General features: G+C 41.4%; 2 protein-coding genes across 3 annotated transcripts; one reads left to right on the top strand and one right to left on the bottom strand.

Moving 5' to 3' along the window:
* The first annotated feature begins 17655 nt into the window (after positions 1-17655).
* On the top strand, positions 17656-18104 carry LOC101139924 (small ribosomal subunit protein eS17-like). Its single transcript, XM_055390806.2, has one exon. It carries the CDS (start codon positions 17656-17658, stop codon positions 18061-18063), a length of 408 nt encoding a protein of 135 aa, XP_055246781.1. The 3' UTR covers positions 18064-18104.
* A 13445-nt stretch (positions 18105-31549) lies between these two features.
* TFAP2B (transcription factor AP-2 beta) lies at positions 31550-56544 on the bottom strand. 2 transcript variants are annotated; one of them, XM_063707656.1, is made up of 8 exons: positions 56252-56544; positions 53093-53119; positions 51366-51824; positions 46592-46652; positions 39000-39219; positions 37189-37307; positions 34988-35129; positions 31550-32196 (listed from the first exon to the last, which is right to left on the bottom strand). In XM_063707656.1, exons 1-8 carry the CDS (start codon positions 56330-56332, stop codon positions 31896-31898), a joined length of 1410 nt encoding a protein of 469 aa, XP_063563726.1. In that variant the 5' UTR covers positions 56333-56544; the 3' UTR covers positions 31550-31895. The 2 variants fall into 2 exon arrangements, with proteins under 2 accessions (XP_063563726.1, XP_004044228.1); XM_004044180.5 differs by lacking the exon at positions 53093-53119.
* Between the last annotated feature and the right edge of the window lie 11789 nt (positions 56545-68333).

Here is a 68333-nt window from a genome sequence, read left to right as displayed (position 1 = left end):
GGGCACCTAGGCTAAGAAAATGTTAGCAGGTTACAGAGTATAACAAACATACCCTGGGAGCATGTTGTGGCCTCAGGCTGTTGCAGAGAGCTGGCCCTCTAGTCAACTGGATAAAGCCCTAACTCTCACCACAAGTGGCCAGGCCTTCCAGGCCTGAGATGTCCAGGGTCACAAGTTGTCGCTACCCCTTTAAAATACATAGCAAAAAGTCATCATACTTATATTTCCAACACAGCATTGGTGCTATAGTCAAACTGCTGCATTATCATATTATAATACAGTTACATCAGTCAAATTTACATCAAAGGCCCCCAGTCTTCAGCTATTTTAGGTTGTTGACCAAAGTTTTTTTTAAAAAAAAGTTTCATCATGAGTGACATTAGTTTGGAAGACCCCTAATCTCAGTGACATAGTATATCTCCTACCTATTACTAAATCAAATCCCTACCCAGGAGCCATGTTTAAATGGAGGAAACAGGATGCATAACTATGAAAAACATTGGTATTAATGTAATTCCATAGAAATTAAAGTTTATATATAGTCTCATATTTTATAATTATTAATATCAAAAGTATATAAAAAGCTAATAAAATATTTAAGTAAGTGATCTAGACAATAGAGAATATGACAGTAAAATTAAAGTTTAAGGGCAAAAAAAGTAGAAAAAGAGATAGAGAAAGGGTATAGTCTAAGGGTTCTAAGTTACCCTTCTGAAGCTCTAATTGAAGGCCATCTGGAAAGAATGGTTCATGGTTCTTCATTCCACAACAAATGGAGTGGAAGTAGTTTACAACTTCTCGGGATAGAGATCCATTGTCTTGAGGAAAGAGAAATGGAAGAAGCAGGTGGTGAAAAAAAAAAAAAAAAAAAAAAGATTGGAGATGTTAGGAGCCCTGCCCATCAAGATGGGAGCACAACAGTTCAGTGCCCAATACAGCTGCATTGCCAATACACTGTCTAAGTCAAGGATAGCTGAGGAAAATAACTCCCAGAATTGGAGCAGGCGGGATTTGCTAAAGTAATATTGATTTGAATTATGTAATTTGCCAGGCTTTATGCTAAGTGATTTACACTCCCTACTCACTTTAACATTTGGAACATTTCTATAAAGCAAATATTATAACTGCACTTTTTAGATGAGAAAACTGAAGCTTAGATTTTAAGCAACTTTCCCAAGACCAAACAAACTAGTAAGTGGTAGAGATAGACAGACCTTCCTGACTCCAAAGCTGCTGTTCTTTTTACAACACTAGGCTGCTCATCATCCTTTTTGTATGAGTCAAGACAACTAATTACCAAGCTATTAATTTACATCACAGCTTTCATTCATGGAAAAGTAATGTGCTTTCCCTACAAGGATGCCAGAATTGACGGAAGCATCTCACTAGCTTAATAACAAGAAGAGCAATTTTTTTGTTCCAATATTGATGCTTGCATTTAGAAATGTAGACCTTGTTTTGGAATGGAATTGATTACATAGAAATTGACTGAAATAGGTTTGACTTAAGAACCGTGGAATACAAATAATTTGTTGGGCATTATATACTAAAACAACTCTGACAAGGAATGAATAGCCAGGACTGATATTTTTCTTTTAAAAGAGAAAAAGCAAACACAGAAAAAAAGAAGCAGTATTTCCACAAAGACATTCAGCAGAAAGGAAATTTAAGCTCCAGGTCTTCAATGACTCCTTCTAACTCTAAGACCATTCTCCAGAGAATGATCTGGAGGGCTCTCTGCTCTGAGCAAGTCTCTTTGGGGACGGCTCTGTATCTTCCTTCCTGCTCAAACTCTTCCCTTTCTAAAAATGTTTCAGGCTTGTCTTTGAACTATTTGTGACATTAAAATGCAATTCCGTCTTTCTCTTGCCTTTTCTGTGAACAGTAATCCATAATTACTCTCTCTACCACCACTGATAAACCCTTAGAATGTCTGCATGTATAATATATCATGCATGTGCTCAACAGAATATGTTTTTTTTTCTACTTAGAGAAAGCCTTGGACATCTGACAAAGTGTTCAAGTTTCTATAGCTGAATTTTAAGCACAGTATCTTCTTTTCTGCATTTAATATTGACCTCAGGCCTCTGCTGTGGCTTTAAAGTCTACAAAATTATTATTCAATTTACATTCTTAGGGTTATATGAATGCCAGTTCCTTAGAGGCACTGTGGTTTGCTTGTCTTGGGATACTTGAGTTGCCTTATCCCCATTTCTTTGCAAACTTAGTCAAGACTTAAAATTCATGATTTTTATTAGCCTTTGGATGTCGTGTTTCATGGAATGCCTCATCCATGGTCTGGAGTTCTAAAGAACTCCACAGCCACCTGCATTGTTGACAGAAGCAGCTTTGCTTAGGGTGTTACACCACTTGGGAAAGTTCCAGATAGAGGAGAGTTTATTACAATAATAATATAGTATGAAGTTATTTGCAATAAAATATATTAATACCCAGATAAATACCCATCATGGATATCAGGGAGGATTATCCCTGAATGCCATTTGGAGAAAGAAAAGTACTTTGTAATAGGAAAATTATTTTTATATCTCTGATCTCACCTGTTGCATTTCCCTCCCATTCTGCTGATAATTTCATACACTTTTATGAAGAGCAATTCCAGACTCCATTACTGTTCCAAGCTCTGACATTCTCATAGAAAATGAAAAACTGCCATAACCTTCCCTCCTGGTCATAAAGTCCTAGAAGAGGTGGATCAGACCAGAGAATTTTCTGACTTAGGGTAAATTTTTTATTCTTTTACATAAATCCCCCAGGCAGAAATAAGGAAAAAGTATTTCAAATCCAATTCCAAATATTTCACTTGGAATTGCTCCCTGAGAAGAATGGAGCAGCTGCCAATTAGCATATCTGTAGATCTTCTGAGCAAACTCAGGAATATTTTCACTAATAAGTTGACTAAATAGAGCCCCCAGCTGTCACCTGGGTACATACTCCAACAGGAGATTTTTGTAAAAAATATAGAAGACTAATTGATTATTATTTCTCAAAATGCCTTCAAAAGGCATAGAGTTAAAGAGCTGACAGAGTCTATAAAGTTCAACTGTCTACAAAAGCCCCCTCATTTTATAGGCAAAGAAACCAAGTCCCAAGGAGGCTAAGAGAATTAACTAATTTCAAGGTCATGTGGCTACTTAGTGGTAGAGCCAGCACTGGAACCCAAGTATCATGAACACAGATCTGGAGTCCTTCTCACATTGATAAAAATAATCTATAATATGCTATTCCATTGTTTTCATAGCTTAGAAATTTAATATAGTGCTTTATTTTTCTCAAGAGCTTAATTATACCTACTAATCACATATCATTATTCTTTCAGATATGTACTGAAACAACTGTAATGTCATCAAAATATATGTGTTGTGGCCCGTAATCCCAGCACTTCAGGAGGCCAGGGCTGGAGGATTGCTTGAGGCCAGGAGTTTGAGATGAGCCTAGGCAACATAACAAGACCCCTTCTCTACAAAATAAATAAAAATAAAATAAAATGTTGTGATCCCATTTTCCTGAGGAGGAAAAGTTGATATGATAATCATAAGGCTTAGTGTATACTCTCTCAAAAATTCTCACAATAAGGAAATGGAACTACTTATCAGACCATAACGGTATCTAGTTTTCATTGTTTTCTATTTTTCTCTGATTTTCTCATCAGTTACAGCATGCCCCTCTTGCTTTTATCAGATCCTCACTTTCATGCATAGCCCTTGACCTGTAACAGGCATTCTTTTTCTGTTGGAATAAATTGAATTCTTATACAAGACTTACCTAGATGGCAAAAAAACAAAGCCTTATATTCAAGAACATTTGAGTATTCTTGAGTGTTTAAATATCAGGATAGACAGGAAGGGGCAAACAAGAGAGCCATAAAAGTCTTTGGAGTACCCATGAGTTCAGCAGCCCCTACATCAAGTTTCAGAGCAGCCCAATTTGGGGGGTCTATTTCAGGCAAACCAGAAGCAAAACCAAAATGAAGATGGTTGAATGAAAGAAAAACTATGAGTTAACACAATCTATACTGCTTTGCACTACCATCGAAATTCTTTGCAAAACAATACTAATAATAATAGTAAAAGAGCTGAAAGTCAAATCAATGTTGGATATACCCAAACTTAAGTAAAAATTAGCTTTTTACTCTAGAGAGTCATAAAATGGTTCTCTATCCAGAGTTGTCCTGGGCACATTGAGCGTCCATTGCCCCCCACCTCCAGAATACCTGTAACAAGAGGGGAAAGCCAGCTCACTATAGTATCAAACTGACTCTCCAGGTACCCTCAATATAGTTCCAGGTCTAAACTCCAGTATTCTTAGGGCATCTGAATCTTCAACTGAAACCAAAATATGTCAATAGCACAGATGGTCTTTTTGAGTCCCTTAAAGGAACAGGGAGTTAGGTACAAGGCACATAGGATACCATGTCCTAATACATATTTGTACATACGAGAAAGAAACGTATATTTGGATTCTGGGTTTAAAAGGAAACGGGGTTACCTTAGGGAGTTTTCACTCAATGATGCCTATATAATATGAAGTGTACAAATGCTTCAAATGAACTTAACATTACTAGTTCCTTGAATTCTTTGGGGAAAAGGGAAAATCTTAGGAATTAAATTATTACTCTTCTGGAAGAGAATGTACTATTTATTATCTCTTTGGATTTTATTAAATTTCTGTTTGTGTACCATACTTCAATTTAGAGCAGACAGATACACTCTGGCCAATGTCTGGACACTTCAATCTTCTAATACTTCAGACATTGCTCATCAGCTGCACCAATTTGAAATGCTCTTATTTGTACATATTAGTGTAGACAGAACTCTTTACTGGAAGAAGTTTTGTCTCTTTCCTAAATTCCTTATACCTCTAGGATGGGAAGTCTAAAGTACTCTATGAATACCATTGAAAAATAATGAAATCAAAATACAATATGGCAAATACCCTATTACCAAAATCTACAGAACGGAAATTAGTTGTACAAAACTCCAACGATTTGACCCTGATATATATTTTTAGATTAAAAAATTACATCTGCAAATTCTAATAGTTTCTGAATTAACCTTTGATGACAGACTTCAGAGACTGAATCAATTGCATTTTAGTAGCAGTAGGTACTGAGATGCTGTGTTAAAAGGAACAGTAAAGTGGTCCCTTCTTTTAACAACATCCTCTCCTTTTAACTTAGTGCCAAATAAACACAACTCCTGGAATGAAGATTTAATAGGAAAGAAAAAGGAAAATTTCCCAACAAATAATAGCAGCAGCATGTAAAACCCATCAGGAATTAAGATACATCTCTGCCACCAGATTAATAATGAATAAATAGGGCCCACTAATTTTTACTGTGCTTGCAGTAAAACAGACCACACAGGCCTTCTCCTCTGGAATCTGTAAGCAGTGCTTTAAAATCTGTACACGGCTTTGGCACCTGTAATGACTTAGGATGTTCAGGGATGTCTAGAGGAAAAGGTACTCAGCATTTTCTTACACAGACAGTTAAAAATAATTTCCTCACTGTTACCTACTATGACCCAGAGGACAGTTGCACGCCCAAACATCAGGGGTACTATTCTCTACTCATCTATTATCTACATTAGTTTTTTTTTTTTAATGTGGCTCATCAATTAACCCTATATAAATTCATCCTCTAGCCCTAATGATTGATATAAATGTTCCCCATCTGTGATAACATAATTTACAGTACTAACATCCTTTCATCTACAATTCTGCATAGCTTTTGACTTGTACTAAGATCTTACATCACTTTAATTTTTCATATTGAATTCATTTCATGAGCTGCACCCCAGGATCCCCCTCACATGACATTTCACTTTCAGGACAATCTGTAAACACTATGGCAATCTGTAAGCCAACCTGATAGGAGGCTATGTTTATGGAGACCCCAAGCAACTACTGCTGCTGAAGGGAGACTCTCTCTTACCATGTTGCTGCCCCCATATTTGTGACAGTTCCTGCTAATGGCTATGTTCTGACTGATGCTGCTACAGCACTGACTCAAATACGGCAGAAATCACTCTTTGGTGGAGGCTTGGACAATTGGACAATCCTTAGTTGTCAGAGAATAAGACAGGGATCAGAACGTTTATATAGAGGCAGAAAAAACCCCATGTTCTCCCTTCTCAATCCTAAATTTCCTAGTCCCACTGTACTACCCAGCTGCGTCCTACGTTATGATGAAATCTTGACAGTAAAGAATTCAAGAGAGCCCCATGGGTTCTGTGCATTTTCACATTTTTTCCTCTAGCTAAATTCTAAACCTGCTACTTTTTAAAACAGGTGTGTTTTTGAAGATTTTAGTTTAGATCTAGGACCTTTTTCATGGGAAAACCCAATGAAATCACTGGGAGGCATGTGCATATGACGTATTTAAGTGAGCCTGAAACAATTAAACAGCAAAAGCCTGTCAAGGAATCCGTGAACAGCTTTTAACCAAGAGCTGCTGATGTCATGGGGGGTTGTTGATAGCAAAACACAGGAAGTAACAATAAAGTAAATTACTTCTGAGTAGTAGGGGGGGACACTTTTTTAAATAGTGCTCAGCCTGAAATTTGTTTTGTTTCCCACCCCCGAAATCCAGGAATATCTTCAAAGTCTTTCCATAGCTACAGCAAAAAAAAAAAAAAAAAAAAAAAAAAAAAGAGAGAGAGAGAAAGAAAAAGAAAGTGTTTCTAGGCAGCTATAGAATAACCAAACAAGTACCAAATGGGAGGCTAATCACATTTCCAGTATTAACATGAATCCATGTAGTAGGAGATAAGAAGCAAATAGCTAAAGCCAGCAGATAAGGCTTTATTTACCAGTAAACAGATACCAGTAGATAAGGATTTTGCACTGCAAATGCTAAACTCTGTTGTCGCAGGCAGAGAGACAAAGAATTCTACGTAATTCATATATAAGTATGACAGAAGTGTGACAAGGCCTCTATGGACCACTGTAAGATGCAACACATCAACATGGGCACATGGGTATGGACTGATGTGGACTCCAGCGGTAATAGAAAGCTTGAGTGTCTGGACCTGAACCACAGCAGAGATGTTTTTCTAGGCACATCTGCTGCTGGCTTTGGTGGGAAGAAATTAAGAAATAACACAGAACTATAATATCACTGTTCCCAAATATTACTTAAAGTTCATTTTGTCTACAGCTGTGTGTAATTTCATGATTTAGTAAGTACATCTATTTCATTCTATTATGAGCACTTAATTGTTCTTAATATTTTTTGTATCTTTATAAAGTGTCTTTATATATATTTCAAATAATTCCATTTGATCATTCTTAAAGAGAGAAAATTCTACCAAAAGGTCACAAATTAGGTTTTCAATCAAGATTTTTGTGTTTGTTTGCATGTTAAACAAAATGATACCTGACCTAGGCCTAGCCCATTGTAGAGTATCTTGCATTATATGTTTATGCTGAGAACACGATGTTACATATTACAAATGTGTGAGCTATGTTGTTTGACCAATCTGAACCTTCAACACTGCTAGTTTTTTGTATTTAATATAAATAAATATGACAGCATCTAAGCCTGTTACTCATTCACTAGTGAGGATGAAAAGTTATTAGTTGTAGAAACACAGTCCAAATGCACAATTCAATTTTCCTCTCTTTAGCAGCAGGAAATTCTCTCCGAAAAAACAATGCTTTTTCCACTTTTTACAACATTTTAATGTAGAAACATTATCAAACTTACACAAGTGATTTCGGAAGAAATCATTCCCATATTCACACAGATTCACCATTTTACCTCATTTTGTTACCTTCCTTCCTTTCTTTCTCCTTCTCTCATGTTCTCCTAAAACATTTAAAAATAAGCTCTACCCTGTGTGTGTGTGTATATATATACATATATATGCATTACATTTTACCCTATAAATACATATGATTATGATTTGTCAATCAAAAGTAATATTAATTTTGCCAGGTGCAGTGGCTCACACCTGTAACCCCAACAATTTGAAAAGCCAAGGCAGGATAATTGCTTGAGCTCAGGAGTTCAAGACCAACCTGGGCAACATAGCGAGACGTCATCTCTACTAAAAATTTGAAAAATTAGCCAGGCGTGGTAGTACAGGTCTGTAGTCCCAGCTACTTGGCAGGCTAAGGTGGGAGGATGGTTGAGCCCTGGAGATCGAGACTGCAGTGAGCTATGATCATACCACTGTACTCCAGCCTGGGCAACAGAATGAGATCCAGTCTCAAAAATAATAATAATTTTAAAAAAGATTAAGTTGCACATATCATGTCACTTTATCAAGGTACAATTATCAAAACTAGAAAACACTTGTGCAACATTATTTTCTAATATATTGATTATATTTAAATTTCATCAATTTCTCCAATAAATCCTTACAGCAATTTTTTCTTGGATCCAGCTTCTATTCTGGGATTATAAATTGCATTTAGTTTCAAGTCTTTTAAAATCTGAAAGAAAGAGTTCCTTGGCCAGTCTCTATCATGGCATTGATATTTTTGAAGAGTGAAAGCCACTTGTTTTTTACACTGTCCCTTAATTTAGGTTTACCTGATGTTTCTTTGTGATAAAATTCAAGTTATGCATTTTTTTTCCAAGTTACAAACAGCAGAGTGTCAAAGTATGTGGCTTCTTCTCCGGGTATCACATGAGGAGGCACATGGTACTTGTTGAAACAATGGTAGCCAATGTTTTCTACTGATAAGATTTTTTCTCTTACAATTAATAAGTAATCAGTTGGGGACATGCCTTGAAATTATATAAATAACTTGACATCCATCAAATTGTACTTATTAGTTTTAGGATCTATTGATGACTCTTGTCCAAATCAATTTTTACAATGATGGTTGCAAAATGATGATTTTTAAAAATTCTTATCATTCCCTCTACATTTATTACTTGGCACCCTACAACCAGGAAGAGCTTTCTTCTCTTTTCCTTCTGCTTAATTATCAATTAATTGATTGTTAGTATGGAATTATCAATTTTTGTATTTTCCATGGGTTATAACCCATTACTATCCTTACTCATTTTGATGGCAAATTGTCCCAGATTTGTCCAATGTGAACCCCTCAAGCTGTCTTCTTTAACAGTCTCTTTTAACCAGACAAAATTCTAATAATATATATTTTTAAAAAACAGTTTTCTGGAGATCACTTATTTTGTGTATTATCCATTGATATAATATGAGAGAAGGAAAACAGCCTTCTGTTTTCAAAGAAATTTCAGTAATTCTTAAACAGGGATAAATAGTTTTCTTATTGCAAGATTTGTCAGAGCATTTACTGTGCTAACGTGCATCTTAAAGTTGTAAAAGATGAATATCCTGATAATGGTTTCAAGTCATAGGAAACTTTTTCTAATGTAGCATTTGGCAGGACCATATACTTAAGAACACAGCTTATTAATGATAAATTAGTTAAATCTGAAAAGAATATTCTTACTTCCAACAAGTTATGGTTTAGAGAGTAAATGAAAAGTAACACATTTTGGTCTAAATCTAATATATTTTGTTAGATGGACATGCTCAAATTAAACCAGAAACTGCCCATAGTATGTATTCATTACCCTATCAATAAAATTATGTGATTCCTAGAGCTAATTTCCTTGAAAGGACATTGAAATGAAAGTTTTCTTAGCATTATCTGAAGCTAAGTTGGTATCAATCATGCCTACAGGTAAGGTGAGAGTTTCCTATAAAACAACCTGCCAGACATTAAGTAGAAATAATGAGCTCTAGTTTGGTAAATTTGTTTCCCTCGATGCTCAAGTAGTAGGTCTGAAACTTAGTTTGCATTAGAATCTTTTGGGTGGCTTAAAACAACAGAAATTTAGTCTCTCCCCATTCTGAAATCCAGAAGTCTGAAAATAAGATGTTGGTAGGGTGATTCCTTTTGGAGGTTCTGGGAGAGAACCTATTCTATGGCTCTCTCCTAGCTTCTGGTGACTCTCCTCAATTTCTGTCATTCCTTGGCTTGAAGACACAGCAGTTTAATTTCCGCCTCTGTCTTCTCATGGCTTCTCTTTTTGGGTCTCTTTGTATCTTCTTTTCCGTCTCTTTTAAGGATACCCACCATTGAGTTTAGGGCCCACCCTAATCCCAGATGATCTCATCTCAAGATCCTTACTTTAATTATATCTGCAAGACTCTTAAAAAAAAAAAAAATCAGGTCACCTTCACAGGTGCCAAGGGTTAGGACTTAAACATATATTTTGAAGGACAAAATTCAACCCACTCCAGCTAATACAATAAAATACGTAAAGGTGATTTGCTTTCCTGTCGTTGGTTTTATGTGCAACCTTACAAAGCAATTTATGTCCCTCTTCTTTCACATACAAAATACAGAATAGGGTTCCTTTTTATTTTTCATTTCACGTGAGGTGCTATGTTAGTTAATGAAAAAATCCAGCCTTCTAGTAAACTAACATTTGTAGCACTGAAACGGAACACTTTTTCATATATTAATTATATTAACCATCATAGCAACTCTAGGAGGCAAGTATAAAATGATATTTCCATTTTATAAATGAATAAACTAAGATACAGTCCCTTAAAGCCACAAGTAGCTAGTAATTGAATTTATAGTAAAGTCACCTATCTCTAATTACCTAGTACTTCTTACATGAAGATTCATGCCTTTCCCCTCTTTTACTTGGATACATTGGCATGTATAAACCTGGAATGCTAGGCCTTTGTTTTCATGATTTCACAACAACAACAACAACAAAATCAGCCTTTCTGGAACTAAGGATTATCCCTGCTAAACTGATGAATGCCAGACTTGCTAACTTGCTTTGAGCAAAAACAAAGCTGGCACTCAAGGAAACAAACATGTAAGAGGAAATAAAAAAAAAAGGATGGATGAAAGGATAGAAGGTAAAGAGAAAAGAAGGAAACAGAAGGGAAGGGAAAGTCAACTCAGCTTTAAATTATACATTTTTTCAATTTCTCTTCAACTTATCCAACTTAAGAAATAGCATTGCCTCCTTAGCTCAACTTTATGTTCTTTTGGATCTAGAAAGCTGTGTCTCTTCACCTTATCCTCTACAGAAGCTAGTGCATTGCACTCTATAAAGTAGAGTTTACTACGTTGAAATTAATTGAATCATTTGCTCAGGCTTATAAAAATATTTAACAGCAAGACAAAGTTTTCTGAATCTTTCTCTAGGGTTTAGAATTTCTCTTTTGTTTAGAAAAACCATTGCTCTCTAAATCCATCATCTGACTATATATCTGAGATGTATATCTTTGAGAGAAGGTCAGAAAGGCTACTTCAAAGTAAACTGTCTTATTATACACATCACATTTACTAAGACATCTCTACAAATAACCTGTTTGTCCATATGCAATTGCATGGATATAACCAGGTGTAAATTGTAAAATATCTCTTTAGAGTCTCCAGTAACTCCATTCATTTTTTGTGTAGTGGTAACTCCATCTCATTACTGAAAACACAAAGAATATTTTATTGTGAATACATCCCATTTATCTGAACAAAAAATAGGCTGAAATTAATCTTTATATTTTGACAGAAAATCATTCATACTAATGTACTGTTTTACCTGTAGATTTGTGCTTTAAAAATCTTTAATTTGTAATAGAGAACTGAAAAACTTTGCCTCATGTTAAGAGAATTTCTGGCATTCAAGAATCGGGTAGAAGAAATATTTAGAGTGAAGGAAGCCTTTTCTTGTCTCAAACTCATGTTAAATATGTGGCTGAGTCAATTTTAACATAATCTTTGAGGGTCTCAAAATTAGCCTTGAGTCAGAAAGAACAGCGGTATTACCAGCTATTTCACTTACTTTCTCACTTGTTAATCTATTCTTTCCTTTATTTCTCCATTCTGTCCTATCTTGCTTTCTTTTCCATCGTTATATTCCCTTCCTCATTCCCCCTTTGGACAATCATTTAATATATTCTTTGTCTTTTTATGCTCTTAAATCCTGATGATTAAATGCCAGAAAGCAGAGATCTTTCTAAAACTCAGTGCCCTCTCTTTCTGCACTACCACTCCTGACTTGTATATATACACCCCACCCCCAGAAACTAGAGGGTTGGAAACACACTTAACATTCATCAGAAGATACTGGGTCATCAGGAACACTGTAGAAGTAGCATTAGAATTGGGTCCCTTATACACATCCCTTTAAAAATATGCTAATTCAGATATACACAACCCTTCAAAATATGCTAATTCATTCTTTCATGATCCACCTAAATTATTGTAGTTAAATTGATAAGTCAAATTGATTTTCTATTACGATTTGGAGGACTCTGGTGTGGCAGGATGTCCAATGGCAACTAGAAAATTTCCAGAAGGTCACGTTAAATCTCTTTAGTTGCTTAGTGCTGAACAAGCCTATTAACTTTCCTCAACAGCCCTCTGTTTAACTAATTCTAAGTAGTTCATAATATATTAGATAAATTGTTGTGGGGAATTAGATAAAATATATGAAGGCATGCTATAAACTGTACAAAAGCTAAACAAATATTAATTATTGTTTTAATTATACTTTTCAACAAAATCTTTTCCTTCAAGTTCATTCAAGGCCCCAGTCAAATTCTGAAAATATTAATTAGAAGAAAATACACAGTCTCAAATGGAATGATAAAATGTCAAGATACTGAAGGTTCACTGGATATCCTCTATGTATATCCCGGGAGTCCTCATCTGAAAATGAAGATCTGGTTGACTCAGTGATCTATTTAAAGGAGAGGGAGAGGAAGAAGGAAATGGAGATCTACCTATATATTCAGAGACACACACACGGAGAGAGAGAGAGAGAGTGTGTGTGTGTGTGCATCTTGGCTCCACTTACTAAATCTCTATCGAAAAGAAGAAGAGGCGGGGGAGAAGGAAGAGGAGAAAGACTATAAAACACAATATTCCTGCATCTGGTAATATTGACTAAACACTCTGAGGATTTCTTGTAAAAGGGACCCAATTCTAATAATACTTCTACAGTGTTCCTGATGACCCAGTGTCTTCTGATGAATGTTAAGTGTTAAGTTGCTTAGTTTTTTTCTCCTAAACAAAGAGGCCAAATGCATTGCCAGTGCTTTGCTTTCTTTAATGCCACTATTGTGCAGGGATTCACTCAGCAAGCTAGAGGAATAACACGTGGGTGTTGAATACAAAGAGGCAGCGGGTTCCAAATGCAGCCTCCAAAAGACAAGGCTGTCTCCACACTCTGTATGGCATGGAATAAAACTGTGTTTTGTCCAAAATTTAAAAGCCTGACCTGCGGGTCCTTAGAGGAGAAAAAGACTTCCTGCAAAGGTGACATCTGGATTCTCTCCTTGCTTCTGCTGTTACTGCTGTTTTTACCACCATTTTCTATATTCCCATTTCTTTGCTGCAACTGTCAAATTTTAAGTTTGAAGATATTTTATTCTGCCCTCTTGCATGAAATAGTTGGAGGAGGGAAAAGCTTATGATTTCTCAAACAGATATAGTCATTTTATTGTAAAAGGGTTTAAAGGCCCCACCATTTCTTCCAGAAATTTTAATAAGCATATAGGAATAGCCAGCTGGCTAATCCTAGGAATATCCCTCCTCCCTGATCATTTTATAGAAAGATCCTGTGGTCAGGAAATATAAAGCTTTCAACACATTGACCACAGCTAGGATTATAGCCTCATATGGTAGAGATTTTTCCCACTGTCTTTTTCTGGGTCTTGTCAATATCCAGCCGTCCTCTCAGGGGTGTTGAAGTCACCTTCACCCTTCTCACCGGGGAGAACTTCAAGATTGACTGCACTAATGAGGGAGTCTGGAATTGAGACATTACATGTAAATCCATCACTGTGATTAAACTTAGCACGCACACTGTGTGTGCTTGGTAGTTTGAAAGAGCCTGGCTATTAAATGGCTTCATATTTTTATACCTTTTGGCACCCTCATAAAAGGACTTAAGGAAACAGAATTTTTCCTCCACAGCTACAGATGGACTAAGGCAAATCTATGCTAAGAAGCTATAAAATAATTTGAAATGTCTTAGGTTCATTGATACATCAAGTCAGTAGCTCTGCAGAGTACTGTTAAAATGTATAAAAACATATATATTAATAAAGTTATACATGTACGTAAAGATAGTTATATGGGGTAACACCTATTAAATTGCAAATAAAGTAAAACCTCATTAATTCAGACTCACTTAAATTGGAATTTCTGATCTACTGAAAGTCTGGCTAAGCAGAAGTTTTCCTTTACCATATCAATGGACAAAAGACTTGCTGAACAAATCTGTAGTGTAAATAAAGTTTATAGGGAGCATATGTAGACTGTTTAAGAGAATACACTGTTGTTACCATCCTCAAGTACTTCAGGAACACCCATTTACACACAGATAATTGAGAGTATAATTGCAAAGCATTCTCAAGTATTAACCAAAGTAGGCACTCTAAGGACCTCTAAAAGGAATCTTTAGTTATTGCAGGTCCACTTCTTTTATATACTTGAAAGAGATAAATCTTCATCCTTTTAAAAATATTCCATAGTTCAAATTTCCCACAAATGTGAGAAGCACACCTTTCTCTAGCTAATGCAAATTAATAAGCTGCTAAAACATATATTATGCTATAATACATTAATATACTAGATTTTTTGTTTTTGCGTTTCAAGTATTTTAGCAAAATTTGGTATTTGCATATTTATGTGATGCCTATGGATGCATACTTATATTTATAGCAGTATGGGATGACAGAAAGAGCACTGACCTTATCAGCTCTGCCACTATCTTGCAAGGTGAGCTTGAGTGTCAACTTGAGCCTAGGTTTCCTCACCTGTAAAATCAAGAGAAGTGCTATGGTAACCACCCTACATCTCAGACTTGGTGCAAGGATCAGATGATGTTATTTAAAGTAATGAAAGTACTTCATAAAGTGAAAGACAAATATGTTCTCATTATTTTCTCTGCAATGGATACTTATCTTTGATTTAGAAGGAAATGAAGATGACACATATCATATTGAAATAACCAGATATATATTTTATGTTCATTATTACCAAAAAGTGTACTGTGTCCCACTTGGGGTAAAATTGAAATTGAAGCAATCTACAAACATCTATTCATTCTATTTACCATTTAGAGTGCAGGGGCAGGCATTGAAACCATAAGATTTTTTTTTAGCAATTTGTAGGAATATTTTAGATTTTAAAAATCTTTGCGATTTAATGTGTCAAGTAAGTGGAGTTTAAATGAAAATCTCACAAACACACAAGTTTTAGAAAACACAGAATGGGTCAGTCCTAAGGGCTGATAAAACAGTATGTCCAAATCAAGACCTCTGTAGCTTGGTTCATCTGCCCTCTTGTAGCCAACACCTAGCACAGTGGCTAGCACACACTTAACAATTATTTGTTCTACTGTGATGCCTCTTGGTGAGCTATTAGCAAACCCTAGATAGATTTGCAAATGCAAGGACAATATACGTGCCCTCAAGGACAAAATAACTGTAAATTTCATAAGGTAAAGGACTAGGTCTGTCTTATTTTCTGATGTAGCCCCAGATTGTAGAACTTGGTGATTGTTCAGTAGAATGTGTTGGGGATTTTTAAAAAGAAGAACTTATTTAGGCCGGGCGCAGTGACTGATGCCCGTAATCTCAGCACTTTGGGAGGCCGAGGCAGGTGGATCACCTGAGGTCAGGCGTTCAAGACCAGCCTGGCCAACATGGCGAAACCCCGTGTCCACTAAAAATACAAAAATTAGCTGGGAATGGTGGCATGTGCCTGTAATCCCAGATACAAGGGGAGCTGAGGCAGGAGGATTGCTTGAACCTGGGAGGTGGAGGTTGCAGTGAGCCAAGATCATGCCACTGCACTCCAGCCTGGACGACAGAGTGAGACTCCATCACAATAAGAAGGAGAAGGAGAAGGAGAGGAGGAGGATGAGGTGGGGGGGAGGAGGAGGAGGTTGGGAGGGAGGAGGAGGAAGAGGAGGAGGAGAACTCACTTAATGAGCAAGCAACTCCTAGAGGTTATGTCTTATGTAAGTTGACTAAGATGTGGTCTTTATACTCAGTTTATCATATGAAGTGACCAGGGAGACAGAATTTTATAGAACTATGGGACAAAAAAGTAAGTGTCAAGTTATGAAATAAAGTGCTCTGGGAACATACAGCACTGTTTTGCTATGCCGGTTACACATTAAAATCATCTAGGGATTTTTTGAAGCACTATCAGTGTTCCAGATCAATTAAAACAAAGGATGGGGCTTGGGCACTAGGATCCTAGTATTTTTTTTTTTTTTTTTTTTTTTGGAGATGAAGTCTCGCTCTGTCACCCAGGCTGGAGTGCAGTGGCGTGATTTCAGCTCACTGCAAACTCCACCTCCTGGGTTCACGCCATTCTCCTGCCTGAGCCTCCCAAGTAGCTGGGTCTACAGGCGCCTGCCACTACACCTAGCTAATTTTTTGTATTTTTAGTAGAGACGGGGTTTCACCATGTGAGCCAGGATGTTCTTGATCTTCTGACCTCGTGATCTGCCTGCCTCGGCTTCCCAAAGTGTTGGGATTACAGGTGTGAGCCACCGCACCCAGCCAGGCACTAGTATTTTTTTTAAAAAATTAGGTGATTCTAATGTGCAGCCAGCAATAGAATAGTTGACAGATAAGTTAAAAAGGAGTAATTATAACAGGTAGAGGAGTTAGGAAAGGACATTTTCTCAGGTGAAGTAATATTTATACTAAGTCTGTTTGTCTTTATGATTCATGAAGTCCAGAAAAAATGCCAAATTTTTCTGCTTCCAAATTTTCAACAGATCTTCTCCTAGAAGAGAAACAGGTTATGAAGACGAGTTCCTCCCATGCACTGCTCTTCCCAACTCTTTGAAGTTCTAAATCCCAAAGACTTAAAGTGGTACCCAAGAATCTTAAAAGTCCTAGACCACATCTCACTTTGGAAAAAGATTCAATATCTGGATCAATTCAAGACACTGAATTGATAAAGATTCAATTCAACCTAGAGCAAGGTTAGGAAAACAAAAGGAGAACAAGGACCTTGTGATTCTCAAGTGGATGAATGTTTGATATTTATCTAATTTTCTTCACTTCAAGAGTTCTTCACATGTGGACAAAGCCAAGGATGTGGATTTAATCAGGGCTAGTATGACTTGAGAAGACAAAGCATTATCTTTATCTGTCATAAGTTTCAATCATGTTCATACTTAGTTATAATAATTTACAGTCACTTTTATTTATAATAATAGGCGAATGACTTGGACCCCATATTGAGAAGGGAAACAACAGAGTTCTTTATCTTATTACTCGGACTTTCCAATACCAACCAAGTTGGAGGAAAAATTTTTCCCTCTTCTTGCAAGTAATGCCATTAAAAAGTGAGCAAAGGACATGAACAGACACTTCTCAAAGAAGACATACAAGCAGTCAATGAACATATGAAAAAAATGCTCGAAAGCACTAATCATCAGGGACATGCAAATCAAAACCAAGATGAGATATCATCTCATACCAGTCAGAATGGCTGTTATGAAAAAGTCAAACAATAACAGATGTTGGTGAGGCCATGGAGAAAAGGAAACACTTATACACTGTTGGTGAGAATTTAAATTAGTTCAGCCTCTGTGGAAAGCAGTTTGGAGATTTCTCAAAGAACTACCTCTTTTACCAAGGACTCACCAACATGGGCCACGTTTACACCAAAACCATGAAGAAGGCTGCCTGGGTCATCATAGAAAAGTACTACATGCACCTGGGCAATGACTTCCACATGAACAAGCACATGTGCAAGGAGATTGCCATTATCCCCAGCAAGAAGCTCCACAACAAGACAGCAGGTTATGTCACCCATCTGATGAAGCAGATTCAGAGAGGCCCAGTAAGAGGTATCTCCATCAAGCTGCAGGAGAAGGTGAGAGAAAGGAGAGACAATTATGTTCCTGAGATCTCAGCCCTGGATCAGGAGATCATTGAAGTAGATCCTGACACTAAAGAAATGCTGAGGCTTTTGGACTTTGGCGGTCTGTCTAACCTGCAGGTCACTCAGCCTACAGTTGGGATGAATTTCAAAATGCCTCGGGGACCTGTTTGAATCTTTTCTGCAATGCTGTATTATTTTCAATAAATCTGGGACAACAACAAAAAAGAACTAAAAACAGAACTACCATTTGACCAAGCAATCTCATTACTGGATATATGTACCCAAAAGAAAAATAAATCATTCTATGAAAAATACACATGCCCCTGTATGTTCACTGAAGCATTAGTCACAATAGCAAAGACATGGAATCAACCTACATGCCCATCAACAGTGAATTGAACAAAGAAAATGTGGTACATATACACTGTGGAATACTATGCCGCCATAAAAAGGAACAAAATCATGTCCTTTGCATCAACATGGATGCACCTGGAGGCCATTATTCAATTGAATTAATACAGAAACAGAAAACCAAATATACTTCATATTCTCACAAGTGAGAGCTAAACATTGGGTGTACATTTACATAAACATGAGAACAATAAACACTAAGGACAAGAAGACGGGGGAGGCAGGGAAGGCCGGACACAGTGGCTCCCGGCTATATGTTACTTTTGATGAGTATAAGGTGGATCACTTGAGGTCAGGAGTTTGAGACCAGCCTAGCCAACATGTGGAAGCCTGACTCTACTAAAAATACAAAAATCAGCCAAGCATGGAGGAGGGCGCCTATAATCTCCACTACTCGGGAGGCTCAAGCAGTGGAATTGCTTGAACCAAGGAGACAGAGGTTGCTGTGAGCTGAGATCACATCACTGCACTCTAGCCTGGGTGAGAGAGTGACACTGCAAATCAAATAAATAAATAAATAAATAAAATGGAGTGGGGAGGTAAAGGTTGAAAAACTACCTACTGGGAACTATGCTTACGACCTGGATGATGGGTTCAGTCATACCCCAAACCTCAGCATCTTGCAATATACCCATGTAAAAAACCTGTGCATGTAACTCATAATCTAAAATAAAAGTTGAAATTTTAAAAATAAAAAATAAAAGTAAAAAGTTATAAGTTTAAAAATATTGTACTCCAGTCCAATTGGATCAGAATTTTTTTAAGCTCTCTTCCTTCAAAACCATAGAAAGATATGTAGAAAAAAATTGACACTAATATCTAAAATAGAAACCTAAGCTCTAACATCTATTGTAGAGGAAAGAGCACTTTGAAACCAAAGTTGTATTTGCAGTTCTGTTGAGAGTTACATGCTTGAGGTTGGACAAGCCATTCTTTAACATCTTATGATGTTAAAAGAACTCTTTCCAAGCTAATGTTGCATCCTATTTTAAATTCAACTTATTAACAACAGTTTCCAAATGCATCCAAGGCAAGTGTATTAGTCTGTTCTCAAACTGCTAATAAAGACATACCCAAGACTGGGTAATTTATAAAGGAAAGAGGTATAACGGATTCAGTTCAGCATGGCTGGGGAGACCTCACAATCATGGCAGAAGGCAAAGGAGAAGCAAAGGCATGTCTTACATGACACAGGCAAGAGAGCTCGTGCAGGGGGATTCCCATTTATAAGATCATCAGATCTTGTGAGACTTATTCACTACCACCAGAACCAGAACAGTATGGGGAAAACTGCCCCCATGATTCAATTTTCTCTAGCTGGCCCTGCCCTTGACATATGTGGATTGTTATAATTCAAGGTGAGATTTGGGTGGGGACACAGCCAAACCATATTAGCAAGCAAGTGAATGTCCTGAGGTAAAAAAGTTAACATCCCTCTAGTTTCGGCATTGGTTTACAGATGCCAATATTAAAAATCACTTGAAATTTGGTTTCACCATTACCACCTTTGAACAGGAGTTTTACATCTCATTCTAAGTATGTAGCACCCTGGCCATTCTACCTGGCCGAGTTATGAAGATTATATATATTATCTTTTTTTTTTTTTTTGAGACAGGGGTATTACTACATTGCCCAGGCTGGTCCTGCACTCTTGGGCTCAAGCATTCCTCCTGCCTCAGCCTCCAGAATCCAGAGTAGCTAGGATTACAAGTGTGTGTCACCATGCCCAGCTATATATTACTTTTGATGGGTATAGGTAGCCCACGTGGACTTTGTTGGTAGTCAGAAACTTTTTCCTACACAGCTATTGCTTATCTAAATAAAAGAGCCATAGCTCCTGCACTCTATTTTTTCTGCCTAAGTAAGGCTGTGTGTGGATAAAATGTTACTAGGCAGTAGAAGGAAACATTAAAAGGGTACTGTTATCATTACAGTTTTAAGTTCCATCTTACTTATTCAAGGACTACAAAGCAATGGATTAAAAAGATGCATGACTAGAATAAATGACAGAACAGATCAGTCCTAGAGACACCATACTTTCAGGCCTGCCACTAATAGATCCAACAAGTGTATTCAATTCAACTGTACACTTACAGATCTAACCAGAGCCTGAGAACTCATGGCCACTGTTGCCTGTGTAGATTCAGAAAAGGTGCTTCTACTCCCTCCATCCATATATATTTCATAAGCCCTTCTTTCGTATTAATGAGACCTTAAATATTACCTATAGGGCCCCATAAACCCCTTGCTATATGCCCTGTGTGGCCAGGTGCTTACCGACCCAAAGACTTGTCGAGGAATCAGCTGGATAGAAAAGGAATATAACATGTGTTTGATTGGCATGATGAATTATATTATTAAAACAACCCAGGGTATGGATGATGGCAAGTCCAAAGGAGAATCAAAATCATCCAAATCTTCCCTATAGCTGAGAAGGGCCACAAAGGACCTAACTGATTATAAGGTTAGAAATTACATTTTCAAGTTCCCATCTGGAGGCATGTTTGTTTCTTGCTGTGTAAGTTTGCTCCTGAGTTCTTCAATGGCCTGTTTTGAAAGGGTGCAACTGAAACAAATGTCTCTGTCTTAAAGACTTGAAAAAAAAATCATTGAAAACAATGTAGGGATATAAATGTCTGCGCCCACAGCCAAGATAAAAAATGCAAAGTCTGGGCCACCTTGCCTTTAATTTTCTAACTGCTGTTTTGTAAGGCTGTGTCATGCTTCTCAGTTCAAACACGCTTTGGCTCTTTATTATTCATGGACCTTTTTCTCAGTCAGTGGTGTTGAATAATAAAACAGCCCAGGATCAAATGGGCCAATTCTCCACGCCTGACACCAACTGCTACTGTTCGCTGGGCTCTGCCAAGCGTTGCCTCTGATAATGAGTGGGATTTGGTTAAACAGTAAATTAATGAATAATGAAATATCCAGGTTGATCAGTTAGAGAGCACGCTTGCTTTGCCCTGGGCTAAATGCTTGGGGCAGAAATTACTCTCAAACGGCACTTGCCTGGCTGCTGGTCTGGATAACTATTTTACAGCCTATTGCTTGACAGAATGCTGGGGAGGGGGAAGTCAGTGAGGGAGAGGAAAGGAAGGACAGAGTTATTAACAGCAAAAAAAAAAAAAACAAACAAACAAAAAAACAAACAAAAAAAAAAACGGGACAGAGGAAGAATAACCTAGTTACCACCTTGTAGGTTTCTAAACTGCATGTGTAAGAACAAAGTCACAAATATGACCTGGAGAAGTCAGAGTTCCAAAGTTCCCAACACATGTTTAACATCAAGGAGAAATGATGAGTGATAACAGTCTTCTATGTGTGCACATATGTGATTAAATGTAGAATGATTCAACTGCAAACTCATGTTTCTGTGTCCATGTTAGAGTGATGACATGCAGGGAAGCTATCCAGTATGCAGTTGACAGGAAAACTCTACCCTCATTTTAAGGTTTCAGACTCTGGTTACTAGACATATCCCCTTCTACAAATTTTAGAACATTAAAAATAGGATGGCTTTTCCAAATGACATCCATTAGGAAAAAAGTTTCACTGCAGTTGTGATTCCAGGAGATACATACAGAGAGATAGAGATATAGAGAGATATTTTGTCACTTTTCAACCTTAACTTCAAAAGTTTTAAGTTGTTATGGAGTTTTCTGCATGCATATGTAATAGGTTTGCTCATTCAAGATCGCAGGTATATCCTTTCCAAGAGACAAGCTTTGGATCATCAAAACCCCACAACAGAGTGCCATAAGGACAACATGTACCGAGAAAATGTGTTATTTCACTGTTTTGGAGATACATTTCTCTAGTTAGTTATCTCTGGAATATCTTATTCTTTCAGATGTTTGACCCTTTCAAATGGGCTTGAGATTAGTAGACTTTGCAGTTTTACACACTAAAGGTTGAAGCACTTTTCAAAAAATTGACAAACATGTAGTGAGTATTAGTGTTTTGTCAAGGTTGGGGTTTGGTTTGACTTAATTTGTTTTTAGGTGGATGAAAGAGGGAAGTGCCTTCACAAAACTGACGAGAGAGTGAAAACGTATTCCGGAACCTAATTTAATAGTCCTCACATCTGAAAGTAAACCCCAAACAAGGTTGAAGAGAGGCAGACTGTCTTCTGCTCCTGTGTATAGGTGACATATGATAGGATCGTTTTTCAAATGCCCACAGACTAATAAAGATGGGGAAGAAACACATGAATTACCTATAGCTTCAGAGTACATAATTAGTACACTCCATTCCTCAGGGCCTGAGAAGCAGCAAGGCTTAGTTGATGTTATTCCATTAGTTTCATCCTGAAAAGCAGTGTCATAGACAAAGATTTAACCTCTGCACACTGGCACCCAACTCCCCCTCCCAAGAAAAAATAAAATGCTCTAATTGTCTTTATTACTTTCAGACATTGGCTCCAAACACAGATGTTCACTCCTGAGAATTAAAGGAAGGGTAAAAGGTCACAGGGACCAAGATCAGCTTGATCCTTCTTTAGATTATTTGGCCCCATTGTCTTGAATGGTCTTCAACTTTGAAGAAGAAAAGAATATTTAGATTGAACATAAAAGTGAACGCATCATTCAGGGGTCTCATTTCACTGGGAGGGCTCATGCCTGTGGCCGCGTCTCCTGCCACCCTAAACATAGCAAAAGGAAAAGCATGTGAAACAACCTATTTTTAAAAAGCCTTGCTTTTGCCTCAATCTTGATAGTTCCCCATCTTTAGGAATCCCTGGCCAAAAGAATTCTATATTGAAAGCAAGAGAAGCAAGAGCCTTAAAACCTAAGCAATGAGAAAAACAACAACAACAACAAAAATTCCTTCTGCTTAACATATGCGTCTCTCATAAAATTCACATTGGCAAACACTACTTTGTTGTGGTTGAGTTTTATTTAGTCCTGATATTGGGGAGTTCCCATATTGTGATATGGTGTGTATGAGAGTGAGTAAGTAGCCCTAACTACAGTCCCCCAAAAGGGCCTTTCACCTAGTCACTTGGCAAACCATGTATCAGAGAGGATAACATTTACCCAAAAGTCTTCCCAAGATTGATGCTTTAATCTCAAAAGTTAGTACTGGCATTTTTTGTATGTTTTTTATTTGTTTGGCGAGGACTAGCTAATGGAGCACTGAGGTTTGATTTGGTTTTATACTTGTTTTCGTTGCGTTGCCTAGTACTTTCTCAGCCATTCTGTACAAAACCTACCTGACCCTTTTCTAACTTAGAACAAGCAGCTGACCGTTTAGAAGTAAAATCCAACGCTGTGTAGAAACTGTCTAAAGATCGGATTTCCTAAATCCGAGAAACTCGAGTTTCGAGTCGCACTCTCTTTGCCCAAGTAACCACCACCAGCCTTCCGCGCAATCAGGTGCTTCTGAGCTCTAGGGCATCTGATTGAGAGTCCGGACGCTGAATTTCCAGTGGTCAGGGCCTTATGGTTCACATGGCAAGTGCTAGGGCTCAGTGACTGGACTCGATCCTCCACCCTATTCTGCGCAGTAGACCTGTCTGGTTTGGGGAGTTTCCACACTAGAGAAGACTTGAATGACTTGCATGTTCAGTCTCAGTCTCAGAGAAGCTCCCCTTTCCACGTCTCTGTACCCCAGCATTCATGTGCCAGCTTTTCTTTAGTCATTTGATAAATGTCTGCACTGTGACACCCCTCCCTCCCCCCAAATTCTACGCCTATACGCCGTGGCCATGCCCTCCTCCCAGTTAGGCAAATGGTTGGGTGAGCAAGCGTTGGCTAATGACATCTGACAGCCACATCCTTGAAACGTTTGCTAATATCTCCGCGAACAGGCACGTTCGGGACGTTAACTGGTCGAGTTACAGATGACTGCCAGAGTTGCCCTCCGTGCAGCCTGGGCAAGTCACGCTTTGTTAAGTCCATTGGCCATTATGCTGATTTTAAAAATTTTAAAGAGCATTTTTATGCAGAGGACTCTCTCGATAGCAGGTGTGACCCCTGTTTGGGCTCTGGACGCCTCTCGCCTGAGTCAGCTCCAGAAGGCTGCAGCCCTTAGGAGAGAGGAGGAAAAGCGAAGAGCAGGGTGGGCAGGAACTAACAGGTTTTCGAACAAGTGGGCGAAAAACTACCTGACCTTGCTAGCTTGTGACCAGCGTGGAACGTGTTGAACATGTGTGACAAAACTGCTTCCTCAATCTGAGCACACGCAGCTTACAAAAAAAAAAAAAAAAAAATTAAAGGCTTCCCACGCTGCAGCCCCTTCGAACCCCAGTGCCCTGATCCCGAGGGCGCGCCACAGACTCTAGCAGGCGAGCTGCGAGCCCTGGCCAGTCACAGCAGCTGGGGTTACGCCCGGGGGCGCCACGGCGCGTGCGCCTGCGTGGGCGTCCGCGCGTGCGCGCTTGTTGACACCCTGCTTGGCAACCTGGAGAGCGTGCCTAGACGCGGGTTCCAGGCGCCGTGTGCGTCAACTCGACGCAGGCTGGCGCGGCGCACGCGCGGTTCGTTGGCCCGCGGTCCCTGTGCCCGGAGCGTGTGTTATTACCCAGTCTCCCAACTGGTGTCGGTGATTGAGCTCTGGAAACCTGAAGGAAAGACAGTGGGAGTGCGCCGGCATGTGACCCAGGGGAGGGGCATGGCGGGACCCAAGCCGGGAAAGTAGACCCGGGGAGATGTTTGACTGACCTCATCATGAGTAAGCCCATGGGGTTATTTATGAGGCCTGATTTAAAGTAGTGGCTGCCAGGAAAGTGAAAAAGGAGCTCACCTCAAGCTATGAGAGGAGCTACAGTCGCAAGAATGCTGTTTATGACTATATAAATCACCGTGGAGCGTGTGATGGGAAATATGGAGACTGCGAGTTTAGGATAGAAACAAGGAAACAAAGTCAAGAAGGAAAAATGAGTTTTCGCCCTGTCTTTTTTATCCACTCCCTCCGACCGCGCGCAGTTCCTCCCTCCCCTAGGAGACCGCGATCCCGGCGAGGAGGAACGGGAGGAGAGCGCGCCCCCCCGCCCCCCCCCCCCGTCGTGGGTCGGGTCTGCCCGAGTCTTCCCCAAGTTTACACCAGGATCGTTAGAGAGCCAGGGAATACATGTAAATAAACAACTTGGAAGATTTATGGGAAGGAGTTCAATTTTATAGGACTGTATTTATAGAGCAAGCGTTGGCTCACTTATAAATAGATTAATGGGAAGCTAAAATTAATGGACTTGTGAGCTGCAAGTTTAATTTCTGAGGCTTCAACATGACAGACAACCGCCCTCAAACTCCAAGCGTGGAAGGCAGCTTGCCCCGAGAAGCCGTGAGCGCCCTCAGGAAGGGACACTTCCCACCGGGCCAACAACTCTCAGGTGGCCCCTAACTCCGGCGCCCAGGGTCCCTGGGAAGGGACCCTAAGGAACTGTTATTTGCAAATGAAGAAAAGGAATGTGGCTTCATAAAAAAATAATCGGGTCTTCCTTCCAGCACTATTTTTAATCAAGCCCTTAACCCGCTAACACGAGCCGGCGGGTGCGTTCTGGGGCACTGTAAGCCGCCCACCGGATCTGGCGGTCTCAGGGTCCCCGCGCTGGGCCGGTCAACGACCTAGAGGTTCTAGCTACTGTTCTTTCCTTACTCCCTCTACAGCCTCCTAACACTGTAATAAAGGGGCCGGGGAGCTGTGACACGCAGCCCAGGGCTGTCTTAGTCAAGGCTGTCTCCAGCTTCCAACCCCTTTTCTTTCCCTTTTTGGTTCTTCTTGCCAGGTCTTTCCTTCAGTTATTTTCAGGCTCCTCAAAATCTTGGGTTTTACTTACTAAAGGTGATTGTTTCAGACCCTCTCTTTGCCAAGTGGCGGTGGTGGGTAGGAGTAGCCTGCAGCTTACCTGTGGGATAATAGATTGCAGGTCGGTTTATCAAGGGCTCGTGCTAACCTTGAGCAGGAAAAATTGCCATAGGATATGGAAATTACCCACCACCTGCTTTGTATAATCCCAGTGGTAACCAACTCCCATCCTCTGTAAAGCAAATGAAAGGAACACTCAGTGTAACAATTGAACCAGAGAATAAGACATATCTATTTTTTTCTAGATAAATGTATGTCCTCATAAGCACACATCCCTTGGTTTTCTCTACTTCCTTGTTTCCTTTTATTCCCCCCCCCATTTTTTTTTTTTTTTTTGCTTTTCTTTGATTCCACTATTCATAGTTCTAGTCATGATCTCCCCGCTTTTAATTAATAGGACAGGAAGGGGGAAATCTCACATAAAGCAGATTCCATTGTTCCTTCTGCCTTTCCCTATAAGGAAGTCCAATTTAAAAAGATTCACGTTTAAAAACAGAAAATTGGTATGGGAGGCATATTATTAACTGAAAACAAACTATATGGTAAGCACTCTTATATATAAATCTGGGATCATCATGATTTAAAATTTCCAATTCTCCTTAAACTCATATACAGGTTGCTGTTTCTGCTTTTTATAATTAAACTATAGGCAATATTGATGAAGTAAAGGACCTTAGGAGGTCCATATTTATTTTTACAGATAAAGACCTTGAGGCGCAAAAAGGAACAGTGACTCATCCAAACTGTCTAACATCGTGGGTGATTTTGCTTTCCTGGCCTCAAGGAAGACACCTAAGCCTTGGAATAAAATACAGGTTGAGACGATGTTTGATCACTGCAGCCCATTAGGGCCCGGCTGAAGCCTATTAACCCAGGTGTGAAAAGCTCTGGCTTCTCTAGGCAGCCTCTGAGCCTAGGGTAGGAGCCCCCCAACTTCCTAAGACATGTACACTTTTTTCCTCTTCTCAGTTGAGGGAGCTTTTTCCTCCATTGTTTATGGAGGGCCTTGCACTGCTAATGAGGTCAGGGTCGGGTTCAATTCTGAAATGGGGGTTAACTCCTTCATATCCCAAGTTGAGGGGTGCAGGAGCCCACACCCAGCCCTGAAGACTTCTCCTGCACCGTGCACCATCTCCTTCTTAGAACACCATGCCAGAATGCCAACCCACGAGCAGTGGGAAGGGAGCATCATCTCTGACAGCGACCCAGAGTCCTCTAGTTACCTGGGAAGTAAATTTGACTCCTCGATTTGTAAAGGGCAGAAGAAACCAAAAGATTCAGTTAACATTAGCTTTTATTGCAAATCTGGTTAGAAATAGGAGAGAAGAATGTAAATTTGGAATTTAAAAAAATCAAAAACACTTTCTAGTGAAAAAAAGTGTTCATTTTTCTGAGAAGCAAAATTTATTATATTTCTGTTGTAATGAAAACGCTGTGGGTGCTTCGATGGGGGAGGACAAAAAGTAAAAAGCTTCTTATACTTTTCCTCTGTCGGTAGAATTAAAAACATTGTCCACATTTAAGAAACTGAAGATGAAAACACAACAAAAACACAACAATCTTTTTATTTATGTAAATCAGATTAACACTGGACAATAAACCAATTTCTACCCATTACCATAACAGCTTGTTTATAAAGAACAGAAAAATTCAGATAGGATTCTATCTAGGGTCAAGAGGTTTTTTAACCACCCATTCACAGAGGTATAGATTCACAGATAAATAATCCCAAACTACTTGCTCGCCATATTTACACATTCCCATTAAATTAAGCATAAATAAATATATACAAACTTAACAGGAATACCCTCCAGAGCTCTTCTTGTGAAGAGTCAATAGATTGATATTTCTTGATTGTGTGGCAAAAACAATGTTAGAGAATTAGAGACCGACTCAAAGGTGGAGTCGATTTTGGCATTTAAAGAAGGATAGTGTTCATTCCGTTAAAAAAAAAAATGATACTTTTTTTTTTTTAAGCCAGTAATTTCACATACATCGTCAAAGGTGGGGAAACGCCGTTTGGGCTCTTGAGGCAACATCAGACGGTTTAAGGTTATTTCCTTTCCACATAATGTATTACAAGTACAGGATATCAGATGTGATGACAAATTCTCTATAAACACTCTTAACTAGGAAAGCATTGTAACAGAGGAACAGTGTGTAGATAAGTTCGAGGTTTCGAGTTTTCCATTCGACCAAAGTTTTCGTAGGATATGAAATAATTGCTTGAGAGAAAGTGGCTTCCTTGGCCAAGGAAAACAAAGCAGCCAGGTCTTTGAAAGCCTCTTCGGTTCTTTAAGTGGGGATGGAGAAAGCTATGGGTGTGGAGGCCAGAAAGAAGGAAAGAAAATGCAAGGTAATTGGGGGTGTAGGAGTGAAGGTGGTGGGGAAAAGGGGGAGAAAGTTACCTTCCCACTTTGGGGGAGAAGTTAAAGATCTTTTTAGGTGATGGAATCCTCACCCAAACAGGACATTTCTTGCTCCCCAGAGACCTACAATACGTGCAGGAGGCGGCAGGGTTTGGCAGAGAATGGTCTGGAGATCTTTGGAACCTTTAAAAGAACTTGCGAAGTGGAAAGTGTGAAGGCAGCACTGCCACATCCTGACTCCTCCTGTCTTTCGCTATTTTGTTTTGGGACTGAGCGTTTAGGAGTGGGCAGGGACCAAATGTCTGAAGAGTGCAGGGGCCGTGGGGAGAGCTGCAACTCACCTGTTTGGTTTGAAAACAAAGCTCAAAGGGGCTTGCCTTAAACGTCTCCCTTGACTTAAAAGGCAAACTATTGCGTTAATCCTACTGTTTATTGATTTATAGGCCCAAGGAAACCAAATCTTTTAATAACTCAATTATCAGATAAATGTAGCGGACCTGGCTAAGGAAAGCAAGGGGGCGGGGGTCCTACATGAAAGGAGAAGTGAGGGAGGGAGAAGGGGTAGTGGGCTCACTCCACGAAACGGGGTTGGGGGCGCAAAAGTTCTATGTCGCTGGAGCAAGGAGGAACACACAAATGAGGGCGTCTGGCAATGAAGGTACCCTGCCTTGCCAAGTAAGACAATTCCCATCCCATCTCCCGGCTTTAGGATTGTGACGGTGGGGTGTTTCCGTACTGGCAGAGGTGGAGGAGGGGAAGCTTCAGATTCCTTGGATATTTCTAGGCCACTCTCCCTCCAGGAGCCGGCGCCCCGGGTGGCCGCTGGCGGCGCTGGGAGCCCTCCCCACCTGCAGCCCACCGGGCGCCGCCCCATTACCTACTGGAGAATGGGGCTTTCTCAGTCGCCTTAGCCCTTAGGGTGAGACCGAGAGCGGGAAGGGCCCGCGCAGTCGGCAGCCCCTCCAGCGGCTGATTCTATGTCCTCAACACGACTGGGCGCCTGTGGCCCACACGCTCTCAGGACCTGCACAGTAAGAGCAAGGCGCGTCCATCGCGTCTCTCGCACGTCACACGCGTGGGGCGCGTTGCCCTGCAAGGAAAGGAGACGATCGTTTTCAGTGTGGTCTCTCCTGGCCTTGTGCAATCAGAACACATCTAATGCGATCGGCCAGGCTCTCGGACGAAGGCGCAGGCCTCTGAGCTGGGAAAAGAGAGTGACTACACTCTCCGTAACGTCTAGCTCTTGGCCATTGCATTCCTCTCAACAGTTCTAGGGCTGGGCCCTGAAGATCAGAAGTGCTAAACGAAGCTAGGGGTTGGAGATGGGCTGCGGTGTGGCCCTAACAGTTGCTTGGGCCCTTTTGGTGACCTGAGACGAGCTTCCTAACTTCCCCTTCCTCTTTTAATAAAAATGGGCAAAGCTCTCAGCAGGTTCCTAAAACCCCAACCCAATCCCCACTCCCCCAATCCCCACCCCCACCAAGGCAAAGCGGGAGGGGCGCAAAACCAGGAGTCCTGCAGAATTGAGTGGGTCCTAACTATAAATCCTGCACAACAACATCTATATCGTTATCTTTAAGGGGTATTGCGAAGATCTTGTCTACTTTGTTAAATAGGTGAGTGTATCTACACTATATTTAGAGACCTCTCTCATTCACCCCTATCCCGGGATAATTTCTCACTGCTTTTGCGGAGGTGCAGACAATGGATTCCAGATCTTATTTCATGATAATGCTAAGATGGAGCCCAAGAAAGGAGCTGGGCTGCCAGAAGTGAGAAATATTAAATGCATGAAACTTTATCCACTGGGAATAGTCCCAATGTATCCAGACGGTAAAAATCAAAGCTGAAATACATCTCCCCTCGCTTTGCATTATTTTGCCATTATATGCCAAAACAAGTGCACGTCTGGGAGGGAAAAATGCCTCATTCATAAAGCATCTTGTAAGAAAGCAATTGTTACAGAAATGTGGGTGCTTGTGCCGCCCTCCTCCCCACGTCCACTCGTAAAGCTGCTTCTTTCCTCGCTTAAACAGCAATCACCAAAGAACCCAGGGAAATCAAACCAATTTTAAATGCAGGGCAATACTATTAGAATATAGGGCTCTAAGAATCCTTACTCTTTTCCCTTAAAATTCATTTTACAGACCCCCTCCCCTGCCACCTCCACCGGAATTGGAGTGTTGAGGAATGTTAGCATGTAGATTCAAAGCTGCTTCCATCATATTGGCCACTTTCTAAATTATTCCCTTTGAGCTTCTTTAAAGAAGTGCACCTGCAGAATTCTGACACACAGGCTTTGATTAAAAAGGGATCTGATTTTTTTTTTCTCTGTACCTTATAGATTGTGTAGGAAGCCCAAGTCCTCTTTGAAGAAGCTCATAAACCATGCGGGCAAAGCTTTGGAAAACAGAAGAGAATGAAATGGTACATACCCCTTCGAAGGAATTACATACTAATCAACGTATTCATATTGTGTGTGTGTGTGTGGTTTTTTTTTTTTTTTACTATAGTTCATAAAATTAGTAGATGACACAAATATAATAAATGTGAGATTCTCTCTATGCAGATGCTGGCAAGGCTGGGAGCTAGTAACATTTCTGAAAGGAACTGATGATGTCTGAATCAACTTATTGGTCCGGATTTTCCTCAGCCGCCAGAACCTGCTCTGCCGGCCGGCACCAAAAACTGCAGCCTCCGCCTGGTCTCCACAGGCCTCCCGCCCCGCCCTCGCCCTCCCTAATTATGCAAGCGGCCGGGGAGCCGGGCCCGGTGAGTTAAGATCGCAGGGCTGGGCGGGGGGCGGGGGGGGTACCGAGAGGACTGAAACAACGCAAAAGGGCCAACCACACTCATTTTCATCCCAGAAGATTCCCGTAACAATGTGAGGAAGGGAGGGTAACATGGAAAAGGGTGGTTGGGAGACGGGTGAGGTGAGATGGAGGGCGGGGACTGCGAGAGGGTTTCCTAAAAATATATTTAAAATTAAAAAGTTCGTGCGTCTCAGTCAACCAGCTCTCAAAGCATTGACACCAACGTTTCTCCGATTTTCTTCCAATAAGTTAGCGTTTTTCTCATGTTTAGTCTTATGTTTATTTTCCAAAGGGAAGGGGAAATCATGGTTTTCTTTTATTATCAGTATTACTAAACTCGAAAGAACCGAAGTGGAAAATCCGGACGGTTGTCTCCAAGTGTATCTTGAAATAGACACTGAGAACCGATATTGTTGCTCCGTTGTACGCCTCAGTTTTTTTTTTTAAGTTATTTAGCTTTTTTTAAAATTTTGATTGTATGTGTATTCTACCTAATATAATTCTTCCAAAGCCAATCCAATATTTTAAAGCTAAAATTAAATTTTTGTCTGTTTTTCCTTTTGTATTTAAAACATTTTTCCTTCTTTTTTTAAAAATTTTTTCATTTCCTGTGTTTCTCCTCCTTGTCGCCAGTTTTACTACCTGGGCCTTCCCCAGACGTGTGCCTGTTAGTGGTGGTGTTGTTCAAGAACATCTTGTCCATGCCTTTGAGCGCCTCGGTGAGATAGTTCTGCAGGGCCGTGAGCGCGGCGCAAATGGCCGGGGCGCCGAAGCCGTGCGTGATGAGGCTGAAGTGCGTGAGGCAGCTCTGGATCCCCGGCTCCAGGATGGGGCTGGGTCGGCTGTTCCCTATCGGTGTCCGGTCCTGCGCCAGTAGATCCGTAAATTCTTTACAAAGTTGCCTGCAAAGGGGTGGGCGAGGCACAGAAAATCACCCTCAGTGTCGTTGTCATTGGCATTAGAAAGGAGACGCTCACACAAGCCCAGAGGCGCCGGGTCACCGAAGAGCGAGGCTAATGTGGGCGATTCCGCTCTGTTTCCTTTCCCAGCGCCCTCCCTTCTCGAGCAGCTGGGACTGAAAGGAAAGCGGGGGTGGGGAGGTAATGCACCCCTTCCACCCCAAAGCCTTGCCTTCCCCCGCCTTCAGCCTTTCTCCCCTCCATTCCAGGACCGCGTGGACTCGCTTTGGGACATTCGCTAGGCTTTAGCGGTTGATTTTGAATACTTCATAATATTGAGCTCTTACCTGGCATTTCTTTTGAGCTATTTCCCCCGCGCCCCTCCCACCTCTCCAACCTCTTGGTGATCAGGCGCAAAAAGCCCTGAAAGATTTAGGCCCCTCGGCCACAAGCCTGTCCCTGGCACTGAAGCAGATTGCTGGAGCCTTCCATGGCCCAGGGCAAGAAACTGTTTATTCTAGAGAATGCTGATTCCATTCAAAGCAAAAACCTGTTTACCTGCAGTATTGGGGGAGGGAGCTAGTTTCTGCCTTTCCCTCCTTTCTTTCTTCCAAGTGTAGGGCACTGAAAATCTTTGTATAACCAGACTGTTGTCAATATAAAAGGATTCCCATATAGTTTAAATAAAACCTAAAGGTAGGCTGTTAAGACACTAGGGAGGATAGATTTTTATTTGTTGAAGGTTTTTATTTCCTCAAGCCACCTACAATTTAGAGGAATCTCCCAGCCTTAGAAATCCTGCGTGCCTACCTATGGATTGAGCTTATTTGAGAAATTTTAATATAGGAGCTGGATGGGATGGTTCTAGCCCTGAAGGTCAAATGGCTGGCAGGCAGACACACAGCATCCCAAAGGCCACAGCTTTTCACAGATGGGCAGATTTCTCATGTCCACCTGCCTGTACCCAGCCTATGGGTCTGTGGGGTTTAGGAAAAAAACAAACCTACAGCACTCCAGTCCTAGACCCACAATGGGTTGGCCCGACTCACAGATACCTGGCCACACCTGGCCTAGCCAACAGGTAAACAGGGCAGGTGATTGGACTCAAAGAATCCTGGGGCATCCTTTCCTAGGGTGCTGCCACTTTGGGATAGTGGCTAAATCTGATGAGGAATACCACCCAGTCACAGAAGCTAAACAGTTGCTGGTTTTAAGGTGGGTGGATAGAGAACACTAACAGGCACCCTCGATTCTCCCTTTGAAGTACACACATACATCCTCACAACCAGGAAGAAATAGATAAGGGTTCTGACCAAAGTGGGGCAGTTTTTAAGCTCTTAAGAGGTACACCTTAGAAACACCTGTGGGGTTCAGACACACACTCCCAGGCCCCCACCTCCAGTAATTCCAATTTAGAAGATTTGAGGATAGCCCCATACAGAAATAGCTTGAAAAAGCTCACCAGCTGATTCTGATACCCTAGGTTCAGAAGTGCTGGCCTAAGAGAAGCCACAGTGCTTGGACAGGGGGTAGTTAGATGCAGACCTTAGAGAAATGAGAGTCATTTGTGGGTCCTATCTGATTTATACAGTTTGGTTTTATTTTTTTCCCTAAAGTACCCTTCCTCTTTTATAAAGCACAACTGATCCCCCCCCCCACACCCCGCACCTCACCAAACACCAGCGCAAGGGGTAGGAGGGCAATCTACTGACAAATATCTATTGTACTGCTGGTTGATACAGCAGATGAAAACCTTCAAGAAAGAGGGTGGATGCCAGGTTTTGATCATTGGGAGAGATGGGTAAAGTCTTTCCTTAAGTTTGTACTCATTACCAAAGTGCCAAAAAAGACATTCTGAACTGGGGAGAACAAATGCTTAGAGTCAAACATTTTAAATCTTCAAAGCCCAAACCAGGGTCTGTAAGCAATTAAAGTTCTGGGACATTAATATTTTTTGACCCTGCGGAAAGGGGCAATCAAATTCCAATCACGTCTCAAAAACATCTGGACAAATTTGAGCAAATGATTTTTCAGCCTTCCATATATTTCTTTAAATTACGCTGTCAACGGGACAAACCGCGTCCTCCAGCACTAAATAAATGAGCGCCGCTGTTTGGGCCGCTCCTGCAAGAGAAACGTGCGGGCGCACGCAGCGCCGCCCACTGCAGGCCTGAGCCGGCCATAAAACACCAACAATATGACACCGAAGCCAAAGACAGGAGTAAATCAAATAAATAGAAAACCCACTGTAAAAGTTCAAATGAGCTCTAGACCTAAATTTAGCCAGAGATTTACTATTTTCCCCTCTGGAGTTGTAGTAAATTTTACAAGTCTGTGAAAGATGACAAACAGCAACGTTGGAAACGGAGTAATTAGAGCTGTGGGTAGAGATGGGTACACGTGGGTTTTATAGACACCCTGAGCGAGCACACATGGCTATGTGGCTACGACAGAGAGATAGATGTGAAACCCAGGCAGAAATAAGCACCTTTGGATCCCGGGAAGAGCCGGAACAAGAACTCACTCAGAAAAGATCTGCCTGACATCCCCAGAGTGATAGAAGAGAATTGTAAGAAGCCTGGATTCGGATTAACAAAGCCATTTTCCCCAGAGAGGACACCTGAGACAAACCTGTAGCCCATCAACTCTGCCCACCTTGCCTGCCAGAGGCTGCAAATGCAACTTCTAGACAACCCTCTGGCTTCTTTCTCTGCCCCTCCCCACCACCTACTCCAAAGTCGGGTGGCCTAGCCAGCTGGGAGTGAGATGAGGGCCCAGAGTCTAATAAACTCACTTGGTGGCCAACAGCATATTCTTTCGGGAGTGCAGGTCACTCGGGTCTGTGTGCTGCCGGTTCAAATACTCAGAGACGGCTTTGGCGGGAAACTCCGTTTCGCAAATGTACCCAAAATCCCTAGCTAAGTGAACAGCTTCTCCTGAAAAAGACAGCAGTAAAGGTAATAATCAGCACCCAGGCCCTAAATATCCCAGGGCGGAGACATTCCCTTGTCAGCTTTGTTAGTATTTCCAGAGAAGGCCAGCTGTTGGAGCCAAAAGCAAAGGTTAGAGACGCCTAAAGGAAAAATGATTCTCAAGCTATAATTAAAATTGGTGGGACCAACTTTGCCCCTGTCTCTTTTTCCTGCCTCTCCCTGAGCCAACTCCTAGCTAGACATCCCCTGAATAGCTACGGGGTCTCCTACACCCTAATCTTTTTGTCAAGAGCCACCTTATAATTGAATTTGGACATTTGGCTGGACATTTAAGCCAGACTCCTCTTTCTTTTTAAAGCATCTGTCACACTTGCTTTAAATAAAATTTAAAAGTCACCATCATCTTGCTACAACTCTATTCCAACAAATATATAAAAACAAGCCCATGTGTATATATGTCCACATATATTAAAAACTATATGTAAAATGTATATGGAAAGAATATTTCTATCTGCAATGAAATAATTCTCCTTGTCACTTTTCCTGCTAGTCAAGTTTCAAGTTTCTCCCCTTCAGAGGTTCCTGTCATCATCCTCCTACTTCAGGACTTTTCACTGCACAAAGATGACACAGCAGCTACAGAAAACTGGGGTATCTAAGGTATTACTCAGCTTATGTGAAAGCCCCTTTCAAGTAAAGCATTATTACCCTTTAAACACAGCCTTTTGGGGTTCAAGGAAAGATCCCATACATGAAAAACAGATATGTTGAAATACCCCATAGCTACATTATTTTTAAGGAGGATGACTTACTTTTAATCATTATTATCATAACAACAAAAGACTTCAGGCATGGTGCTTACAAGGAGTCACAAAACCAAAAACTGCCAAACAAATATTGGAATTTTAGTGGGGTTTCCAGTTTCCTCCCTTCTCCCCTAAAATCCCTGTCTTGAGCTAAGGTTACATTGATTGCTTTCCAAAATGAGGACTGTGATATTAGCAATTCCCTGAAGGGTAAAATGTGAAACTTCCAGGCTAAGAGTCAACCACTAGTAAGTGTGGTCTGGAAATTTCAGTGATTCCTGCCTCTGGAGGGTGTTCGGGCCAAGCAACTTCGCCTTAAAAATGGCCAAGTATAAGGCCTGTAACTGTGATGATTAATGGTTGCTGCCTAAATATTTTAATATTGCATCTTCTAAAACCAACTCTCTACAGGAGCATCATAATATTACACCCATACAAATGGAATTAAAACACAAGACCTACAAGCTAGATGCTAGAGAAAATTCTGCATCTTCCTCCATTAGGACCATCTGACTGTATTTCATATTATTTCCCACAAATTCAACTGCAGATCCTCTTGTTCTAGACTGCGTAGATGATTTTGTTTATTACATACCATAAATATCATCCCCAAACCCAAACTGATGAGCAAATTATAAGGTGCTTATTGCAATTATCACCCTATAATTCACAATTGATGAATCTACATTGAAGATAATACCGGACTCCCCTACATATTTCTTCACCCCTCCTCCCCAATCTTCCCCTAGCTATCATTGGCCTTACTAAGCTATCAATATTTCAATAACAACATGTCCCAGGTAATCTGCAGATTTGGCCCTAGGAGTGACAAAAGTTTTAAAATAACCATTAGGGGTCATGAATGCAATGTGTTTTCTACTACTGACAATTCAAATCTGGCAAAGTGAAGGGGTATAGAATGAATTATTGCTTAAAGAGTTACTCTTGCAAGAGTTCATATAGAGGATGTCCTGCACGTGACAGCAAGAGTGACCCCTGCTTTGTCTTGGAGGCTGGACCTGAGCACTTTTCAGAGCACAGGAACTCTCAAATACTTCCCTTGCCCTGTCTACAACTGCTGGCTTCCTCTAAGTAAAAGGACCTTTGAACCTCTCTCAAGCAGCCGCTTGACATCCAGCTCATAAGAGCACAACAATCACAACGATTTCCAGTTAATCATGAAATGTGTAAAATGTCAGCCTCCAGCCGACAGTTAAGCTCAGCCACTTCGTGAAATGGCCACACGTCTTGCTTACCTTCCACCAGGGAGGTGAGTAACGTGACATTTGCTGCTTTGCGCCTGCCCGCGGGTAAATTCAAACCGATTTTTTCTAGCCTTTCTCGCAAAGATCTCCCCCCATTTTTCGATTTGGCTCTGAAATTGCAAGAATTAACATTCTGATTAACCTTAGAGTGTTCCTGAAACAAAGTTTAGACTTAGCAATCTAAAGCCCAGTGGAGCTTGAAGAGGTTTTAACTTGAGGTTAGCACATTTTTCCCCCTTCCTTTTGGTTATTTGCTGATAGTTTGCTGAGGTTTGCTTAATTTCTGCAATACAGAGAATTTTTTTAACTGAGTGTTCTTTTTTTATCTTGTGAGAAAAGAAAAAAAAAGGATACCAGATGGGAATAATTAGGTGTAGGTTATGGGTCTAGAGAAGGTAGAAGCTGCACACGCACGTGCATGTTCCTTCCTTGTCATGGAGTTAGTGAGGTGAGCAGAAACTGGGCAAGCACAACCTTGCTGAAAAGAGGATAAGAGCCAGGTGGCTTAGAGAGGAGAGCGCACTTGCTGCAACAGGTGGGCTTTGTGAGGAAGGGGTCAAGAGTTGCTGTATATGGTGTTATGTTAAAAGGAGAGGGCAGACTGAAATCGAAATGGTGATGATCATAATAACAGTAAAACTAGCACTTTTGGAAGTGTAGTTATGTGATAAGCACTTTATATTAATTATTTTACTTCATCTCTGCAAATTTATATATACAGGCTTAATGTTCAGGGGGTGATTGAAAACTTCCACACTCTGAGGCTCAAAGCACTCACTTGAAAACTGAATCAAAGGAGGGCAGAGCAAGAGGATTCAAAATGAGAAAGTTCCTGGGTCACACCCTTAATTTCTCCCAAGATTCTCCTTGTATGTGCTAAAGTATGGACAAAAGTACAAGTAAAAATCCTCAGTTACTGTAATCTCTTTTGCTGTACTATTCATACAGTCACTTTTAGGAAAGAAAAGGACTGTCACCCCCAGAACGGGTTATCTTGGAAAGTTTTGTCTCAGACAAAGTCACTTTCATATCAGGGACACTGCCAAAGCGTTCAGGCATTGGCAGGGACTTCAAGGGAGGCATTACATCTTAAGATAAAATCCACATTCTCTCACATTTCCACGAGGAGGAGTCAGTCTCTGGGCTGTGGAATACTGTGAAGCACCTGAATGGCTCCCAGGAATACCTATAAATACTTCTAAAGTGGTATTATTGCTATTATTGGTGGTGGTGTTATTGAAAGAGGGATGTCACAAATTTAGAAAAAGAGTTTATCAAACTGGGTTACAGTGCATCAGCAGGTTGAAAGACCAATTTCACTGGGTGCCAACTGCATTTAAAACATGCAATAAAAGAGAAAGAGTACACTGAAGGTATGAAGAGAGTTGCTTCATGAAACTTATGGGGTTTTCGGGGGGGGGGGGCGGGGGGCTGTTAGTTCCGCGTTGTACTCAGGCTGGAGAATGCCCCCTGAGATGTCCTAGGGGTGACAGGAAGAGAGGCGCCAGGCGTAGCGCCAGGAAAGTGAAAGGCTCCCAGGGCGGCAAAATCTGCGGTAGGACTTGCGCGGCGCGGGCAGGCCTGGATGCAAGGACACTAGAGTTTGTGGGCGAGCACGTGGCGGCCGCGGATCCTCCCAAGCGCTGCGCGAAAGCAATGCTCCGGCCACCCGGTTGCTAGGCAACTGCGTCAGACTGCAGATTGGGTTTTGCTGGAACCTTCTCCTCACTGTCCAATAAATAAAAACTGGTGGGTTTTTGTTTGTTTTTTGTTTTTGTTTTTGTTTTTCGTGGTGTGGTTACCTTCTGAGGACTCCGCCGAGGAGAGATGCATTGAGGCATTCAGGGGGCGACAGCCGTCTCTGAACTTCTCCCACAGTTACTTTGTACTTCGAAGTTGAACTGAGCAGAGACAAACGGCCTGGGACGGAGCAAAACACCTCGCCGGTGTTGACAGACATGCCTCCCAGGAAGCCGTCTTTATTCATCATTAGAGAAGTCACCGATTTGGGAGGAACTGGAACTAGAAAGAGAGAAAAAATTGCCATAAAGGTGACCAAGTTTCGATCCTGGTGACCGGCTGATAGAATGTATCTCTGTGTGAGGCCACAGGACAGACACCAAGTGGAAAGCTGAGGGAGGAAGTGTTTATTCCAGTGGGGCTGCAGTGCATTCAGAGAGCTGTAAACAAACAGATGGCAAAGCCATACCTCCTCTGGAAACTTACTTCGTGTGTAGACATATGAGTGTCATTTGCTACAGTCCTGCTCACTACCCAAATCAAGAAATCAAACAACCCAGAGTTTGGACTGTGCTGGGAACCAGGCAAATCCTATTCCATCGTGTGCTAACTCTGTGACCTTAGACACCTGACTGACTCTGTCTGAACCTCCTCAGTTTCCTTATCTGTCTCCTGAGGATAATAATGCCTATCTCATTTGGTGCTGAAGCCTGACGGTGATTATCACCATGCAGTGATATAAAATGGTAATTCCAATGGAAACCCCTTCCTCCTTTCCTATTGGACCCAGATCTATGGTCATCACTAGAAAGGATAATGAGGGTGGACCCCATCAGATACTATGCCCAAGAACAGACAAATAATACCATTGAGCTGGGGAGCTGGGCCCAAAACAGCTGCTCATGTCTTTAAAGTGGGCCCCATTCTTCCCTACATAATAACAACAGATTCATTTAGAAAGGAACCCAAATGCTCATCTTCAGTGAAAGCAATTCTGCAGTGACATGAATTTTGTTTACAAATTAAAGCACCGGCTAGTGATTGTTTGGAACAGTTATGATTTACAACAGGTGCCCTGATCAATCAACCAATCACTCTAATTCATATGAGCGGCGGTCTTGCCTTGCCCCAGTTGTTTCTTTTCGGCAAGTAATTGATAACAAACCGCACTCAAGGTATGTTTTATGCAAACGTTAATAAGAGTTGACAGCTGGTTGCCACTGCTACCCTGGTGCATTCAGCCTCTCCAGCCTGTATTTCTGCTTAATTGTGTTTCAGTGTCATCTGCATGTCAGAAAGAGGCTAGGCTCAGTGGAACCAGAAGGCTGGGAATGAGGAACAGTCAATCTCCCAGTTCCCTGGCAGTATTGTCCCTTGGACTTCACTGCTTAAGCCCATTTTCTTTATGTAGGTTTTACAGGCCCCTAAACAGGTGACTATACCTCCTGACTTTCCCTGTAACTTTGCTTCTTCCACTGGGATATGAGGCCTCCAAATCTTCATGGTATTTGTCGATCACCAGTCCAAAAAATCTATGGAAACATGCATCTGGTGTGAAAAAAGAGGTTTCCAACCCTACCATTTGATAAAATCTATCTCACTTTGTAATTGTGTGGGGGAAAGATATGCTGTTTCTGTCATCTGGAGCCTAGAACCCTATATATCAAACAAGATGCATAACATCCCTTCTATGGAACAGACTAACCAATACTGTGTATTTCTCTAACAGTTTATTCTCTCTACCACAGATTCCAGTATACAAACCTCCATAGTTGTTTAGAGACTCCTAAAAGCCAGGTTGCTCCCAAATCTTTTATTTACTGTGAATTTCATTAGATCCTTTACAAACACCTTGTGGAAAAGAGCTTTATTACAAGAGTGGATGAGGAGACTAAAACATTCCCTTCTGCTACTACCCAGTAGGCATTTTAGGATCTATGGATCTGTCCACAGAGCCCAAGACCTTGTCCCAGATGGATGAATGATGTTGGCAACAGAGTAAATATTCTGTACTGTCATGGGGCGGGGACAGGGGATATAGAGAGGTGTTCCTTCTTTTTGATTTCCCTCATTTTCTCATCAGTGAATCTGCTTCCCATTTAAGAATGAATCAATGAAAAGTTGAAGTGTGAATGTTAATCAGATTTGAGTGAGATGTGAAGTTAAAGTCACTTAATAGACAGGTGATTGGTGGGGGCATCTATTTCAATCTATCTTACTCTTCACAACAGTGCTGATTACCACAACTCAGACTCATAGTGAAGGCATTATAAACAAATAATTGACAATCATGGGAGTTGGCATTATGAAAACTTGGAAAAACTTATTTTCCAAAATATAGATGGCCCTTTGTAATTTTAACATGATATGAATTATAGAAATAAATTAGATAAAAATCTCACCTCTATACTCAGCAACATATTTATCTCTAAATACTATTTAGAATTTTTTTTAAATAACAACCAGCTCCACTAAGCTGAAAGTACTAAATTCACTTCCTGCTTCCCACAGTGGATAACCAAATACCCACTGAGTATTGGAATCTTACCTGCTTCTCCCTGTCCCAGAAGCTAAACCTCTGGAAAAGCCGGGCCTTTAAAGAAATGTTATAAACCACCCTGTAATTTCACTATTGTTAATTGCCTGATTCACCCAACAAGAGCTATTGCCTTTGGGGAATGTATATTGCTCCCTGCCATGGGTTGAGTACCTTTCTGCATATACATTATCATCTGCATACCCCCAATCCCCTCAGCTTCTGTCAGTACACTGCCCTCTCTGGGAAGGTTTTTGTTTTTGTTTTTGTTTTTTCCCCTTCCAGTAAAAGCAAGGACAATGTCAGATGTGCTTTGGACTATATTTCCATTTTCTAATTTAAGTATCACAATTGTGTTCCCAGCCTCCTATCCTCATGTTCTAAACCTCTCTCCTTAGTATTGGTCCCCTAGACCAGATCTGACACATTTCTTGCCCCAACTTTCCTTTAGGTCCATAACTCCATCATAATCTACTTTCCCTTCCACTTTCACACCTGCTTAGCTCACCTGATTAACCCCATATTTTACTTTCTTTGTCTTTTCCCTTCTGCTTTCTTCCAGTTTATCAATAAACCCAGAGCTCAACAGGGCCTGGTTGATTTGTTAGTAATTATGAGCACACTGTTCCTGCTCATGGAACCCAGAGATGACTGAGATAGGTTTAAAGCGACAGCAGGAAATAGTAAGGAAATGGGGCATGGCAAAACTCAGCATGAAGCTTTCAGTTCTTTACATGTTTACAATTTTCTGTGCATACATTAAAAGTGTTTTTTTCCTCTTCAGTTCCCAGTTGGGTGTCAAGGCCAAGTTCTGGATGTAACACCCACAAAACTCATTCCCCTCCCTTTTTTGCTGCATTATGCTGGGGAGAAGTAAAAAAAAAGGCTAAAGACAGATCAATATTTCATTAACATGGCTGGAGTTTTATTTAAAAGAGAGGAAAGAAAAATGATTAGAGAAAATATTATTCATTAGTTGACTATAGAAGAGCTAAAGTGTTAATAGGCTAGTTTTTAATCTCTACTCTTTAAACTTAAGTGTGAAATTATAGTTTTGAGAACTTTGTATTTGATTCGATCTGCTGGTGAGGAGAAGGGAAGAAATGAACCTATCTTATAGATTCATGGGGTAAGTCCCTTCGAAAGGCACTCTTGACCTAAAGATGTAAATGACATTGGGAAACAACCAGGAGGCTTAGCATTGACTCAAAGTGGCCCCTAAAAGTTAGCACTCTTTTTCTCACCAGCAAAGCACCCTTTCCTCAGATCTAAACACTTCCTCATGTACCTGAGTGTAAAATTTTATTCCACAACTATAGTGCATGTATAAGTGTGGGGACTGAAATTGTGGGAAAAAAATAAATAATTTTCACAAATTAAGCAGGGATATTAAAAAACTCATACATCCGGTATTGGCATCTTATAGGGACAGAGTCTAGAAGGCTAAAAGGCTGGAAACTGAGTTGAGTCTCATCATTTACATGGTGTATAGGACCTTGAGAAAGTCATTTATTGTCTGTCTCAGTTTCAGCACTTGAACTGTTGAAGAAGAATGTCTAACCTGCCTGACTTTGAAAGAGTGGCTGCAGTGTTTCTCAGGGTCTCTAGTTGATAAATAGCTATTGGGATCCAAGTCCAACCTGGAAATGGGAACTTCTTCTTTTTGAGAGGAAACTCATACCGTTCAGAGACTCTGACAGACTCTCAGAGCATTTTACCTTCTAGGTCAGAAGAATCCCAACAGAATCAATTGTAATAGAAATTTGGCAATTTCTTTATTTCCCATGAAAGAAAATCCACACCAATCAAAGTGTTTATGTGGGGAAGGGGCCAGAACTAACGGGAAAGAAAGTGGGAGAGAATGGAGGTTGAACTGAAACTAACCAAACAGGATATCCCTAAGACCAATGAAAATGCCCCACAGTCACAACATTTGAACCTTGGATTCCAGCCACGCTAGCCTTTCCAAGAAATCCCAGAATATTTTCTGCTGTCTAAGGTGTTAAACAGATTGCATATTGGCCTCTTATTGCACCAGAAACTTTTTCTTAAAGTTTAGGTGAGCCTTTTTTTTGAGTTAAGCAACATGATGGTGGCAGTGATCATTTTTATTAGCTGGGTACACCCTCTTCCTCCCCCCAGATTTCTAATCTTAATGGAACTGAGAGTTAAGAATGATTTTTTAATGTCTCGTTGGATTTTTAGACTGTTAATGTACCGAATCCTTCTCATTATTACTTTATTGATTGCTCATTGACCAGCCCCCTTCAAATCGTATTAACCACCCTCTGCCGGTTTAGATTAGGAGAGTTTAAAAAGCACCTTTCATTACTCCCCCCGCCCACTCCCGCCATGGAGTTGAGACTAGGCAGCTTAATGGGAGCTCTAATGGGGCAGCTAAGAGGAGAGGGGCCACGGTCCCTGCCGATTGCATTAATAGCTCAAAGGGGGCCAATACAGAAAATTAGCCGTAAACGAGCTCTGGAGATCTTCAAATGAAAGAGCCATTTATCACGCTGGCTACCTTCACTCCACTCGTTTGCTCTCTCTACTGGGAACAACTCATTTCCTCTTAACTAAATTACTTCAGAAATGTCAGCTAAGCCCAGATAGCAAACATAACAAGAGAGGGAGCCCATAATCTATGGGGTGACATAAACACAGGTGAAAAATTAGATTGGTTAAATTTTAGAAGGGGCCTTACCATAACTGGAGAAAGAGACATAGAGATAGAGACATGCATCATTTATGCCTAAGTCTTCTAGCTTCATAAACACAGACTCAGAGACCCCCAAACCTAGACCACTTGCCAATATGTTACTAATGAGGTAGAATTTTTTTTTATCTGCCTAAAAGCCCATTAGAAAATATATTAAGAAACTAAGCCTTCTTCCAGGTGTTGAAATTTAGAATATTTAGTTCACAAGACTTTCCCACCTCTTTTACAAAATTCATCTCTTGGAAACATCTCTCATAATTGGGGAGATGGTGAGCAAAGAGACTAGGGTGCAGGGGAAGGGGCTAATGAACCCACCACAACTTTAAGTGGCTTATACTGAGTTAGAAAAGTAAATCAACCTCGTATTCTTATTTTGCCTATGGCTCTCTAAAGAAAAAAGACATAGGATCTTTTCTTCATGTAATAAAGCAAATATGTCAAATATTAAATAATGCAATTGAACTACAATTTCATCATATTCATACCACACCCCCTGAATCAATTAAAGTAACTGGGATGCTACTTAAATATTTTAAGCTGCACATTTTTAAAAAAGCTGTACATTTGGGGGGACATAAAATGTACTCTTCTGTTTCCAAAAACAGAAACATCAACTTTAGTCATTATTCTCCTTTTCTTATTCCTGGAGACAACCTTGCACATAAATATTCACATTTCACTGACAAACATATACAAGCTCTGAAATCAAAGCATCCCACATCTAAGAAAATCTTCAGCTCTGTTTTGCTAGGCAAGCTAAGTTACAAATATTTTTATTGGACTGGCTATTAATAACATTTCTGATTGGTCATCTGTTGGGCATGTTCCCCTGCCAGCCCAAATGATGTTGCTAGGATACAGAACCCTGAGCTAAGTGGTTCTAGCTTTCCATGAAAAGGGAGGAGGAACTAAAACAAACTGAAAAAAGCCAATGGAGAAGCTCCTCCCCGACCCCACCCTAATCAACCAGCAATTAACCAAAAGAGGAGACCCAAGAGAAAACAGGAAAAGTGAGCTGTCAGTCAGCACAGTTGCAAATTTAAGCACCGAGCCTGGGTATCCTAGCAAACCCAAAAGCTGGCATTAAAAGCCAAAACAATATTATTTGAAGATGAGAGAGAGAGAGAGATGTTTGAAGCAACCACTAAAATAAATAGTTATGCCCCAAACCTTACTATACTTTAGGATATTCATTCCAAGGCCGAATGGCATCATTGCAAGTACAGCTTCCCCCACCCACCTTTCAAAGCTACTCTTCCTGCCTTTGTAAAAGAAGACAATTTAGAATACCTCACCCTGTTTGGAATCCTTATTCCACAACCCTCCTGCTATCCCATTTGAGTCTGGATGAATTACTTCCCAAAGCATTTTTTCTTTTAATTGTTTTTGTTGAATGTCAAGTGGCTCAAGTGAATCATAAATGATTGAAAGCTGAGGATTGTTGACACTAAATATAGAGACAGAATTTCTTCAACATCCATAAGAAAGGGTTACAGTATTAAAATTGTATCTTCAAATGCCAGTTCCTGTGATAATTAAAGATTGCACTGTTTACACATTTAAACTCCTAAATTTGTGGCATTTGAGTGACATTCAGGCCTTTCAGCAGCTACACTAATCGCCAGGCATTCTCTCAGTGACTGTCAGAGAAAAGCAGAAAAAATTAAGCAGCTGCAATACGCCCAAAATGAGTTATTGTAATTACATTTAATTAGTTTAATTAGTTAATTATTTTGCTTACAGCTGTACAAGAGACTGCAAACATTTGTTAATATCACATGCCCTTTAACAGTATGGGGGTGATTCCACAGTCACACTAAATCATGAATGCATATGTAGGAAGATTTAGAAATGTGCATAGGCTGTCTCAGCTTCTCAGGATGCGCATATTTAGCAACAAATTTGGCACAATGAAAAAATAAACAAATAAAAACAACTCATAAAACATAGAGAACTGGGAACAAAATTATCACCAAAAAAATCAAATACAAAACGAAGAAAGAGCTGTCTCAATAACATAGGCTTTAACTCAGCAAACTCCAGTTATCATTGAAATAATTGTAGCACCTTCTTGAAACCAGTGCTTACCAGCCAATTCCACACATGATGGTAGCTCAATTATTTAAGATGTATCAAGAATGGCTACCAAATATGCCACGAGAAAAATTGCAACAGTCTGTCTCACTCATCTGAATCTGTGTCTGAGGTTTTCATTCTCCCTTGCCCAACTTCCATCTTCCCAACATGCCCTTTCCCCTAATCTGACAGCCATTGTCCTATGATTGTGAACAAACATTTATGTCTTGTCAAATAATGAATTCCCCCAAAGTGAAAATTCATCATAAAGACGTTAATGCATGAGAAAACTTTGCTTACTTTTTGGGGGGAATTATCCATACCTTTTTTAATGACAGACTGGTCCAATAGATTCATGCCGCTGTTATTGGCATCTTCAACTGACTGTGAATATAAAAACATCACTATTCAAATTGACAGGATATTAAAGAATTGCACACATAAATCATGTTATTCCAAACTGGAGCTTCTGTTATTTCCATTTGTATTAATTCACAAAGGGCTGTTTTATTATTATTATTACCTCCAAATAGACATAGAAATGAAATTTACTCAAATTATAAATTTTTCCAATGGAAGAAGTGGAGAAAGAAAACTTTGAGAGACATCTGGGATGCAACATTGGTTTAGTTATTATATAAAACATAGATATTAGACAGATAAACCTTTATATTATTTGCTCTTATGAATCGTAAAAATTTGGCAACAGCTGACAGATTTTCACCAATATTAGTAAGAGCAATTTGTGTTTTCCATTCTATCCCAGTGCATCTTAACCCCAGAGCCATTTTACAAATACATAATAGTTTACATTATGGGATTTTAATTAAAGTCTGAGCAATTTGGAATGGAATGCAAACAGCAACACATAGGAACATGTTTGCAAGCCTCTAGGACTGCACACCCATTACAGCCCATACACGTTCCTGTAAACTATGAGCTTCTTGCTGCACAATGACAGTCTCTTGGAGGAACCTTCACAATTTACCCTTCCTCCCAGTCCTGCTGATGCTGCTTCCCACCAAGGAGCACACCTGTTAGGAAGGCAGTAACTACAGACAAGCAGACACACACAAAGGTCTAGATCCTCCCAGTCAGCACCTAGGTAATCGCAAGGAATGTTCATCTTCTGTGCCACAGTTTCATTCCAGAGAAGGAAAGTTTCAACTCTGAGCACTGGTAGCACTTCTGAGAGGAAATAGCTGTTGGAGCAAGTTTCTTACTGTCAGAATACACATGAACAGTTCTGGCTGTGCATCCCAGGGCGTCCAAAAGCAGTAGATTCCCTTTCTCTCCCCACCAAGAAAATAAATGCTAGGTCTTTCTAAAATCTACAACTACTTTCCTGACCCTTCAAAACCTAAGTTGGGACCAAATTGTTACCCACTTTATAGAGAAGTAAAAAGCAAAGGGCTTGAGAGTGAGGAGCTGTTTTCACAGCACTCACACCAACTCATGCTGCATCCTCACAGTGTGAGTTCATCACAAGGAAGAGACTGTCTACCCCAAACAAGCAAAACTTTAGAAATGAGATGATCTAATCGTACAGGGGGCATGTTAATTTGTTTCTTTTCATTTTTAATAGTCACTCTTTTGTTCTCATAAAAGTGAGCAAAATTGTTATTCTCCATAGGAATTGTTATCCTTGCTGCAACATGCCATGCACATCTTAGGAAATAGTAAAAAGGTGTTTTAAAAGTATTTCATGTAACTTGTTCATAACTCCTCAGGGGACCCTGCCACACACAAACACACACGATTCACACCTTTCTATGATCATGTGTATACAGTGACAATGTGTCCAGGCAGGACAGAAATATTCTCCTGTGCCTTGGGCAGCCAGACCCTGACTTACACTGGCCTGGACCCGGGAGCCCTCACACCTTACCCTCACTCTTGTACGTACATATGTATAAACGCCTCATCAGCGACATGGGGTAGTTGTGGTAGTTAATGAGAAGGCTCTTGTCTGATTTTCTATCTAATTACGGCCGCCTGCTGGGTTTTTGTACAGGATATTCACGCAGCATGCTGGCGCTTAATCGTCACAGGGAGGATCGTAAAGATTTAATTAGGACTGCATGCGGAAGCGCAGAAAAACAACTCAGACTCGTAATTACTAGACTTCTTTAGTTAAAAGTGATACCAGGGGTTGCTTTAAGACACTCGGGTGTGTTTGAGTGTGTATGTGTTTGGGGGGAGTTGGCTTAACATCCTTATATGTTTATATTCATGGGTGGTAGAGGTGATGGGAGGTAAGAGAGCAAAGGTGGGAAGAAGAAAAGAGGTGTACATGACAACTAAACAAATCCCAAACTAGGTGTCCTTTCACTCCCTCTGTCTCTCTCTCTGTAGGTGTTTTCCTGAGTTTTTAACACTTGTAGCCCCCTCCCCAACTAGACACACACACACATACGCGCGCGCTCATGCACAATGGGTGAAATGTAGCATACCCAGAACACAAACAGCGATTTGCTGGTTTAATAGCCCCTGTGAGTAAATTGAAATAGAAATTGACAGGGTTTTATAGTTTCATTTAAAAAAAATATTAGAAGCATTTGGTTAATTAGCTCTCCTCTTTCTCTTCTCTCATGGTGGGGGCTGTGGCCCTGAGTGTGGTGCATCTGGGTCACACAACAAAACCCTCGACCCATAGGCAGGGCAGCACCCTCAGGGTCTGCCAGCTCCCTGGCTCAGGGGGATCTGGAACACACACGAGGTCCTTGAGATCGGAACAAGTGACTTTAAGGTCCAGGCCTAGGCACTCTCTGGTCCTTTTAAAGACTGGACCAGTGCAGGCCACCCATTCGATAGCTGTAGGGAGAGCGTTGAAATCCCAACCTGCTTGTGTAACTTTAGCCCCCGCACCCCAGCTCCCTAACTCGGAAGTGGATCCTTCTGTGTTGAGCAGATGATTGGAAGCCTTCGGATTCGGATTCGAGGCTGTGGTCCTGGAAACATAACCTCTGGTCTTTGTCACCTGCTCTGCATCAGTCAACTTCACCCTGGCCTCAGGAGGTCTGTCATCACCGCGGAGGCAGAGACCGTCCCTGTCTTTGCTGTTTCCCTCTAGGGACAGGAGCAGGGTGTGTCCTTTGCACTATAGGGGTCGTCCCAAGAAGGTCCCGCGGGCCTCCCGGCAGGTGACGAAATGAGATAAAGCGGGGAGGAACAGGGTGGGGGTCGGGTGAGTGGAGAGCCTGCAAGTGGCTCCGGTGTGCTGCCTGCTGCTTTTCTTCTTTCAGCTCTCTACCTCTGTGGTCTGTATTCCCGACAACGACAACTTGGCCCCGAGGTGCTCCGTTCACACAAACACTAAATCCTTTCCGACGCTTTGACAAGACTATTCTCCCAAATGTGCACTGATCTGGCCCTGTTTTTCTCTCAGACTTTGCACTTCACCAAACACACAAAAAAACTCTCTCAATTATTTCTTTAAAAACATTTAACTAAAGAAATCTGCTCCTTCTTTTGGGGGAAAAATTTCTGAGTTCCTTCGCTAGAGTCACTTGGCCTGTAGGGTGGTGGTGACAGGGCCGGCATTAGCATCACCAACAGTAATGGTGATGAGTTGATCCACTTTCATTATCCAGCACTTTGAACCATACTCAGAAAGGTTAATTTAAAAACTTTTCCCCCCGAGACACATATTACCCCAATGCATTAAAAAAAAACTATTAAATACTTCCTTTCTCATATGATATTCAAAAATGAGCAATATCTCTAGCCAGGAACAGTCAAGCTCAGTTAAATCAACAAAACCATCATAACTCTTATTACTATCAGTAAATCCAGGCACAAATCAGGTAATTCCGTCTTTTTTTAAAAAATAAATAACTGAATTTCTTTTAAAACAATAAACAATCATAGACCACACACAGACAGCATTTGATGCTGTCACCACATTTTAACAGTTTAAAACTATTTTTTTTCAGCAAGGTACAGAAGAATGACTCCTGCACCCTCTTGTCTTTCCCATTTTATTTTCCTTTGCTTCAGAGGTATGTCAAAGGATGTATAATAAATACAACTATGCCAATGAAACTGAAGTGTCAATTACATACCTGTAAACTATATTTATCTTTTCTGCCAACTATTTAACTTAGGGTGAAAAAGCAGACCTGCTCAGAATCACCCAAACAGTTTTTAGGAATCATTTCTTTGATGTTTCTTTGTTTAGTTTAACCAAGTATTCTCAAACCAAATCAGGCTCCATTGTGTAGACTGCAGATGGGATAGTGGGTGGGTAGGGGGAGTGTTTTGAGCCTTTTGTTTTAAGAAATAAACACGTGACGCCTCTCAACTGGGATGATGGCAGTGGGGAGAGAAGAGTGTTAATGTAGGCGGAGGCCAGGAGAGGGAGGTGGAGAATATTACACTACAGTCACTTAATGAACCAAAAAGTGAAAAGAATTTCCAAAATGGTATCTACCATCATGGACTCCTGAATTATGGTGTTCTGAGTTTCTCCTTCACATATATTCTATTTCTCAGATGAGGACTGCAACTCTCTCTTGGAAAAAAGCTCTGTGGCTTATGAGACATTCAAAGCAAGACCTGGCTTAGATGATCATAGCTCATTGTCATGCTTAGCAAAATCTTTGCAAATTCAGCAGCAACCTCTGGAGCATACAGAGGCCCCTGGAACTTCATTCTGAAGCTCTAGCCTCTAGGCAGCCGGGTCTTCACCTGCCAAGTCAGCAGGACAGCCCCACTATGGGGTGTGTGTGTTGGTAAAGAAGGGGTACCAAGCTGGCTTCCACAAAGCACTAGAGAATATGCAGGAGATGGTAGCTGAGGCAGGACAAAAGCATTCGCCTTTATTCTAATAATCTTAAGGTATCAAAGCAAATACATATTTTTCTTCTTCAAGATTTAATTTCTCGTGGTTTGGATTATCATAATTAGACCTCCGGAAATCGCCACTATAGAGCCATACATACAGACACACATAAACAGTTCTATATGACTGTCTAGTCCTGTTCTAAACATGGGAACAAACTCCCCAAAAAGAGACAGAGCTGCCCTCTCCTGACCTCCCCCCCTCCAGAAGCATTCCTTATTCGTGGTCTTGTTTGTTTGTTTGTTTGTGGTTACCTGGACGTCTTCCATTCCGGGATGGCCGAGGCCGTGCAGCGAGAGGCTGTCACCCATGCCCGCGTCCAGGCCGTGGTGCGCCGAATGCAGCAGCACGTCCGGCCGGCGGACCGAGTGGTAGTCCCTCCGGGGGTCAAGGCCCGAGAGCTGGGGCAAGGCGGCCCGAGGCTGGGGCAGGAGAGAGCCGGCTTCCGAACCCACTTCTTGCCGCTGCCGTTGCCCCCAGGGATGTTGCTGGGGCTGGTGCAGTGGGTTCAGGGAGTAGGGGTCGTTGACGTGGGAGTAGGGGTCCTGGCTCTGGTGGTAGGGGAGCGGCTGGTAAGGGGGTGGGAAGTAGGGCGGCTGGAAGTCCGACGACGGGGTGTGGGACAGCGGCGGGGCGCTCGAGTAGGGTCCTTGGGACACCGAGCCCAGCTGGGAGAGCCGCGAGCTGTGGCTCGGGACACCATCGTGCCGGTCCTGGGAGCGGAGAGAGGAAGGGACAGAGAGCCAGAGAAGGAGACAGAGAAAGAGAGATAGAGGCAGAGAGAGACAGAGTACAGAGAGGAAGAGAAAAAAAATACAAGTGACAAATGGAGAAGCCCGGCTTTTGTACGCTCTTCCCGGGACAAGGGAAGAAAGGATCTGAAACTTAGACCCCCAAGTTGACTCAGAGGGCCACATGATTTCAGCAATTTCAAACCCCAGGGTTGGGGAGAAAATGGGAAAGGAATCACCCACTTAACTATAACATTTTAGCCGCTTTTTGGGGAGTGCAAAGCAGGCAAAAGGCAGAGGTACAGGAACAGTGTGTATGGAGGGAGATTCTAAATGCCTTAATTAAAATTGTAGGAGTCTTACATATGGTGTTTGCTCCTCTGGGTGTTTTTAACTACTTTTTTCTAACTCTTCCAGAGGTACAAATCACAACAAATAAAACTTCATAGTATTTGCTGTGCTGCTCCCCCTGATTAAAAACCAACTTCTGCCTTCCCTGGAAATGCAGCTGGCTGATTAGGAGGAGTTTTCCACACAACCTGATCATTCCAAGAGCTCCAAGGAATCCACCTGGTCTGAGTTCCCAGTCACTCCTCCCTCTCCAGGAGAAATTAAATAACTTAAATGGTGTTTCATTGAAATGGATCTCATTCGAAATCATATCCTAAGCCAATGTTGAATTAAGTTGAGTTGTGGTTCATAGGAGTTATTTCTAAGACTGTTTTTCTATATCTAATGCTGTTATACTCAGGGTGTGAAAATGAAGGAACTAAAGTTGGGGTGGGGGGAAATAAAAGCCCAAACAACTTATTCCTGGTCCTATCTGGAGTGTGAACTAAGTGAAAGAAGAAGAAGGAGGTGTGTATATGAGGGAGGTGGACTTTGTTTCTCCCTCTCTTCTCTGGAAACATCATGGTAAACTCCCCATGGTTCTTTTTGCAGAAATAGTCACCTAAATTTCCAAACAGCAATAGCAAATAAAAAGTTTTTCTTTTCGGCCTCTCCCCTCCCAGCTGACTCATGGAGCTCAGACGGAGAACACACAATGCAGAGAGAAGCAGCTGCAGCCTCGTCCAATTATGGTGCTAAATTACCAAGCCAAAGGCGCTCAAAGGAAGACAGAGAGAGACAGAGAGAGACAGAGAGAGAGAGACAGAGAGTGTGAGACACACACACACAGAGACGCAGAGACAGAGAGACAGTGAGAGGAGGGAGCATGCAATTCTGGTAACACGTGAATCCAAACTCACCATGGATGAATAGGTGTGGACTAACATCTGGAAAAAAAAGCCTGGTTACTGCTCAAAATCAAACAATGATTAAAAAAAAATCAAGGAGTCCAGCAGAGAAGCGAGCTGGACACAGGAGCTGAGCTTGATGTGTTTCCAGGACAAGCCATCAAAAAAAAAAAAAAAAATTACACCCGCCCCCCCACCCCAACAAGATTGGCGATGCCTGTCACACACAGACAGAACTATTCATCTGTCTCTTTGCTGTCTTTTTGGCCTCTTTTCTTCTGCCGTTCTTCGGGGCTCCAGATGCAGTCCTCTTTCACCCGAAGCTGGGCTCAGACTGCTCGGCCGCCCCTTCCTCCCTCCGCTTGCCTACACCGCCTCATAATAATTGATATTCATGACTATTAATATTACACGAGTACTTTAAAGGGAGAATGGAGGACAAATGGAGCGTGAAGCAGCAGCGAGCGCAGAGCTCCCCTACTATTGTAAATGACGTTCATTCAGTGGAGAATTACTAGATGTAATCAGACGAGGGGGCTGGCAAAGGCAGACTGGGGAAAAAGTTTAGCAGGAAAGAGGCAGAACTTCAATTAACTGTGCCGGGGACACGAGTAAAGCAGCCCCTGCTCCTTTGGATAAGGCAGTGAGGGAGAACAGTGCTGGGAGGTTGTATAGAATGGAGGTGTCCTCCTACCTGGAGAGAGACTTTCCTAATCCGGAGGACTTGGTCGCCTTGGGTGCTTTGTGTGAGGATTACAAAAACAAAATAAAAACGGTTGCTTCATCATTTGGAGGCGAGAGAAAAGCAAATTGGTGGGCCTGGTTATTTACAGTGACTTTTGCAGACTTTTGCTAAATGTGGAAGATTATGCTCATTTGTTAAAGGACAGAAGCGAGATGGAGGCTTTTCATTCCTGTGCAGCCTTTTCCTGTTTAGTGCTCACATAGTTTGCGATTTTTACCTCAATTTAAAACATACGCCATCAATCTTCAAATACACTAAACTTATCCTTTCCAGGCAAAGCCAGGGGCAACAGAAAACCTTTTTGGATGTTTCAGGAACCCGTTCAACTGGCCTGACTGCCATTTCTGTTAAAGTTCAACCTTAGTCCAGACTTAAATAGGCTCCTTCCACCGAGCGGCGGATTCTGTTTTTTGAGCAGAAAATTTAGGCAGATAGGACCACCTGTAATATTCCCTCCTCTCCCTGTTTCTCTTTCTCTCTCTCCCTCCCCTCTTTTCTCTTCTCTCTTCCCTCCCTTGCACTCCAACCCTCCCTCTTCCTCTCTCCCTCCCTCCTTTCTTCTCTCCCTCCTTCCTTTTCCATTTAGCTACTTTACTTTCTGTAAAGAACGAATGTTACCCTGGTTACTTTTCAGAACCCACTGAAATGCCTCTGCATGCATATACCTTGAGCTGTTTTCACCATGGCCCCATGCTTGCTAATGTCATGCCCACTTTGGGCGCTAATATTCTTTAGGACAGTTCTAGCGCCTTCGACTTTACCATTATCCCGCCTGTTAAGGAAAGAAAAGGAGGCCGAACCGAAACAATCCCCACCAGGCGCGTAGGCGCGGCTGTTCGTTACAGTCGATACACAACCACAAAGAGGAAAGGAAAACCCCAAGCATCATTCAGCAACAAGACGAATCTCTCTCCTCTCTGCGCTCTCGCGCTCTCTCTTGCTTTTCTCCCTCTCCTCTCTTATCTCCTCCTCCTCTCTCCTACATACCTCCACACATACACACACCCCAACATTAGGATTCGGGGCGGGCAGGAGGTGTGGGCGCCAGGCGCTGCCTGTGGGCGCTCGTCGGAGCCCGAGTCCCCCAGGAGCTTGCCGGCCGCGCCTGTGAGTCGCCCACTCTTAGGATCTTCGAGGCGGCTCCCCGCCGGGCTTTCAGGAGCTGTCCCGATCCGGAGGGGTCGCGTGTCTTTCTCGGCTCTTTGGGGAGCCTCTGCATCCCTCCACCTTTCGTCTGACCTAGCGGCCCGCGCCCGCCACCCGGGAGTCTGCTTCTCTTCCTTCCTTTTCTCTCCAACTTTTCCTCTTAGCAAACTCCATGGCCCGCTTCGCCCGCCTCGACTTCCCCCTTTTCTAAATCCGCTTCGCCTTTCCGAAGTTTTTATTTCCAACCTCGACGTCTCAGCAGAACCTTCCCTTCTTCCCTTCCCCTGGCAACCACCTGGGGCTGTCCCAGGCCATTCCGCTTAAGAGCGAGGCTCCGCGGGCTTCCCGGTCCCCAGCCTGGCCCGCCGCGCGCCCCGCGCCTCGCCCGCCTCGCCCGCCTTGCCCGCCTTGCCCGCTTCGGCCGCCTAGTCCGCCTCGCCCGCGAGTAGCGGAGCCGCCTGGCCTCCGCGTCAGCCCTCGCCCGAGCCGGAAAAGGGCTTTGGCGAGCGCGGTCCGGGCCCCGGAGGCGGCTGGCGTCCTCCTGGCTGGGCGCAACTTCTCCTGCCCCGAAGAGTTGAGCTAGCCTCAGTGCTAGAGACCCGTACGCATTGAACGTGGGCAGAAATTTCCTTGAAAGATGCCCACACAGGGGGCGGCTGCGATTTCTGTTCGGACGCAGTGACCCTCAAGGAAGCAAAACACAAGAAAACAGAAAATAATAAACTGCTACGACTTGTTCTATTTTGCTCTATCCATCCATATCTCCAGCCATCTACCTCTTTCCCGCTAATTCTCTGTCCTCTACTTGGAACCATTTGTTATCAATTTCAGAAATTTTATTGAATATAAAAATTAAAAGCCCGAGTCTGTTACAAATGAGGCTTGAAAACCCAATTCTCTTCCACACTTAAAACGAGAAAAGCCCCTGCCTTTATCAGAATCTCGATTTTCTCTGACAGCGGGCCCACATTCAGTAGCACCACATTCCCCATCAGAGCTTAAAAGGGTGGGGTGGGGTGGGGGGAGGCGAGGAAAACGGAAAGAAAAATAAAATAAATAAAAACATTCCTAAATTAAAGTTGTCAGATTTCAACCTTAAAGTCCCTTTTCAGAGCAGCGAAGTCTTCCCTAGCCAGCTTTTCTAAAAGTTAAAGAAAGCTGAGAAAACCGACCGGAAATCTACGAGTAAATAGCTTAAAAATATATATCAGTTGGGGTATCAAGAAGCTCAAATTCTCTATCTGCAAAGCTCTAAGATGCATCTGGGGGTGTCGACTCACCTCATAGATATCTTCGTACTTGACATTCTCCACGAGCTTCCAGAGCATGATGGCAGCCTGGTCTCTAGGAGGTGAGTGCATTCATGTGAGGAGCAGATGTCTGGCTTCTCAGGACTCCGCTGTCTGTAATGATCCATCTATAATTGGAAATGGGGGATACACACCAAATCCGACGCTCCTCTCCCATCGCAACTTATATCTGTTGTCTCAAACAATAGGCTGGACAAGTAAGCCTCAGCAAAGAGAAAAAACATTATTGCACACACAGGAGTTAGATGCAACCCACAGACATATATATTATAAAAATCATAAACCCGTATTTACACCCAGACACCCACATATAGTTATATAAGCACCTCTGGGTCACACAGTCTGCAGACTCCAAGTGTGCATTTAACAAAGAGTTGTTCAGGGTGATTAATATAATATATACATTTTATAACCTCTATATCGAAAATGACACATCATTGTAGCCACTAACTGAAGTCTTTGCAATTCATAATGAGAAACCAGGGGCCATCAGTCCCCTATTTTCTATGTAGATTTTAAAGGGGGACACTTACCAAGATTTTTAAACACAAAAGCTCCCTCCTATTCATGTATGTTCCGGAAGAGAGTATTTTGAAAGGCTGGATATGGGGGATTTTAAGGACTATCTCTCTGTGTTGATGGCTACACAACTTTTTTTTTTTTTAACTTTATCTCTATCACCATAGAATAAAAAAGCTAACCACCGTTGATGACCATTTCTAATATTTTCTGGTCATTTTACCTAAAACCTTTGGAAACTTAAATACACCTCTGTGCTGCTTGTTATTTTAGGTGTTGTTCGTATGCATTTTCAACGGATTCCATGCACCATTCCTCTTGGCTGGAGTCTCCATTTTATCAAGTTTTTTTCAGATGTTGGAAGCAACGTACGCACACGTTCAGACAAGGTTAATTTTGAGCCTTTTTTGCAGAGGCCAAGGACATTTTATATTTGCATCTGTTGTGTATGACTTGTAAGTGGTTTTAATCATGGAGAGTCAAGAAAGGGCCACCCGAATCTTTGAAAAGGTTTAAGCAGAATGTCTTCAAAGAGATAGTGAAAAATATTTTAGTGCATGTGGAGTTTCTTCTTTTTTTTATAATTTTTCTTAATAAGATGATTCATATAGTTTTTAAAAAGGAAAACATCATCAGCAACAAGAACAATATTAACCAGACTTAGAAAATGGGCACCATTTAAGGCGCAGGGATTCTGAATTTTATCATGAAATGAATACTCATCTGTTCCCCTGTTCCCCCTTTTCCCATCCCCTCTGTTTTTCTACTCCCTTTCAGGGTGCGGAGAGCTTCTCATAGCCAGAACAGACGCCCAGAAGAGGATCTCTGCGCCTGGGACAGAAGAGAAATGCCAGGAGGGACCGAGGAGGGATGGGGCAATTTGGGGTGGAAGTTATTAAGCCTGGTGAGAGTGAATCTGCAAAGGGTGATTGTCTTTAAATCCAGGACTGCTGTGTGCAGTTCTGCGCGAACAGGGATGGACGCTGTTTGAGTACAGGGCTCCGGACAACCGTGTTGGACGTCGATTCAATCAAAACCAAGGAGAAGCTTCATGAACTGCAGAATAAACAATTCTGCAGATTTTTAATTTATTTTTTAAAGATAAGTCAAAGGAAAAGAACACAAAGAAGGTGCTTCAGAAGGAACTTCAGAAATAAACCCTTTATTTCCGGTTGAATTTTTTATGTTTCGTCTTTCCTTTTCTCCTCTTCCTCCTTTTTGTTTTCTTTTTTTCTTTCCTTCATTTCCCTTTTCCTTCCTTCCTTTCTCTCTCCATTCCTTTCTTCCCCTTTAAATGTTAACCTTAAATCATACACAATCTATACAGATTTTTCACTAGGAGCATCAGCAAAGATTTTCTTCTTTGCTTCCAGAGCTAGTTAGGAGATGAGAAGGGATTTTTCTTAATCTTATTGTGTGGTGGGACTTGAAACGGGTTCCACACCCCCTGACTTCTAGAACTAAAATCAGTGCCAGATCAATAATCTGAAAGATAAATATTATAGACTTGGAAATTCAGATTCTCCAGGCACAAGACATTTAATTAATGGAAATAATTGTTTTCTCCCTTTCAAATCAATAATTCTATCATTGTTATTACCTAAAGATCATTACAACCCAAATAAAATGCATTTGGAAAAATCTCACTTTTTTTCTCCAAATAGTTTTAACACCTTTTAATATCTTTTTGGTATATTATTGCCTAGTCTAAAATAAATAAACTCTGAGATTTAACAAAACAAAACCTGCAAGAGATAATTTTACACATAAATTAAAATAATATAATGTATTGTGTTAGTATAACTATTTTATAGCCTTATATATGAATAATTTCAAACTTTTTATGTGTAATTTTATTTTATGCTAGTATTAGGTATTTTTTAAAGTGGAAATATCTTGAGATATTTGGTTAAAATTTAACTTCTTTAGGAAACCTGAAAAATAACAAATCTGGTTTTATTAAGAATGAAGCATAAACCTAAAAATATACACATATATATAGAGAAATACCTTCAAAATACATAACCATAATTAAAATCCTAGTTAATTTTTTTAACGTGGGCGTTATTCGAAAAGTCCTAGACATTGCAAGGTAAACCGTTCCCACGGAGCGTTCCCTGTCATTGAACGGGCAACAGCGCCCTCTGTCGGAATTTTATAGACGCAAACCCTGCAAGGCTCCTTGATTTCTTTTTCGGCAAAGGTTTCTTTCCGTTCTGGAAAACCTGGTATTGAGAGGAACATTTTTAAAGTTCACTTCTTATGATATTTACTAATTTTAGAAACGATCGTTCCAGTATCTAAAAAGTTCAAACGCCCGAAGAAACGCACAATAAAAGCTCAGCCGCTACGGAGAAAATTTTGCCTAACTTGAACCTACCTCTCTTGCTTTTACTTTCCATTACCTTTCGCGTTATCACTCAATCACATGACGTAGGGAAAATATTCCCGCAAGAACTCAGTAAATGGAAACACAAAGGCAAAACAAACTCTGGATTTGAAGGAAATTAAACGAGTAAAATATGCGTTTTCCTCGTTATTTTATCTTGCCTTATGTCCATATTTCGTTTTCAGGATACGCACATGCTCTCCTAGGTGGAACCGCACTTGAGATATCCCAGATAGTTAACACTCGTACTTTCCTCTTTCATTTGCATTTATTTCCGTTTAAAACAGCGAAGAAAAGAATTATTCATACCCTCTTTTTTTTTTCAGCCTCATATAGAGGGAATATTATTCAGTAAGTGTCGGAGTCTATAATTAAAAGCAAATGCACCCAGCATGAAGCCCTCTGCTGGTGATTTTCGAAGTAGGTTCAGGACTGTTTTTTAAAAAATGTAACAGAAAAGTATCATTATTAAATCAAGGTCAACTAGGAGCACTTTCATGTCTTCTTTCATCTTTCTTCTAAAAATCTAATTATGAATTATCTAAATTTATTTGACTTCCTTCCTTCCACTAGCCCTCACCTTTGCACCTGTGGGTTAAGACTCCACGAACTATCTTCCTTTGCAGATGCCCACTGTACCACCTTTTCCTTTTCCATTACACAGTCTCCCTGGGTTTCCCCTTTCCATCTACCCAACACACAAAAATAATAAAATTAGAAAAGTCAAGAATTAGAATTATTGTGTCAAGTTTGCACCCTGGCCTTTCTCATTCTAGGCGGTAGGGCAGGCTATTTAATAGCCTGAGGTTCAGTGCACTGAACTACAAAATGGAAATGATTGTGAAAATTTATTAAAATAGTATCTGTGGGAAAATATATGTGGTACTGTTGCTTCATAAACAATTTAACTTATTATCATTGTCTCAAAACACTTAGCGGGGGTTCAGGAAAGTGGAGGCTTCTAACAACCAGGGATTTGCAATAAGCTCCTGGTTAGAAAGTGGAGGTGGGAAACCCAATATAGGTCTTCAGACTGTGTACTCAGCGCTTTGCCCACAGTCTCATGATGCTGTCTTACTTCTTTCCTTCTGAAGTTAAGAAGACAGTATTTTTGGATCATTGAGTATGTCCAGCGTTATTTTTTATAGTCCTGGATTTATAAGTAGGCAAAGGAAAGAAGAGAGGAAGGAAAAACTGTCTTACTTCAGCATCCTCAGATATTGTCCCACCTCTTACCCATCAGAAGCATTATTGTCTGCTGAGTTGAATAATAAGACGCGACATCCATATAACAGATCTTGATAAGTTAAAAAATGATAAAACATGACAGCTCCATTTTTTATTGTTGCAGTCTGGCTCCTAATTTTCCTACCATGTTTCTGTCTTAAGCTTTCTCATGATTATATTTTTGGGGAAGATTCAGTAGGTGTTTTTATCATCAATTTGGAAACAAAATACTGTTGAATGTCTGAAACTACAATTTAAGCACCTGCCTTCAGATTTCTAGGGCTTTGATACCATATAGGTTTCAGTGACTTGGTATGAGGAAACAAAATAGGAGGGACTAATGTTTGCACAGGAGTGTTTTTAAAAAATGAAATGTGGGTGGGGTTATCTTTAGATTGACTCTTCATAATTATCGAGATTGAGGCAAGCACTAAAGAGGAAAGAGCATTTCTTACTTTAATCATAATATTTAGTTGATGGTACATTTGTAAATTTGTAAAAGATACTGAGTTGAAATCACTTGTGAGAATAAAAATAACCGTAACTGTGAAAACTCACCCTTTCCCTGGGACTTTTGAGGAGCAATAGTAATTTTATTATAGATTTTAGATGTCCTGATCCCCTTAAGCTTTTCTGTTTAACTATGGGGGTATGAAGTGGCTAAGGGGACAGTTTTGAAATTCCTATCTCTTGGAGGTAAAGAGGTTAAGGAACGGAAGATGAGGGGCTGAAGCAAATGATGCAAACAGCCATGCAACAATTGTTTTCAACACCAATGGGCATTTCACATTCAAAACGTGAGAGGTGTGTGTCTCCTCTGCCATGACTGATGCAGGAGGACAGGTATTTTATCATTGTGGATCTTTTCCATATTATTGCTTTAAGAAGGAGAAATCTTGAAGGGTGAGAATACTAAACAATTTGGTTTCAAAATGCAACCAGTAGACCAGTACACATCTGTGAGGAAAAAAATTTGCAAATAAAGACTTTGAAAGATGTAGAGCAGAAATATAACCTTTAAAGCATGAATAAACACATACAATGTATAGCATCAGAGCTGAAGTGTATCATAAGTACAAGGGACATTTGGGAGAAATTAGCATTATATTGGAACTACTTCCTAAAATTCACGATTTGACATTCTGATAAAAATAGGGAAGGATTTTCATTTTATGCCTCTTTTTTATTTCTTTGACATAAGATGAGTTTTTCACTTACCAGTTATATTCCCTTGGGCAAGTCCTCTGACCTTTCCAGATCTCAGTTTTCTCGTTGATAAAATGAGGAGAATTCAGCCAGAAGCTCACGCCTGCAATCCCAGCACTTCGGGAGGCTGAGGTGGGTGTTTCACCTGAGGTCAGGAGTTTGAGAATAGCCTGGCTAACATGGTGAAACCCCGTCTCTACTAAAAGTACAAAATTACACGGGCATGGTAGCGCACGCCTGTAATCCCAGCTACTTGGGAAGCTGAGGCAGGAGAATCGCTTGAATCTAGGAGGCGGTGGTTGCAGCCAAGATCATGCCATTGCACTCCAGCCTGCGGGATAAGAACAAAATTCCGTCTCAAAAAAAAAAAAAAAAAAAAAAAAAAGGAGAATTTACTAGGTGATATTCAAGCTTCTTCCATAGGAATGGACTTTATGAAACTGATAAAAGCATCAAGTAGTAATTAATTTTTTTATTTTAAATATTACTCTTTTGAGACAGGGTCTCACCCTGTTGTCCAGGCTGGAGTGCAGTAGCATGATCACATGAACACTGCAGTGTCACCCTCCTGGGCTCAATAAACCCTCCCACCTCAGCCTCCCCAGTAGCTGGGACTAGAGGTGCATGCCACCACACCTAGCTAATTTCTATTTTTATTTTTGTAGAAATGGGGTCTTGCTATGTTGACCAGGTTGGTCTTGAACTCCTGACCTCAAGCAATCCTTCCTCAGTCTCCCAAAGCACTGAGATTACAGATGTGAGCCACTGGGACCAGCCAAAAAAATTTAAATGAAAGTGTTCTTTCTGAGCATGTTGCAGCAAGCCTCATCTTTCTGGAGCCCTCTGTGAGAGAGTTTAAAAGAATTGGTTCCAATCTTTTAATAAATGGTAATCACAAAAAATTTTTAGGAATACGATCTTAGAAGAAAGCAAACAAAGAAAGGATAAGAAAACCGTGTCTTAATTTGTAGGAGCTGCTATAAAAAAAAATACCTCCCAGCTGTGGCAGGAAGCAACATGACCATTCATTCCTATTAATTATGCTGCCATTAGGACAGAATGTAGGATGCTGTTAAATTCCTAATCTTATGTGTTGTATTTCTGACCATTTTCTCTCTTTCTCTTCTTTTTTTTTGTTTGTTTGCAATAAAAATAAGTTTTTATGTGTGGCCAAAAAGAATAACTTAGAATGGGTAATTTATAAACAGCACCATTTTATTGCTCACAGTTCTAGAGGTTGGGAAGACCAAGATTAGTTAACCAGTAGATTCAGTGTTTGGTGAGGGCTTGTTCCAATAGATGGTTACCTCACATGGTGGAAAGGCAAAAGGGGCAAACAAGCTCTCAGGCTTTTTTTTTTTTTTTTTTTTTTTTTTTTGATGGAGTCTTGCTCTGTCACCCAGGCTGGAGTGCAGTCGCGCGATCTCGGCTCACTGCAACCTTCACCTCCCGGGTTCAAGCGATTCTCCTCCTCAGCCACCTTGACTAGCAGGACTGCAGGTGCCTGCCACCATGCCCAGCTAATTTCTTGTATTTTTTTTTTTTTTTTTTTTTTAGCAGAGACAGGGTTTCACCATGTTCACCAGGCTGGTCTCGAACTCTCAACCTTAGGTGATCCACCTGCCTCGCTCTCTCAAACTGCTGGGATTACAGGCATGAGCCACTGCACCTAGCCCTCAGGCTTCTTTTATAAGGGCGCTAATCCCATTCACCAGGACTCTGCCCTCCTGACCTTGTCACCTCCCAAAGGCCTCGTTTCTTAATGCCAACACATTAAGAGTTGGATTTCAACATATGAATTCTGGAGGGACACATACATTCAGACCATAGATATAGCTTGAGGGAAGAGAATATTATTTTAATAGCTAGTACTTAATAGGCACTTTGAAAAATTCAAGGATGTATGTCTACAAGAATAACATCTTAATGTACTAAAAGAATTTGCAGTTATAATCTTGACAATTATGGTTAGTAATCTTTGATAAAGTATGCAGAGTGGAACCAATGTCCAATAGCAAAGGCTGGAAAACACTTCATTCTTCAGAAAGAGCGATACTAAGGCCAGGCTCAGTGGCTTATGCCTATAATTCCAGCACTGTGGGAGGCTGAGGCAGACGAGGTCTGGAGTTGGAGGTCCGGAGTTGGAGACTAGCTTGACCAACATGGTGAAACACTGTTTCTGCTAAAAATACAAAAATACAAAAATTAGCCAGGTGAGGTGGTGCCCACCTGTAATTCCAGCTTTCCAGCTACTTGGGAGGCTGAAGCATGAGAGCTGCTCAAACTCAAGGGGTGGGGGTTGCAGTGAGCCAAGACCATTCCACAGCATTCCAGCCTGGGCGACGGAGTGAGTCTCAGTTTAAAAAAAAAAACAACAAAAAAAGGTGATACTAGATGGATACTAGAAACTACAGATGGGGAATCATACTATTGTTTCCCTAAGAAAATGATAGTTTATTTTGTCAAAGTGCAGTTAGTCAATTCTGGAAGGGAATGAAGAGATCTCAGAACTAGCATGGATTCAGGAAGAACAGATAATTCCTTATGTTCTAATTTCCTTTTGCTAAAAATTCACTAGACTGAATATTCGAGACACAGTGTATCTGGAGCTCATGAAGACATTTCAAAAGTTTTTCATTGGCTCCATTATCTGGATTGAGTGATGTTATGGTATTTGGAGACTGTCTTTCTCTCTGATGAAGGATATGAGCTTTGGAGTAGGACAGATGTGTGTGAATTCCAGATCTGCTACTTACTATCTTGGACATTAAGAAAATTGCCTCTGCCTCTGCCTCTGCCCCTGCCCCTGCCCCTGCCCCTGCCCCTGCCCCTGCCTCTCTCTCCACGGTCTCCCTCTGATGCCGAGCCGAAGCTGGACTGTACTGCCGCCATCTCGGCTCACTGCAACCTCCCTGCCTGATTCTCCTGCTTCAGCCTGCTGAGTGCCTGGGATTGCAGGTGCACGCCGCCACGCCTGACTGGTTTTCGTATTTTTTTGGTGGAGATGGGGTTTCGCTGTGCTGGCCGGGCTGGTCTCCAGCTCCTAACCGCGAGTGATCTGCCAGCCTCGGCCTCCCGAGGTGCCGGGATTGCAGACGGAGTCTCCTTCACTCCAGTGCTCAATGTTGCCCAGGCTGGAGTGCAGTGGCGTGATCTCGGCTCGCTACAACCTCCACCTCCCAGCCGCCTGCCTTGGCCTCCCAAAGTGCCGAGATTGCAGCCTCTGCCCGGCCGCCACCCTGTCTGGGAAGTGAGGAGCGTCTCTGCCTGGCTGCCCATCGTCTGGGACGTGAGAAGCCCCTCTGCCCAGCTGCCCAGTCTGGGAAGTGAGGAGCGCCTCTTCCCGGCCGCCATCCTGTCTAGGAAGTGAGGAGCCTCTCTGCCTGGCAGCCCATCGTCTGAGATGTGGGGAGCGCCTCTGCCCCGCCACCCCGTCTGGGATGTGAGGAGCGCCTCTGCCCGGCTGCGACCCTGTTTGGGAGGTGAGGAGCATCTCTGCCCGGCCGCCCCCTTCTGAGAAGTGAGGAGCCCCTCCGCCTGGCAGCCGCCCCGTTTGGGAAGTGAGGAGCCCCTCCGCCCGGCAGCCGCCCCGTCCGGGAGGGAGGTGGGGGGCGCCTCTGCCCGGCCGCCCCTTCTGGGAAGTGAGGAGCCCCTCTGCCAGGCCGCCACCCCATCTGGGAGGTGTACCCAACAGCTCATTGAGAACGGGCCATGATGATGATGGCGGTTTCGTCGAACAGAAAAGGGGGAAGGAAATGTGGGGAAAAGATAGAGAAATCAGATTGTTGCTGGGTCTGTGTAGAAAGAAGTAGATATAGGAGACTCCGTTTTGTTCTGGACTAAGAAAAAATCTTCTGCCTTGGGATGCTGTTAATCTATAACCTTACCCCCAACCCCGTGCTCTCTGAAACACGTGCTGTGCCCACTCAGGGTTAAATGGATTAAGGGCGGTGCAAGATGTGCTTTGTTAAACAGATGCTTGAAGGCAGCATGCTCCTTAAGAGTCATCGCCACTCCCTAATCTCAAGTACCCAGGGACACAAACACTGCGGAAGGCCACAGGGTCCTCTGCCTAGGAAAACCAGAGACCCTTGTTCACTTGTTTATCTGCTGACCTTCCCTCCACTATTGTCCTATGACCCTGCCAAATCCCCCTCTGCGAGAAACACCCAATAATGATCAATAAATACTAAAAAGAAAAAAAAAAATCTGAAAAAAAAAGAAAATTACCTAACCTCCCTGAGCCTCGATTGCTTTGTATGATACATATTTCTTTATTAAACATATTTCCTACATGAAATATGTGCATGGCAATAGCCATTGTGTGGGAATAGTCATCATGATTGATTGAGATAATACATATAAAATGCTTTTCATGACCTCCAGTATAAGGAAACCACTCAGTATACGTCGTATCTACTGTTTCCATCTCAGATTTGCAGTTATTTGAATAATTATCTCCCAAAGAGATTAATTGATTAATAAACAATTTAAGACAGTAGCTTTAATAGTTAGTTTGCCACAGGACTTTGTCCTTAGTCTCATTCTTGCTAATATAAAAGACTTGAAGAATATTTACAAGACATGTTAGTTACTTTCTAGGTGCTAAACATCAGGGAAAATAGTACACTGGATTACAGAATGAGGATTCGCAAATATTTTAACAGGCCAATACTCTGGAACAAATCCCAAAAGCTATAATTTTGCAAAGATAAAAATAACAAAAATATGAGCAAGAAGTGGGGGCCTCATAGACTGACAGAGGAAGACATGAAAATACCCACAGATTTTGCCACTCAGGGCCCTTATGGTTTCTGGACTGTAGTAACCGCATCAGCATCCTGCCCAACAACTTACTGAGAATGAAAAATCTATAGAGTAAGTGAGATCCCAGGTTGCATTAGTAAACTTGGTTTAAGCGCAGAAAAGTTGCAATCCTACAGTTTTTTTATGTTGGTAAAACTGCATTTCAGGACTTGTGTCCAACTGGAGTGGCTTGCTCTATGACTATCACTGATAAACTAAAATGTCTCAGAAAGCATTCAGGCTAGGTACAGTGACTATAATGTCAGCACTTTGGGAGTCGGAGGCAGGAGGATTGCTTGAGCCCAGGAGTTCAAGACCAGTCTAGGCAACATAGTGACACTTTTTTTCTACAAAAAATAAAGAAAACTTAGCTGGGCATGGTGGCTTGTGCCTGTAGTTCCAACTACTAAGGAGGCTGAGGTGGGAGGATCACTTGATCCCAAGAAGTAGAGGTTGCAGTGAGTCAAAATTACACCATTGCACTCAGTCAAAATTGCACCATTGCACTCCAACCTGGGTGACAGAATAAGACCGTGTCTCAAAACAAAAATAAAAACAAGAAAGCAATCAGATTTTAAAAAGTTCTGAAAGTCATGCCAAGGGAGAAAGAGTTGAGAAAACTGAATTTTTACACTAACACAGAGAAAACTTGGGAATGTGAATGCTGTCTTTCAATATTTGATGATGGTCTTGGGGAAGGAGAATTAGACTGAGGAAAAAATTGGCATTTGTCTCGTTCACTGCTATATTGCTAGTGTATAGCAAAGTGGCTGGCTCAAATGTGTTCAAAGCATTTTAGGCAAAATAATTCTCTTTTGCTCTAAAGATACAGAATAAGATCAATAGGGAGATTCTACTAGGAGGCAGATATAACTCAGTGTGAGAAAAAAAATTTCTAAAAATTTCAAGCACTAGAAAAAGCATCTTTGATTATGGTGAACTGTCAGGCGCCGTAGGATGCAGGCAGAGTTTGTACGACCTCAGTCTAGAATGGGGTAATGCTGGGGCAGGAGGTCTATCTATATAACACCGGGCAGGAGGTCCTTTGCAACACCAAGATGCTGGGATTCTACTACAGGTGCTCAGCTTGATATTGCATTGTGAGTTCAGCAGATTAATCATTGTAAAGGACTGGCATTGAGAGATACATGTGGAAGATTCCATTATTTCTGCGTCTGTAAAAGTATTATCTGATTGGGGAATTGTACACATTTCTGAGCCCATGTTTCCTTGTAATGCATAAGTTATCTGATATCAATTAGTAGAAACAACATCACAGTAATTATACTCAACAGCTTTATTGGTCTGTCAGTCTGATTGTTTTGCTTTTGTCATTATCACTTTTTTCCATATTTAATAGGATTTATGTGGGTGGCTTTATAGAATGAAGAAAAGCAAATTTATTTATTTAGGGTATGGATGAAGGGCCTTTTAGGCTTTTATTTGCAATAATTTTTGAGGAACAGTTGTTTGATCCCTAAAAGAAATAAATGCTTTGCAGAACATTTCTCCAATGAACACACTCAAAGCCAGGCTCCCTTTGAGGGAGTTTCAAAAACCTTTAAGTGATTTACATAAGCACACAAGTAAAGAGAAGCAATTCTTTCCAAGTCCCTCCTTAATTGCAAAGGAATGTGAAAACTCTTTATAAAACTTTCACTAGTATTTACAAAGAAAGTAAGAAGAGTGTTCTTTTCCTGCTGTATTATAAAATATTTTTATTAACCCCATCATTACAACCTAAATTAAATTTAAAAAATATTTTAAGACCCAACTAAGCATGGGCAGTCACTTTTTCATGCTCTTTCTTACTGGCTGTCTTGATAATTTTGGACAATACACTGTAACCTCTGCCTCCTGGATTCAAGCAATTCTCCTGCCTCAGCCTCCCGAGTAGCTGGGATT

The sequence above is a fragment of the Gorilla gorilla genome, chromosome 5 (genome assembly GCF_029281585.2).
Source record: "Gorilla gorilla gorilla isolate KB3781 chromosome 5, NHGRI_mGorGor1-v2.1_pri, whole genome shotgun sequence".
Taxonomy (NCBI): Eukaryota; Metazoa; Chordata; class Mammalia; order Primates; family Hominidae; genus Gorilla; species Gorilla gorilla.
Note: the sequence above shows the minus strand (reverse complement) of the source record. Positions and strands in the feature narration are given on the sequence as shown.

Coding starts and splice junctions, on each gene's coding strand:
- LOC101139924 (XM_055390806.2), top strand. CDS start 17,656: ATGGGCCACGTTTACACCAAAACCATGAAGAAGGCTGCCTGGGTCATC.
- TFAP2B (XM_063707656.1), bottom strand. CDS start 56,332: ATGCACTCACCTCCTAGAGACCAGGCTGCCATCATGCTCTGGAAGCTC. Junction 53,120..56,251: donor AGTACGAAGATATCTATGAG/GTGAGTCGACAC, acceptor TTTTTTTTCCAG/ATGTTAGTCCACACCTATTC. Junction 51,825..53,092: donor TCCACACCTATTCATCCATG/GTGAGTTTGGAT, acceptor CTCCGCTCCCAG/GACCGGCACGATGGTGTCCC.